Source organism: Python bivittatus, unplaced genomic scaffold, assembly GCF_059951505.1.
Source record: "Python bivittatus isolate LINGU-HERP-01145 unplaced genomic scaffold, Pbiv_v1 ctg000220_np1212, whole genome shotgun sequence".
In the NCBI taxonomy this organism is placed as follows: Eukaryota; Metazoa; Chordata; class Lepidosauria; order Squamata; family Pythonidae; genus Python; species Python bivittatus.
The window spans coordinates 9,665,206-9,736,906 of NW_028277048.1; the positions used below are offsets into that span (position 1 = coordinate 9,665,206).

At 42.8% G+C, this 71,701-nt stretch overlaps 2 protein-coding genes across 4 annotated transcripts; one reads left to right on the plus strand and one right to left on the minus strand.

Moving 5' to 3' along the window:
- Positions 1-261: 261 nt before the first annotated feature.
- LOC103054660 (metabotropic glutamate receptor 6) lies at positions 262-28,730 on the minus strand. The gene is made up of 10 exons (XM_007430817.2): positions 28,230-28,730; positions 26,118-26,334; positions 22,817-22,952; positions 21,213-21,367; positions 19,070-19,210; positions 16,278-16,478; positions 15,477-15,616; positions 12,652-13,587; positions 6,961-7,186; positions 262-317 (listed from the first exon to the last, which is right to left on the minus strand). Exons 1-10 carry the CDS (start codon positions 28,722-28,724, stop codon positions 262-264), a joined length of 2,703 nt encoding a protein of 900 aa, XP_007430879.1. The 5' UTR covers positions 28,725-28,730.
- Positions 28,731-64,182: 35,452 nt separating this feature from the next.
- Positions 64,183-71,220, plus strand: ABT1 (activator of basal transcription 1). Of its 3 annotated transcripts, XR_003084983.2 has the most exons (5): positions 64,183-64,259; positions 65,096-65,427; positions 65,821-65,996; positions 67,091-67,644; positions 67,772-71,220. XR_003084983.2 is itself a non-coding variant. In XM_007430809.4 (4 exons), exons 2-4 carry the CDS (start codon positions 65,157-65,159, stop codon positions 67,427-67,429), a joined length of 786 nt encoding a protein of 261 aa, XP_007430871.1. In that variant the 5' UTR covers positions 64,183-64,259; positions 65,096-65,156; the 3' UTR covers positions 67,430-67,717. The 3 variants fall into 3 exon arrangements, 2 of the variants coding, with proteins under 2 accessions (XP_007430871.1, XP_087993976.1); XM_007430809.4 differs by lacking the exon at positions 67,772-71,220 and having other exon boundaries at positions 67,091-67,717; XM_088137850.1 differs by lacking the exons at positions 64,183-64,259; positions 67,772-71,220 and adding an exon at positions 64,919-64,973 and having other exon boundaries at positions 67,091-67,717.
- The last annotated feature ends 481 nt before the right edge of the window (positions 71,221-71,701 follow it).

Sequence of the window (71,701 nt, forward strand, 5' to 3'; positions counted from 1 at the left end):
GTGACAAATGTTTTGCAAGGCTGTCATTACACTTCCTGTTTCCAGGATCCTGAATGCATCTGAGCCTTCAGTTTCTGCCAACTGAAGCTGGATTTTATTTTATTTTTTTAAAAAAAGACAAGTAGTGTAAAAATACAGGTTTATTTCCCAACATGTGCCCACCTATGACCCCTCACATGAACTCCAACCCCCCAAAAGCTTTCCCCGTCCACCTCCCCTGCTCTCTCCCCTCCCCCCCATCATATCCTTTCTCCTCTTCAGTCATGTGGGCACCATGGTCAGTTCTGTGTAGCTGATGTACATCACCTTAGGGAAACCTGTGGGGGGATACAAAAGGGAGAAGGGTCAGAGGAACCCACTTCCCACTTTGAGAGGGAGGAATTGGGGGGGGGGAGCAAGGATTCAGCCAAACAACCAAGGGTTTGTTGTTATTACACAATGGCCCTGGCAAGGGTGTGAATCTGGCTACCACCAAGATTGCACAGCTTTGTGAGAACTAGGGGCAGCAGGTAGAAACTCCCTGATCCTCTCCACTCGCATTCTCCCATCCCTCTATTATCTTATTTTGGGTCACCACGATCATCTGAATCAGAGCAGCCAGATATATAACCCCAACAAACTTCTCATTTTGCCGATCCCCTGTTCTTACTATTCCTGAACTGATTATGTGTATGTGTGTATATAGGAGGGAGGGAGGAGTTGGAAGCACTGAAGCCAACATCATTGTGTAGAGTGAGTAGAAAATCTTCGAGAATCATAACCAACTTGGGGTCAATGCAGCCGAGGACTGAAGTGCAAGATACTTGGTAATTCATCTTCTAACTTTTCATGGTCTTTCTAGTTACTAAGAAGAAAAAAAGGGAATTCCATTTCTTGCCCTTTCCTCCTTTACAATGCATGTTTATATTGGGGAAGTATTTTTAAATTGCCTTACTACAAGTCAGTATGAAAGAAAACACCTGGCTTGAGTTAATGAAGAAAGCAAACATATACAGAGATCCACCTTATACCATTCTTACTGCTTTTTAGTTTTGTACCTAATATCAACACTTTTCTGTTTCCTTGGGGCTTTGGAATAATTTACAACATCTTTCTTCTTGTGCCCTTCTAAGGTTCAGTTCCCATTGATTACAAACCACTTGAAGGATGCCAGGTTGGGAGGTCTGATTTTTATAGCTGGGACTCTGTGGGGTCAAAATTCAAAAACTGTAGCCATGGTGGTCTTTGGTCTTTGCATTTATGATGCCTTTGACTTCATGCTCATTTTGTATGCATGTATGCATGTATTAACATTTATTTCATAAAATCCTAGGTTGGAAGGAACTTGGAGGTCTGCTGGCCCAATTCCCCACTCAGTGCAGGAATCTTCATACCATCCCAGACAAACAACTGTGTTCCATTGTTTGATAGCTCTTATAGTCAGGAAATTCCTCCTTATTTTGAGTTTGGATCTCCCTCTTAAAGCTTCCATCCACTGTCCTACCCTGCTTGTCCTACCCTCAGGCACTATGGAAAATAAATTCACACCCTTTTCCCTCTGACAGCCCTTCAAGTACTAGAAAACTCCTTTCATGTCTTCCCTTCACCTTCTCTTCTTCAGGCTAAATGTAGCAACTTCCTTTCATTGTTCTTCGTAGGACTTAACCTCCAAGCTCCTGACCTTCTTTGTCACATTTGTTATAAGTTACCAGAGAACTCGATATGGACAAATGTTATACTTAAATAAGCACTTGTGACACAAAAGTCTCCTTCTGTTCCTCTCTCCCCTACAAACCCTAGTTAGGAGCAACAGTCCTGCTCTGGAGATTTGACCGCCTGCATCCATACAGCCACCCATTCTCTGCCTCTCTTCCTTATAGCCCAATTCTCACAGATGGTTAGACAGAAAAGGAGTGAAACAGCCAGTCCTTTTCCTTGGTCCTGGCATGGCTCAGATTTATCTCCCTGGTCTAGCATAGACCTCGATCTTCTAGAATATCCCCCCCTGTTTCTGCTGGAGTATTGTTCATTTTGTATGGCCTTTGAGGAGACTGGATTTAAAGTGACAATGGAACTGATTTTTCCCCCAGCTGTGTTAATGAGATTTCTTGGGTTTGATCAACTATTAAATGGCTAGCCATCCTGGTGGACAGGGCGGTGAAAAAAGGTCCAAGTCAGATTTGGAAGCGATGTGGGAAATGGCTTGAATAATAAATGGCAGGTATTACCTTGCCTGCATATGATGGCTTTATAAATGGCATGCTTTGTTCAAGTGGGCTATTGATATGAGTTGACACAAACAGCAGCCAAAACTAAGGGTTGAGAACAGTTATCCTACGGAAAGGTTAAAATGATTTGACTTCTGTGTACATGCATGTTTAAAGTCAGGCAAGGGATGGGGACTGGGATGCCACCTAAACGGTTTCTAAGATGCACACTGTGGCAGTGAATAAGAAACACGCCCCACTATTAGAGCTTGGAACGAAGTAGCAAGCTGAGAGGAAGCAGGAGATTCAAGACAGATGAAAGAATGTTACCAGGCCAATTCATGGAAGGCAACTTGATAGTTCTTCTGTTCAAAAGCAGTATATTGACAAATATCAGACCAGGGGTGAGGAGAGGCCAACAATAGAGGAAGCTCCTCGCTAATTTCAAGTCTTTATCAGTAACAACACACTCCTGACTAGCAGCTTTTGGAAACAGATGCTGGATGAGATATTTCTTGGCCTTACTCACAAAGGGGATTCTTCAACTCTATCAATTCTTAATGGACTTCCAGTGGAGGCATGGCAAGCTAAACACGTCTCTATGGAGAGTGGAGACAAAGACTGTGGTAGGCCAGTTCTTTGGAACCTCTCCAGACAGAGAGAATGGGAGGTCACCCACATGTGCTCCAGATGGGTGCTCCTCATGAGGAGACCGTAGGACAATGGTCTCCTGCAGGTTTGAGTGCTGGGAGACAAAGGAATCAAATATCAAGCTCACAACCATGATGCAGCCTTTCAAAGGACATTAAGCTCACTAACCTCACTTCTAATCACTTTCAGATATTACTTATCTAACCATCTTAAAGCTATTAGAGATCTTTGGAATTTCAGACAAGTTCGAAAAGTCATCGGGTGAGTTTAGCTTCAACTCTGAACAAAAGAAAAATTTAAGAACTTAAAGAGTTTGAAATAAATGGCAAAAAGCTAAATAAGATTTTGAACCAAGAAAATTATAAATGAATTAAGGGTCCAGACAAATTTGGAATATTGAAACTTTTACGATAAGATTTTGGAACTATCTATATAAGATAAACAGCTTTTCATGGGAACCAAAATGATCTTGCCTACTGTAAGTCATAACAGAGACTTTATGAATTAAATTGGACACTAGAGGGAACTAAAGATTCCAGGCAAAAAGAAAAAAAAACCTGGTTTTGGTTTTGATTAGGATTGGAATTTACAGAATGACACAAAATTCTATAACATTTGAATATTACAGGAGATCTTCAAAGAATAGGGCCAGAATTAAGACCCACAATATCAATCATGTTAGTAATGATGTCTGCTTCTATGGATAGATTATGTCTAAAAATGTTAATGAAGGAATGACAGGTGTGAAGCAAATCTTGTTTGATGCAGAAATAGTAGAATCAGAAATATTGGATTAAAAAAAGTGTGGATTACAAGATGAGAAGGCATTTAAAGTGGAAATACAAGTCATAGGCCAAGAGAGTGACCCAGATAAGGGCTCTTTACTGGATATACAAAAAAACTGGCTGAAGTTTTAAAAATTAAAGAGGAAATACAAATGATAAACCAAGAGAATGATCTGGATAATGTCTTTTTATTGGATTTATAAAAGAGAGTATGCAACGGGACAAAGAATAATTGAAGAGAGATCAAATCCTATGACAATATTTGAATAAATTAAAGATTAAGATTTTCAGAGGTGAAAAGAAGGAATATAAAGTTGGTTTATTTGATTAAGGTTAAAATAGGATATGTTTTTATGAAATTCTGGCAACCTTTATGGACTTTTTGCTGACACCAGGATTGAAAAGTTGATGTCTTATTGATTTGCTTATAGATAAGGGCTGGTTATGGGAAGAAGAGATATCTGTTTGTAACCTTATAGTGGGTGAAGAACTACCAAACTTGTTTATACTTGTGATGAAGATTGGAAGCCACTTCTTTATATATATTTCTTTTCTTTTTCTTTATTTCACTAATTTCTTTTTCTTTTTCTTTTCTTTTTTTCTTTTTCTTTCTTTGCACTTTTACTCTCTCTTTTTACTTCCCTTTTTCTCTCTGAGTTTAGTTTGTATTAGTTTTTATTACTGTAATTAAAATCTTCAGTAATATATATTCTATAAATGCTTAATCTATGAATAATAAATTGGAATCACCAAAAAATGGACTATGGCCACTTTTTCAATCCACATAAACCAAAGAGCAGCACTAACCTACCACTTTGTCACGTGTGGTGTGTGCTTAGTTGTGATGGCAGCAAAAAATATGGGCACTCACTGTCTGCCCTGGGTCCTCTACCTGCAGAAAGGAGTTATTAATAGTCTTGCCCCTCTTTTCCCAGTTCAGGTTTCCCTGGAAAACCAGTCTGAATAGCATCTAAACCATTTGTAGCTGCACATAATAAGAGAAAGGGATGCTAAAGAAATGTTGTACTGTGCAAACAACAAGCTTTCTGTCACACAGCTGCCAATAGATTAATTCAACTTCTATCAAGAGAACAGTGGGGCCCTAATCTGTCTGTGCATTAGATATGATGACCAGAATTTTTTTGTCCACTAAGATCAAGTTTCCAGAGGCTTCCAGGACCAAAGGAAGGTCACTTTTCAGGAGCCCAGAGGAACACTTGGTCCTCACTTCCAGGGTCAGGAAGTTACTTTGTTCTCTGGGTTTGGCCAGATTAAGGCCTACCTAGGATGAAGGGCAGGCAGGAGTGAGGATTTATAGGTAAACCACTTGTTTTTCTTCAATCTGAAATCATGTTGGCTCATCTACCATGTCTGGGCTGCAAACATCCAGATGACCACCAGATGGCAATAAACAGAATTCTGCTTACTACCACCTAGTGGTCACCTGGATGTTTGCAGTCCAGATATGGTAGTCCTAAAGTTCACAGACATTGTGAATTGTAACATCATAATCTATCACTCTTGTTTCTACAGAATGGTTCACTGGGTTAGAACCAATTCTTCTTGAATGCCTCTGTCTGTTCTGCTATGGGTGACTACTTCTGTATAATACAGCACTTCTAGCCTTTAGGCAGCATGTATTGTTTGGTATCACGAGTCTGATAAAACTGTTGTAGACAAATCCATGGTGTAGTCGAGAAATCATGATCACTTTCAAGGTGTTTACAGATTGGTCATTTTATGATTAGCTCTGGAATCTTCCCAGGTTATGATAGAGTGATTGGTCTATAGTGCCTTGCTACTCCTTTGCCCCTCCCCACTTTTATTCTTTCCAACCTAAAAGAATGTTGGAAAGAAATGATGTAAAGGGGATCAGGACTCTGTTGTCTTCCATCACTAGGGGAACTCTCTGAAACCCGAACAGAAGTTCAACTAAACTAGCAGGAAGTTCCTTCAGTACTGTGCAATGCAGTTTACCTAGCCTTGGAGACCTGTAGAAGACCAGTAGATATTACCCAACCACGGGCACTTCCATGCAGGGTCATTGTACATCTCCAAAATGGACTGCGAAATTCCATATCACTGTTTGCATTCAACAATGACTGTAAACTCTTATTTCTAGCCCAGCTGCAATGTATCCAAGACCACTCACAAGGAGACAAAAGAGTGATCGTCCCATTTCAAGGGCTAAGCTCTGCACAAGTTGCAGGCAGGCCACATAATATAATTAATATAATACAATACTTATTATACTTATAAGTGTATGTATTTTAAAAGATGGACAAGAATTGGCCTCCCTTGCCTCCTGGGGTCAGGTCAGCCTCTCCCAGCTCCCCATCGTGGTTCAGCTACTGCAGTGTCTTGGCAACTTTGCTTGTCCTCATAAGTAGCCACTTTGCTCACACTCCCTTTTTTAAAATCCCTGAGCAAATCTACACAACTTGAATGAAAGATTGGGATGGAAGGGAACGGGGCACATTCTGAGTGCTCCTCTGTAGTCTTCCTAGGACACAGGTGGGAATAAGTTAGTGAATGGCTCAGGCTGCTCTGAGCATTTCAGGGTCAATGGCCACAGGCAGCAAAACTGCAGGGTGGCTTCAAGCAGCCTATGAGGGATTGGAGAATGGATACAGAAACAGAGGTCTTGGGCTGGGCAAACATTTCTTCTTTCTATCAAACCAGAGCTGGGACTCTGCTCCTGTTAGGTAAATTTTTGCAATTGCCTGATGAAATGATTGAGCCAAAACAGGAGTTGAGCAATTCTATCTTTTCTTTGTTATCAGCTACCTTTTTGTCACTTTCACTGAGCACATGTTCTTCTGCTTTTTTTCCCTGTCTTTTCTTTTGAACATAGCTGACCCTTTTAGCATCCAATGAAGCTTCCCATTTGAAACACCATTAAAATGCAAAAAATGGGCCAACACTCTTGGCCACATTTGCTGAGGAGGCTTAGAAGAGATATTGATAGACCAAAAGTGGCCTCCAATGTTGTACCTTTTACACTGCTAAAATAAGGAATGGAAGAAAAAGTCAAAGATTATCTTCCACTGATGAGCAACGGCTTTCATGTACTCTACTGAAGGACCCTGTAGAAGTATCTCTCACTAATACTGAGGTTTCATTTCAATGATGTAATTAGTTAGAACATAAATTCTTAAGACCTAATTCCTCCAAGGCACTGTGGTAGTGTGGAAAGGGTGGGCACAATATTTGGTGGGTGAAGCAGAAGGAAAGGAGGGAATGGTACTTACAGGGCAAGTACAGGTCAGCTGGAGGCACATCAGGTGGGGTCATCAAAGAGCAAATAAGACAGCGATACCTACTTTTGGGCTACTTACTGTCCAGCTTCTCATCTTTGCTCTCACCATTCAGAGTGCCTTTCTGTGAGAGCCTTGTGGAGGCATTGACAGCCGTGGCTGTTGCCTTGAAGCTGCGCTTGCGCTTCTGCACATTCTGCTCTGGGTGGAAGATGATGACGTAGACTTTGGGTACATAGAGCATCCCGAGAGAAACAGAGGCGCTCAGGCTCATGGAGATGGTGAGGGTCGTTGTCTGAATGTAGATCTGGGAGGGAGAAACACACAGGATGCTTGCTAAGAAAGCCCAAGGGCTTCATTGTAGTCCAGAAGATCAGGACTATGACATGCAATCACCAGTTCAAGTCAAGTCAAGTCACTCCTGAGTCAAGCTTGGCTCCTAGCATTTTCTTGACATGAAACAAAGAGTTTGCCATTGCCTTCTTCTGAGATAGTTTTTCTGATTACCCAGATGATCTGTTACCCAAGAACTAACCAGGGCTAACCGTGATTAAATTTCTAAATCAGCTACCTAGCTGAACACAATATCAAGTTGTAAGCTTTATTCTGGCCTTCATCATTTTAGGTTCATTGGGCCATGAAGAGTCAGAAGTGACAGGAAATTGTTCAACTGTAAATGTCAAAACTGGTGATCTAAAATGATACAGTTCAAGAAGAGCTACACTATTTGATCTTACAATTGTCCAAAGGGCCCTTCATAGGCTTGGAGAGAAGGGGCTTGCAAATGCCTGTAGCAGGTATGATTGAAATCCTTGCCTTCTGCTCATTTACCTGAGATATAAGTGCCCAGTTATTTCTATAGCAATCCTAAGTAAAAGCCTATATCCATTCAAGACACCTAAACCTTTTGGTTTCAGTGGATTTTGGCAGGCTTATCAGGAGTAAGGGTTCAATGGCCTTCCACTGTTTTTCTGAACTGAAGTTCCATCTCCTTCAAGAGCAATGGTGAGGGATGCTGGGAGCTGTAATTCAAGTATCCATGTTAATGGATGTAGTGTAGCAAAAACACAGACACCTTCTGAGAATTCCAGGGTTAATTAATCAAGAAGTGTGATGACATTCAAATGACAGGAGAGCAAGGGACCCTTGGTTGGATTGCCTGTTTAAGCTGTTGCATAAGGAATGGAGGTTTAATTCCTTCCCTGAAGGTTATTTCCCTCTTGAAAATTGCCCATTTAACAGCTTACACCCATTGGGCTGTAAGAAGAAAAGCAGTTCAGTGGCTGGAATGACTGAACAAAAGAGGCACCAGACCAAGAGGGAAACCGAATTCTTTCCCCAAACCACAGTTTAGTTCAAAATTCTTCCCTCCCAAGGGTCCATTTCACAGAAACAAACACACAGAGGAATCAGGATGTTATGAGCAATTGTCATGGATGTCTGGGGAGGGGCTGTTACTGAGCAAATGGCATGAATTACATAATTTAATCAGTTGCATGCAGAAGGAGATGAATTATGGAATGAGTGTTAGTTGAGGTTCTTTTGGCTGATGCAAATGACATAATTCATGTCATTTGCATGATGCTGTCATGGGCTGTGTATGATGTCACTGTGATTTGTAATGTAATGTGACGGATGCCTATGATAACATCTAGCCTCTTGGTTGAATGGATTGAAATCTAAGTCTCCTTATTAAGCACTCCATCCAGTAAGAGCCATAATTTGTTTAACCATGGTTCAATGAATCAACCACTACTGGGTGGATTTAAAACAGCATGCTAAATCATGATTTACTAACCACAGGGGCAGGATTTTCACTACACACTAAGCCACATTGACCAAACCACATTATAGTTTAATGTGATACATAAACAATTATAGAGTTCTTCCTCTTTTATAACAGAAAGAGATGTTACAGAAGGAAATGAGCCGTTGTATCTCTTTCTTCTTCCAGATAATGACTTGTAAGACACAATGCCTGGAATCGTATATTATATTAAGCAATAATGCTTTGTTTGGACTTAACACAGGGGTCCGATATTTGGGTGGAAAGAAAAAGAGAAGACCACTAGATGGCAGCAGGAAGAGTTAATAAACTCTCACTTTTCATTTGTCATCTCGTGGTCATCCAGATTTTTCAGCCCTGATACAGTAGCCCTAACTTAGTAATGTGGTGAACTGAACCACAGTTTGGTTTGTGAAGTACGATTTAGGCTGTTATAGGCTGGATTTGTAGAAAATGCTTCACTTGGTTATTGTGTTAACCCAGTTTTGGAGTTTGTGGAACCCGCTGAGCCCAAATCATTAGGGTTTGCACAAGCCACAAAAAAGTGGGTAAAACTAAGTTTAGAGCCAGTTTGTGGTGCAATGGTTAAGGCATCAGGCTAGAAACCAGGAGACCATGAGTTCTAGTCCCACTTAAGCACAAAGCCAGCTAGGTGACCTTGAGCCAGTCACTTTCTCCCAGCCCTAGGAAGGAGGCAATGGCCAATCACCTCTGAAAAACCTTGCCAAGAAAACTGCAGGGACTTGTCCAGGTAGTCTCCGAGAATCGGACATGATCGAATGGATTAAAAAAAACCCCAAGTTTAATATATTATGCAAATGTACCTGTTAGTAGATCATGTAACTAGACTCAGAGCATGATTTTCTCATGCCAATCTTTTTCCTGATGTTCAGTTATGAGGTCATCCAATGACCTCGTATGATATAAATCTCATAAATAACAATGTCACATTACTCAAAAAAAAAGAAAAAGAAAAAGAAAAAAGGCCTGCAACCCACAGCTCTTGCCAAACTGAGCTCTGCCTCAATGTTAGCCGTCCTCCATCTGAAATTTTCCAGATATGTTGGACTTTAACCAAGAGACAGGATGCCCAGGTTTGGTTGGTTTTATTTCATTTTATGTTATGGCTTCATGGTTTTATTCTTGTTATTTTAGTCCTATCGTGGATGCATTAATATTGAATGCCTTTGCTTTTGTTGTTCACTGTAAGCTACTGAAAAATCAGGAGGAGTCTAGTAGCAGCTAATATTAGTCCTTCTGATTTTTTGCTACCAAAAGCTAACATGGCTGTCCTCCTGCAGTGTACTACTTTCAGTAGTCTGTGCAATTGCAGCAGGTGTAAATCTGACAGGCATATAAAGAATTCCCAGACTGCTCAGCTCTTAGGAGTTGAAGCCATTGCCAGCTCTAGAATGGCCAAGGTCAGTGAAGGCTGAGATCTTGGGGTGGGGATGGGCAGCAAACTCTGTCTGTGTTGGGTGTTTGATTTAAGTGGGTCTTTCATCCTCCTGCCTACTTATCTGCATTGGAAGGAAAACTCCCTTTCAAACTGGGTCATTGAGCAGGACTGGGGCCTTCCTACTGAATTGGAATAGCTTTTCTGATGTAGAACTCTTTAGAGTGCTTACAGCTTCACAGTAGCCCTTAATACAAAGACACCAGAGGCAACCTGCCAGGGCTTGCTAGTCCTGACTGCTTTAAGCAGTCATACTTGTCTGCTTATTCATAGAACTCAGTTTCTAGAACACAATGTGGTTTGCCATTTGAACGTTTCTCTGAAGACAATTCCTCTTCACCCTAGCTGAGCAAAAACCTACAAGCCTGTTTTGAAGAAGTAGAGATAAGCTGATGAGATGGGAGCTCATTCTTTTCCCAAAGAGCTTTGAAATGTGCAGTGACCCAGGAGCAAGTAAACTCTATGCTGGTTGTTGGAGGCACAGCAACGTACTCTTACTGTACCATCAGAATGTGCCTAATAGCACATCTATCTCTACTTCAGGCCTTCCTCAGAAGATCATGGAAACAGCCTTTCGGGATTGAAGCTGATGGATACAAGTTCCAGGTGAGGGCTGTGAAGCTGCATGTCACTGTTTAGACATCAGGTAGGGAATGCTTGAAAGTTTTGATGCTCCTCCCCTAAAAGGACATCTTTACCAATACAGAATTAGCCTAGAAAGGAAAAAGAGTCAGGGTCTCCAACATACTGCAATTTGTGGGTAGATTTGACATGAAAAAAGAGCCATGAGTCCAACAATAAAATAGCTGTTATGAGAAGGCTGCAAAATGGGAGTGTCCAATTCTTTTTCTCTCTCCCCCTCTCTATCTCTCTGACACACACTTTTTCTCCATGCAGATGAACAGAGCATTTTGTCCATCTTCCACATAGAAAAGTGGAAGCTGTGATTCCCAAAAATGGCAAGGGAGAAGCAGACACCCTGCAAGGGAGCCTGTTCCTCCTAAATCTTTGCAGACGGATTTCCAGTATTCCCAGCCTATTTTAGGTAGAGAAGTATTTTTCCTTCCTCTCCTGAAATAAATGGAGACATTCCCTCATTCAGATGAGTGAGGAAAAAAACAGAGGTTGCGGGTGACTCAACATGGGGCAGTAGGGTTGGAATGAAACCCCCCAGAAACCAGTCCCATGGAGTTCATGGGGGGATATGGGGCCGGTCCTTTTTCTCAGCACAACCAACCTCAAGACAGCAAAATAGAGATCTCCCCAGTGTTTATCCTCCCAAGGACAACGTTGCCCGTTGTCCTTGGGAGGATAAACACTGGGGAGATCTCTATTTTGCTGTCTTGAGTTTCCAGAAGAAAGTGAGGATATAAACATCATTCAAACATAAAACAGATGGGGAATGCCCCAGGCATTTTGCAATGTGTAGAATGTGTTTTAGTTAGCCCATGGCTGGGTCAACACAGCCTTTGTGCAACCCCCAGCACCCCATTTTGACGGTTTGAGAGAAGGTTAAGAAGCAAAACAGATTTCTTAAGCCTTGCTTAAGAAGGCACCACCAACATTCCTTTGAACCTCAACCCACAAAACTGGGATAATTTTTTCCCATTTGGGGAGAGGGTTTAATGATTAAAAAGGGGTGCCATTAGCTTTTTAAAGCATCCATTTGGCCCCTTAACCCTCCCCCAGCAGACAAAATGAAAAAGCAGGACAGGTCTGACTTTGTCAGCCTTGCCTGCTACCATGACATCATAACATTACCTTCCTTGCCCTCTGCATCCCCCAAGCAACTTATGGTCCCCGGTCCAAAAGGTTTTGCTCATGCTGGATATCCAGATCCACCCACCGGTAATCTGAAGTGATTCAGTCCATCAAGAAACATACCAGATTTTGGCTTGTTTTAGTTTTCAGTACAAAAAGAGCCAATACAGGGGAACTACACCAGCAATCTACATGTGCTTTCTTCTGCTTTTGCCCCAAGGATAGCAAGGATAACAGCAAGAAAGCTTTTGAGCTACAGTACTTACTGTTTCTCTTTCTGACTGCCTCTCTTAAACAGAAGAACCTCAACTGCTTTCTTCTCAGCCTTCCCCAATCTGAAGCTTCCCCATTGTGTTGGGTTACAATTGTCATCTTCCACCCTTGTTATAATGGAAAGGGGGGCCCAACAGATCTTGGGAACAACAGGCTTGGGCAGAGATGTCTACAGAGGTGGTGATGATGAAAAAAGTGCACGTAAAAGAAGAGTGGGGCTTCAAATGCAAGCTTGTGGCTGCCATCTGGACTTTTTTCACACACACCCATCCCACGGACCCCTCTGGATTTGGGTATACTGCTCTAACTTTGCCCTAAGGGAGAACAGCAGCTTGTGGATAAAGTACCAGCTCCCCTCACCTCAACAGTCTTCTGCAGTGGCAAACCAATGCTTAAACATAACAGGTGTCCTGATGTAACTTAGTTTGAAGCCTATATTCTACTTAAACCTCATTCTCTCCTGTGCCACCCAACTCCTTGGCCTGACTGTTCCCACCTTCTCCGCTGACTGAGCTGTGCCAAAGAAGATGGGCACAAAGGCCAGCCAGATGATGCAGGTTGTGTACATGGTGAAGCCAATGGGCTTGGCCTCGTTGAAGTTCTCGGGCACACCGCGGGCCTTGATGGCATAGATGGTGCAGGTAACCATCAAAACAATACTGTAGCTGAGACAGGAGATGATAGAGAGGTCTGACATGTCACATTTGAGGACCCCCTGGGCGAATTCTGGGTTGGGTGTACGTTGTTCTTCATAGTCAATGATGCTGTGGGGCGGCTGTACCCCCAGCCAGATGACCACAGCCACGACTTGCACGGACATGAGGCTGAAGGTGATTACCAGTTGGGAGGTGGGGCTGATGAATTTGGGTGGGGTCACTGACTTCTTGCCTTGCTCAAAGATGCGGTAGATGCGGTTGGTTTTGGTTAACAATGCTGAATAGCTGATGGCCATGCCCAAGCCAAGGAATAGGCGCCGGAAGGCACAGATGGAGACACCCGGCTCAGCAATCATCAAAAAAGTGATGGAATAGATGAGGAAAATCCCAGTGAGCAGGACGTAGCTCAGCTCACGACCTGAGGCTCGGACAATGGGTGTGTCATTGAAACGGATGAAGGTGATAACGATGAAGACAGTGCCAAGGATGCCCAGAATGGCCAGGAAGATGGGCAGAATGGCCCAAGGAGAGCTCCACTCTAGCTTGACAATGGGTGTCGGGCGGCAGGCTGTACGATTGAGATTGGGCCGCATGTTGAAGGGACACATTTCGCAGGTGAACTCATCCAGTTGGTACTGGTAGCCATCACACAGCTCACAGTGCCAGCAGCAAGGAACACCTTTCACCATCTTCTTCCTCTCTCCTGGGTTACAGGGGAGGCTGCATACTGATGAGGGGATCTCCTTCTGACCACCTGACCACTGCATGTCCTCAATCTATGGGAGAAGCAGAGAAAGCCAGAGAACAGTGATTGGCACATTGTCCCAGGGAATCCCATCTGTGTTTCAGTACCTTGCAGATTCCTCTTAGTTAGCGGGATGTAGTAACAATGTGTTGGCTTGTCAGGTAGTCTCTTGATTAGCTTGCCAGGAACACGGTTGGGGTAAAACTGGGCTTTGATTGCCCCTGTGGCCTACTGGCCAAAACTGACCAGTACCATCCTCACTATTAGCAGGAACACTGCATGTGGAAAGGGTACAATGAGGGTGAACAACCTAGTCTACAGCTTCTCTATCTTACTGAATAGTGTTGTCTGAAAGCCTTGAATGATCAAAGCCATGATGGGCAGTGAAGAGAATATTTACAGGTCCATTTGGTGACATACATGTCACATGGAAGATTGCCAAGAAGACGACTAAGCAGGGAAAAACATGGATTAATGTATGAAATGAAAGAATAACAAGAACCTAAGACAAGAGAAAGGATGTAAAAGACTGCAATGAAGGTGGTCTAATTTTGTGGAGTGGAATTGATGAATATATTCAAGGAAGTGAAGGTATAGGTTGAACTGAACACTGGAGTTAAAGTTGGGGTGACATTTTGATTTATCTATGGAGAAGCTTCTCCTAATAAGGAAAACATACACATGAAATGGGTTATGCTCTTTTAACTGAAATAAATTGAGTATTGTTTTGTTTCTTTAGTAATTTTTTTCAGTTTGAACATGTTCCAGAATTGTTAGAATGTAAGAGCTTTCACACAAAGCCCAGCCTGTGCGGTGGGACTGCAGTACTGAAAGACTTTGGACAACAATTCCTCTTGATGATTATCAAGGGATCAGATCCATGAGCAGCCAATCAGGTATGTTCTATCATAGAAATGCACAAGGAGGACTATATCTGACAGTGGATAGTAGTTTGCCATTTGTTCTTGCTATGGGACCTTAAAATAATGTACAACAATATCCCATTCATTATAATATGTCCCATTCACCATTCAGGTCCAGCAGGAGGGGTATGTTGCAGGTTGCGTCTGCTAAAGAGCTTCATCTGATGGGATCCAGATGATGTGCCTTTTCTGTTGTGGCTCCTGCCTTCTGGATCATCATCCCTCCCAAGGGGAGGTTGGCCCCATCCCTGTTAGCCTTTCGGAAGGCTCTGAAAATGTGGTTCTTCTAGCAACCTTGGGGATCCCACGGGGAGCCTATGCAATGATTGCATTCCATTTAGATGGTTGTTCTCCCACAATCTTGTTTTTATTCTCTTATTTATCTTGTTTTTATTTATTTTTTAAAGTGTTTTAATAGTTGTGATATTACTTTAACTATTGGTTGCACACTGCCCAGAATCATGTTTGGTGAGATGGGCGGCTATATAAATGTGTTCATAACAACATAACATAACATAACATAACATAACATAACATAACATAACATAACATAACATAACATAACATAACATAACATAACATAACATAACATAACAATACTGTAGGAATGCTGGGTGGCATTTAACTGAAAGAGGAGCTATGCCCAGGCACAGACTTTGGTAGGCCTCAGCTAGGGGAGTTCCCAGTTGCTACTTAATTTTTTCTTCAAAGCTCCAGAATACCCAGTGGGTGATCACTGCAGAGCAGAGGAGAAGTTTTAAAAAGTAAAGAGGGCTAAAGACTCAACCACGTTCGCAGAGGTGGGCCAGCTGCTCCACAATGTCGGGAATTGATACTGAGTTTTAATAGGCTGGGCAAACTTATTGGAAAGAGGAGTCATGTTTTCAAAATTATTTCTATGGTGGGGAGAAGGGTTACAAACATGATTTAAAGATGATGATGATGATGATGATGATGATGACAATGATGATGATTGATTCTATGCTGCATCACTCACATTCAGGCGAAGGTATTCTGTCCACTGGCCAATGGCCCTGTATCCTGGGGCCGTGGTATTTGTCAGCTGATACTGGAAAATGTCATAACGCCCAGGGGCATCTCCGTTTTCATTGAACATTACTGGTGTCCCAGCACTGCCTGCAGGAAGGAAAAGATTACAGGGAGACATTGACATCCCTCCGGATGGAGATTTTCTAAAAGCGAATGAGACAAGTTCATGCAGAGGGACACTGGCCAACAGTGGCTTCTGGGAAGAAGAGGTATAGGCAGCCTCCAAGGTTAGATGTGGTGGCCCTCCTACCTGGGGGTCTCAGAGGTGTTGGTTTTACTCTTGTGAAAAACAGGATGATGTGTGGGACAAGAGGCTTAGGGGCTGATCCTGTGAGGCTATTCTTAGACTAACATTTTCCGCTGCAAGCATTGATGGGTGGGAAAAACTGCAGATCAAAGGCTCTACCTCTCCAGAAGGTGGATGTGTCCAAGGGCAGGACATGCCGAGTATGACATTCCTACATACGTGCATGACAAATATTTTGGCCTGGAGCTGTTGGTTTGTGTCTTAACAGGCAGCTTTCCCTTGTTTGTGACCAAAAGCTGTAGAATCTGGGAAAAGCTTTTTCACTCCTTTCTGCCCTGCCTGCTGCATACTTGTATTTGCCTGCCAGTTCAAGGTCACAGCCCTAGGTTACTCTAAAGCTTTGCTCAATTCTCCATGTCTGCAAACGTAGAATGCTACATATGACGCAAAGCTGTACAACCCAGCACCTTGGCTGCAAAGGGGATTCTCTGTCGATCTCACCATTGAAGTTGACCCCCAGAATGTAATGCAGCAGGGTCCGCCCGTGAATCGGGTCCATCCTGTCGCACACTCCAGTGTGGCCTGAGCAGAGCTCTGTGTGCATGTTGTGCAAGGCGTGGGCCATGGCGTACACGGCATCAATTACAAACTGCACCTTCCCTTCCTGTTCGTAAGTTGATTCTCGCCCAATTCGTTCATCTCCTGAAGAAGGGAGAAAGATGAGTCAAAGCCACTTGTCATTCTGAATACTTCCTCATATTAAAACATGCTGTGGGCTGTGAAAGCTTTTTCTTTGAAGACTCAGCTGTGTCTTGCTCTTTTTTTTTTTTGAGATGCAAGACTCTTCTTTTAATTTCCCTGGCCTTTTAGATGTTCTTTCCTTTTTGCTGGCTGTGATAATGTGGTCAGGTGCCTCATCAGAGCCATACTATAACTCAGTGTTTCTCAACCTTGGCAATTTGAAGGTGAGTGGACTGCAACTCCCAGAATTCCACAGCCAGCATGCTGGCTGTGGAATTCTGGGAGTTGCAGTCCACACATCTTCAGGTTGCCAAGGTTGAGAAACACTGCTATACCTTATTTCAAACATGCCAACTTTGTTTTCCAAGAAAAATAGCTACTCAAATAATGATTCATATCTGGGCAGTGTAGTAGTTTCCTTTCATAAATTATATTGCATCCCCTGTTCCCAGCTGCTATGAGCAATGCTACTTAGAAGGGAAATAAAGCTCTGAAGTTATTCAGTTTACTACAAGCAAAACATTCTGTGGTAGGAGAGCATTTCTCCATTCTGAAGTAGAATAGAATTTATCATGGCAGTCAAGTTTTCTATTCTTCATATTATACAAATGGATGCATACATGCAGCAGAATAAGAAAGTAGGATAGATTTGTTGAACCATTTTCCTTTCCCCCCCTTATTAAAGAGAAAAAAACAAATTGAAACATAAAAGAGGTAGCAGACAGAAAGAGAGCACAACCTACTAGAGAGGAGAACGGAGATGGCCTTCAAGAAGGGATTCAACAACTATTATGTAACATCAGCTTGACCCAGATAGACAGGAGGGGGTAAGGAAAAAACTCAAGATTGCCCTGCCTTGATTCTCTTTAGTATAAGAGGGAAGAGAGAGAATCTGTTAGGCTTTCAAGATTCTGTTTGTCGTACCTTATATAGTAATAACAAAGTTCTAGTAGTGATGTCTATTTCCTGACCTGGTCTACTTCAAAGGGTTGACCTCAATCTTGAAAGCTTGACAGAGATTCTCTCTCTCTCCCCCTTCTTATGGATTCTCTAAGGAGAATCCAGCCAGGGCAATCTTGAGTTTTTAACTCACCCCCTTCCTGGGCTAAGGTAGATGGTTGCACAATGGCTGTTGAATTCCTTCTTTGGGCCATCTCCATATTCCTCCAAATCTACTTGCTATTGGTTAGGTTTTTGACTTGTAGAGATATTAACTTTCTTCGAAAGTAAACAAATGCATCTGTAATCTGTCCAGATAACAGATTACAATGCATTTGTTATCTGAAGTGGGGCATTTACCATCCCAGAACTTTAGCTCGTAATTCTTCTGCATATGTACACCTCTCCTTCTTCCTACATAAAATAGAGCAACTCTGCTCTCCTCTTGCCTCTGGAAGGCAAAGTTGGGAGAGGGGCATTTCAACACCTCCTACACTCCCAAAACACAACTCTGATTGCACCCACTAGAGGTCAGCTGATCCTGCATCCAAATAATGAGTGACAAACATCATATGCTTTGAGGCTGTACTTGGAGAGTATCAGAGTAAGGGAAAAATACTGCTTTCAGCTGGTACAAATAATGAGGACTTAAAGCTCTCTTACTCACAAATTGGGGATGAGACAAGGGCAACATCAAAGACAGGATTTCATTTGTCAATACAAAACTGCGAAGATGGGAACAGGGGTCTGATTACATGTTATGATTAAGGCAGGGTGTGTTCTGAAAGCTGCATGAGTGAAAGTTGTACTTCTGGGTGTCTCAGCTTACTGCTCTAAAAAGACAAATCCTTAGTTCATGTAAAGAATAATAACCATTCCCCTGGCTGTCAATGAAAACCTTAAAACCCCCTTCTCCTTCACATCCCACTGTGTAGGACACCAGTGCTAAGTCAGATTGGCAGGTCTCTCTCTATTTTTCTTGCCAACTCCTGACTTTTGATGGGTTTCTTTTCAAAACAGTTGCAATGCTTCAATCTTTCCTGCCCTGCCTGCCTGCACACTTTGTGTAGAGACTGTACCAAGCTGAACATTTCTCAGTTGCTGGGAGAGGGAGGCTGAACCAAATTTGTTATCAACTGGTCAGGCACCGTGCACCTTCAACTGCCAGCAATTCGGGGAAGAGAAGAGGATGTGGGAAGTACTGGGGACTTTTGGAGGTGGGTTTGAGAAATCAAGGGGAAAAAGTGGTTTCTGACTGGAGAATTCACAGGGCCAACTAAAAGGAGCAGAGCAAAGGAGGTTGAGTTAGACATTTTCCAGGGGAAAAGTGCCTGAAGAGGAAGCAAGCACTCCTTGCTTTCTTTCTCTCATGCAGGGGGGAGATTTGGAGGTCTAATCTCCTCTATTCCCTGCGGAGATGAGTAACAGCCTGGGCCTTGAAGCTCTGTGACATTTTCCACCACAATCACCTCAAAACCAGGGATTAGGGTGCAATTAGGTACAAATGACTCCTGTTGAATCATTCATTGGAGTAGTAATTCTGCGTATCAACTTTCCTTGCTTTACTCCTCCCTCCCTTCCTCCCTAGTTCCACACATTAAGAGTAGCCCTACCAGTACATTTGCGGCCCCCTTCATCATATTGGAACCCTGGACGGGTCAGTTTACACCTGAAGTCTTCCTCCCAGAATTCAGCAAACCAGATGTTGCGTCGATTGTTCTCCAAGGAGCGTGTGGTGAAGTATTGGTCAAAACCTAGAAAGAGAACAAGGGAGGGAGGGAGGTCAGGGCTCTGCAGGCATTTTTTCAAAGAACTGTCAATTTTTTTATTTTCGAGGCAGCTGCTGAAGCTGAATCATTACCAGCTGCTTAATTTCTCAATTTTAGTATTATCTCCATGTCAAAAAGTTTTCGTTCTTGGCTTTGCAGGGTGGAGCACTCTTAACAACATAGGAGCATGTATGCTGAATGTGTGTGTGGGTCAGCATCCAGTCATCAAGCACTTGGATATAGAGGTGGTGGTTTTTAATCTATAAAAACCACATAGAAACTTCAGCAGGATGCAACAGTTCTCATTCCTGCCAGTCAAACTTTATCTTTCAGATTTCATTCTTTTGAGAGAGTCCTATTCTCTGTTGCATTTTGACACTACAATTTATCCTTTTATTTTAGAGAAATTAACAAAGTCTTTCAGTCTCAGTCATTAGCAGTTTAAAATCCCTAAGCACAAGTATCTGTCTGGGGCAGTGTGGAGGGGAGACGTCTCTCTTCCCACTCTTTGGTCTTCACAGCTCTGAAGAGTCACTTTAAGTCTATTAAATCATGGATTCAGTGTCACCTTAAAATGGATTAATTGCCAATAATGCATTTTAACACCCTCCCACATTCACAACTCAGGCTCTTAAAGAACAGTGCTTAAGAATCAAATGCTTTTTAAAAATGAATCAATATGCAGCTGTGCTCCACGGAAAATAAAGGAAGAAGGAGAACAATTATTTAAGCATGCATTTTCAAAACATTCACTGTGTTTGCTTGACATGTGCAGCTGGGACATTGGTGGAGTTTAATGTGTCATTGTTCAACTGTGTCAGCTGTGGGTTATAGAGGATTAGTTTTACCCAAACCAAGCAGGGCACTGGTTTCTGTTAAATTAAACTCCCATGAGTAGCTATGTCATACACCATTTTTTTTTTTTTTTTTTTTTAATCTGCGCTCAGTCGTTACCGACTCTGCAGTGACTGCTTGGACGAGTCCTTGCAGTTTTCAAGGCAAGTGTTTCGGAAGTGGTTTGCCAGAGCCTCCTTCCTAGAGCAGAGCCCAGCTGGCATGCGCAGGAGGCGGGGCTTCCATTGCTTCGTGCCCTTTTCGGGCACGCGTGGTTTTTCGCGCTTACCAGCAACTGCTCCCGATTCCTTTTTGCAAGGTGCCGCCAGCATTTTTCCTCCCACCGGAGTGAGAGTACCCATTTATCTACTCACGTGAGTTTTCGAACTGTTGGGTTGACAGGAACTGGGGAGGAAACAGGAGCTCACCCTGCTAACGCGAAGGCTGGACTCGAACCGCTGAAGCGTCGACCATTTCTGGCCAGCAACTTTCAGCGTCATTAAGCCGCTGCGCCACCGCGTCCCCCTTGTCATACACCATAGGAAAGACTATTACCATGGGTTTAAACTAGGACTGTCACATCTGGGCTGCAAGCTGTTGTGAACAAACCACTGGGGATGGTTCACCTATACTGCTAAGTTGGGGCCACCATATCTGGGTAGCAAAGTTCTACCTGGCCACTGACAGCAAGAGTTCCAGTTGTCTATCATCTACTGGTGGCCTTGATTTCTGTGGTTCTGATCCCTAGCCCTAGTCAAACTTTTCTTCTGGTTGTCAGCACAGATGGCCCTGTAAAACTGGGTTTTAGTAGAAGTTCCCTCTCTCTCATTATTTTACTCTCTATCCATCCAATGAGTATGGGGGTAATGAAACAGGGGAGAGAAGGGATGGTGGTAGGTAGAAAAGACAATCCTGTTTTTCAGGAAGAATAACAAATGCAGAAGTGACATTTGTTCTGGGGGATGTCTGCCACCTGTCTGCCCAGCACAATGATGGTCATTTTCTGGTAGGTCTCAGGAAGGAGAGTTAGCCCCGGGGTCATGGCAGAGTGGGCCAGCTGTGTCATGTGACCTCAGCCAGTTTGCTCCCCCCACCCCCCCCAGCCAAAGCTGCATGCTGTTGTTCTCCTCTGCTTGGAGTAAGCCTTTGTTACCTTCAATCGAGGCTCTTTTGGGTAAGATGGTCACTGCTCCTTCAGCCACTTCTTCTTGCATCAGAATGGGGGAGATCTTGGAGCCCCAGCTGTCAGAACCTACCCAGAGGAACTGCCCTGTCAGATTGGCATGACGGGCGGCTTCCAGCACTCGTCTGCAGAGGTGCAGGGGAGAAATGAGAGGCACTGCCTTTCCTGACTAACCCCTAACCAAGACAAAACATGCCCTATCAATCGCCTTTTTTGGCCAAGTCCCTGTGATGTTGTGTTGCATTGATATCTCACCCCCAGCTCTTGTGTGAGATAGACTTCAGTCAACGTTGGCCATACCAGTGTTTTGCTCCTTATTCCAACTGATGCCAGGAAAGTCTCAAGATCTGTACAATTGGTTAGGATCTGTCCAACATTACCTTAGAGCATTATTTCTCAACCCTGGCAACTTTAAGATGTGTGGACCTCAACACCCAGAATTCCCCAGCCAGCATGCTGGCAGGGGAATTCTGGGTGTTGAGGTCCACACATCTTAAAATTGCCAGGGTTGAGAAACACTGCCTTAGAGGAAAGTCAGGAGACTGGCAGTGACTGGGAACCAAAGTGCTAGAGACACGATAGGGTTCTGCAGTGAGCACAACAAATTTCACGCTGGAATAGTCTTCTGCAAACTCAAGACTGAGTGGAGACTTCTGCAACTCAACCATGGGGAAAGGTGTAACGATTGCTCACCCAGTGGATTCAGAACTGCAGCTGTAAGCCAGTATGTAGTTAATGCTGGACTAGGACTAAATACTTTTACATGCTGCACTGAGCCATGATTAGGCAATCTTTTTCTAGCTTGGGAAGGGGGGCAGTAATTTATTTATGTATTTATGGGGGCAGCTGGGGACACAACTAATGATGTGAAGACATTGGGAGATGGGGTTAGAGGGTTGTGGGCCAACTGGAGTATATTAAATCTGGCAGAGGTTAAAGACAGAGCTAATATTTCTATGAAAATTTGCTGAAAATTATGCAGCTGAAAATGAGTGATTTTGGATGGTTTGCTGGTGACCTGGGGGCTAGAAAATGGGAGTTGGGGGGGGGGGAATGTGGATCTGAAATTGTCTACTCCCTGCAAGAAGCCATGATGTGTTTTGATCATAGTTTTTTTGAACTAGCCTGAAACTCACAGATGAATTAAAATATCACAGTTAATTCTTGGTTTGGTTTTACTCCTTTTTAGCTGCTCCTGCTTTGCATCTCTCTGGATTGATAAGAGATTTGGATGGGCCACAGAAACCAACCAGACCTAACTAGGAAACCATAAATAAACCATGCACTTGGACATGAGTTGCAACAGGTAAGCTAAAAACAAACCATGCTTTCAACTTGATTTAATGCCCTATAAACAATCATTCACTGAATTATTCCATTTGCACATCACGCTAAGCTGAAAATAAACTAATCTCAAATTCAGCCATCCTGTTTCTTTAATAATTTTGGACCAGTTTATCTCACTGTATCGGGTGTTGTCAGGAGAAAACAGAGGAAGAAACATGTAGGCCACCCTTGGAAGGAAGGCAGAACACAAATGTACAAAAGAAAAACATAGCAAATGGTGCATTTACTTGATGTCATCCTCATTGGCGAAAATGATGATGCCGCGGGCATTGGGAGTCTCCATCAGTCTCTTGATCACTTTGTCAAACTCTCCTGGCTTTGGTTCTCGTGGGATCTTGATAGACTGGGCAATGCAGACTCCACCTGCCAGGTAGGAAAAAGCCTTAGGAAGTGATTGGGAAAGCTTGGTTTAGTGGCTGAGCATCTGCCTTATATGCAAAGGTGGCTGATTCAGTCCCTCAACATCTATTTAAAAAGAAGTTGGTTGTAGGTCATGGCAAGATCTCATTGTGCCTGAGATCCTGAGGGTTGGCTGTTGGCTTGAGTAGCCTGGTCTACATTGGCAGGTCACCTGAACTGGAATAAGACCCCTTCCTATGTTCCTATTCTGCTCTTCAGTCCTGAAGAAGATTCTTCTGAACTATCTCTCAATCCTTGTGTCCTGACGCTTTGCTGATGTTTCGTGCTCTTGGGCACAGTCCAAAGCTGTGCTGGCTCCTAAATTATGTTCAGGGAAAGTTCACATTCACTGAAAGCTTCTCAGAAGTTCCTGTGGTCCAAAATATATTTGATGCAGCCATAGCAATGCACATTTTGTTATTTGTCCTTCTTGCCTTGCTCCTAGGGATACTTATAGAATCATAGAATCATAGGATTGGTAGGGACTTTGGAGGCCTTTTAGTCCAACCCCCTCCCCAATGCAGGAATCCTCAGATCATTCTGGACAAATTACTGTCCAATCTTTTCTTGAAAACCTTCAGTGATGGAGCACCCACAGCTGCAGGAGGCAGGCTGTTCCATTGCTTAATAGCTCTCACAGTCAGGAAATTCCTCCTTAGTTCAAGTTTGGATCTCTCACTGTAAAGCTTCCACCCATTGGTTCTTGTCTTACCCTCAGGTAATAGGGAGAATAGATCCACTCCCTCTTCCTTGTGACATCCCTTCATGTATCAGAAGACTGCTATCATGTCTCCCCTTAGCCTTCTCTTCTTTAAGCTAAACATACCAAGTTCTTTAACTATTTGTCATAGGATTTAGCCTCCAAGCCCCTATGCACTGTTTTCAATTCCTCAACATCCTTTTTGTATTGTAGTGACCAGAACTGGACACAATATTCCAGGTGTGGTCTGACCAGTGCAGCACAGAGCGGTACTATCACTTCCCATGATCTTGACCTCTACTGACGCAGCCCAAAACCTCGTCGGCTTTTTTGGCAGCTGTGGTACATTGCTGACTCATCCTTAATCTGTGGTCTACTAAGAGCCCCAGATCTTTCTCACAAGTATTATTGCTAAGCCAGGTGCCACCTATCTGTACCTGTGCATTTAATTTTTCCTGCCTAAGTGCAGAACATTACATTTCTCAACACTGACCAACATTTTGTTGGATAAAGCCCAATGTTCAAGTTTATCAAGATCCTTTTGGATCTTGAGCCTGTCTTCAGAAGTACTAGCAATCCCCCCCCCCCCCAGCTTTGTGTCATCCACAGATTTTACGAGCATGCCTTCTATTCCCTCATCTAAATCATTTATGAAGATGTTGAACAGTACTGGGCCCAGGACAGAACGCTGAGGTAGCTCACTGCATACTTCCCTCCATGTGGGCATAGACCCATTAAGGATCGCATATTGGCGATGGTTGTTCAGCCAACTGTGAATCCATCTGGTAGTGGGACCATCTAGCCCACATTTTTCCAGTTTATCAAAAAGTATGGTCTACTTCATGAAATGCCTTTCTAAAGTTTACTTAAGCTACTGAGACAGGTACCAGGATAAAAACTGTCCCCTTTCCCCAGCCTAAACATCCCACCTTTACTACTACGGGTAGTATACCTGAAACTGCAGGGTGCCATTTTGGAGTCATCCATGGGTAGCTTTCTCTCTGGTAGCACATGCACTCTGAAATTCATGAGGTAGGTACTAATGTATCTTTCAGCTGTCTATTGAAGATACATCTTTTCACCCAGACATTCCCTGTATGAATGCTTTCCGAAAGGTGAGGAGTGTCAAAGAAATCAAGTTGGCTGTCACAACCATGTGATCAAAGCCCCACCCTTTTTTCCATGCATCAATGCATGTAAAAAGAGGCTGTGTGGTCGCAATCATCATCTTGACTATTCTGACCACCCCGCCATCAATGCTTGGTTCAGGTTTCTTTTCCTTCTTCCCTCCCTCTTTTAAATGAACATACAATTTTTTATAATGTTTTAACATTTTGCCTATGTTACTATGTTTTAAATATTCTGTTTTAAACTGCTTTGAGATTTGCAGTGATGTGAAGTGGTATATTGATAACCAGTATTGCTACTTCCTGAATTCGTACGCAGCACAGCCTTGCTGGCTAGGAATTTGGGAATTACAGACCTAACACATGAAGACTGCGTTAGCTTATATCCCTGAAATCCTCTACATTGCTCACAGTAGGGAGGGAAAGGATCCTAGAAGGCAAATAAATCTACAAAGTACCTGCTGTCAACAGAAAATGTGAAAACCACTAGTTTATTCCTAAAAATAATTTGGAGAAAAGGGGGAATTCTCAGAAATTAGTGGTTTGCATACCTAAGAGTTAAAGACAGAGTCTTCCTTGCATTGACCTTGACTCCTGGTGACTAATACTATATGCCCTTGTAGTTTTTTGGCTAACAATACAGAAGTGGTTTGCTGATATGATAGGAGATCAGTCTCAGGCTGAAAAGAGCAAAGTTTCACAGGCTGGCCGGGTTCACACAAACACAAAATCTCAGCCCATGTTAACCAACTACAATCGTCCATATTTGCATAACTTATCTAATGACCACGCTTTGAGTTCACACAATGACCTAGGTCAAACAATGGACTAAGATAGCAGAAGATATACTGCACCACAAACCCCCAACTCCATTTTAGTCTAGATTAAAATGTGGTGGGTGTGACCCAGCCATTGAACCACAGACAAGGAAGAAATGGTTTATGGCTCTCTTGAGCTTCCATAATCTCAAATTCCATCATGTCTGGCCCATCAGCATGTCTGTCTGTACCCTCTCCTCCCCTCCTCTGTTGGCAGCAATCCAGAGCACAGCTACTCCAGAATCACAGGCTCATCGTTCCAATGAGGACTTGGCCTAGGACTCAGATGTGGGACACTTTTCATTGCGTTTGCAGACTGCAAAAATAGGAGCCTGTCTCTGATCCCATGCAGAGTGCTTTTCCCTGCATATGGAACAACTGCAAGCAGCTTTCACATGTCTGAGATCATGGGGTGTTTTTCCAGGGAAGTAGCAGCTTGGCTGACCCCCACCTTCAGCCTCAGGCATTGCCCAGCTCCTCTTACCAGCTTCGCGGGAGATCTGCACAAAGGCATCGACCCCACTCTCGCCATAGTTGCCCTCGGAGGCCAGGGTGGAGACATAATTCCAGCCTAGTGCTTTAACGATGTCTACCATGGCTTGAGCTTGATAAGAGTCAGGAGGCACCACGCGGGAGAAATAATCATAGCGGTTATTGTCACTGAGCTCCGGCGCCGTGGACGCATAGCTTATCTGGGGGATCTGTAGAAGTGGAAGAAAATCATGGGTTAGAAGTGTTCCATTGTCCTCAGCCTCCACCCTTGCTATGCCAGAGAGCCTCCTCTCTAGTCCTCCTTTATCCATTTAGTCCTTCTGCAGGACCTACTTCTTTTGTAAATATCTTTTGTAAAGATATTTCTGTACCATCCAAGGCTCACCAAGCTCACATCTTGTCCTCCTCCCTGTTTTTATTTTAATCCATTGTGTTTTATTGAATCCTCCCAGTACTGACACAGTAGCAAGGCTAAATGGTAGCTTTTTTGTTACGAAGCAAAAATGCTCTTAGGAGATGGGGAGTAATGACCCGAGTGAGGCTTAAGCTTCTTTGTAGACTGATTTATGGCATTTATGCGGCCTCCCATTAACAATCACGAACATAAAGTAATAATTGCCATAACTGTGTGACAAAATTTGCCCCATGCAAATATCTTAAACCCATTTTCACAATATCTTAACAGATAAGCAGCAGTGGATGAAAAACTGAAATTACAATATTTTAAAGGTCTGGAAATATTAAAAGGTACGATCATTTTTTTTTAAAAAAAATTCTGGGCTATAAGCACCGCATCCAACATATCCCCACAAGGAAATAATTCCACAATGTACATGTCACCATAAAAAGTCCCCTTCCCTGGTAACCACTCCCTTACTTCATTTGGTGGGGACACTCAGAGTCAGCTTCAGTGCCAGCTGAAGGTGTTTTGCTGCTTCAGGCGAAGAACAAGATGGCATTCCTCCTGTCTCATGTGCTAAAGCCAACGGGCTTTAACAGAATCTTTAATAGTAACTCTATTCAGGCAACATGTTGCTTGTAGAGTGGACCACCCAGACCATAGTGAGCAGCTCCTACCCTTCCATCAGTGGAGAGCTGGTCTCCATGGGTTCAATGTGACGGTCTCCAGTGAGGACATTTCTCGGACATGAAGCCTTCATCAAGGTTTTATCTCTTTTGGAAGCCTTTGTGTATACACAAATCTTCCTTGCTGCAAACAGTGGAGCTCAAACCAAACCACATTATGGTTTAGGATTCTATAAGTTGGGCCATTGTTAGGTTCCTAGGATTTTCTTGTGCTCATGAACACCTTTTTAAATGCACCATGAATAATTAGAGTGCAAATATATGTGTGAAAGGCAGATGACATGCATAATTAAAAAAAAAAGTTGGTCTCAAATATTTGCTAACCATTAGAAGTCATTTTTTTTAATGAACTTCTTAATTATAAAATCATAGCAGTTCTAGGGTGGAAGGGCTCACTGAGATGACTGAGTCTAACTCTTTGCTCCCTGCAGGAATCCAAATTAAAGCACCCAGACAGATGGCCATTTAGCTTGTGCTTGAACTCATCCAATGAAGGGGAACCCAACATCTCTTTAGGTAGCTAGTTCTACTGCTGAACTATTCTTAGGAAGTTTTGTTTCCCCAGAATTCCAATGGAATCTGCCTTCCTGTAACATCTATTATTCCATGTTCTGCACTCTGGAACAAAAGAGAACAGATCTTCTATGTCAGTGTTTGTGTAGACTATGTAGACCCAGCATTTTCATATCCCCCATGTGTCTTCTGTTCTCAAGGCCCAGCTTACCCAGCTCTTTCAATCTTTACTGATAAAGGTGCTGTTTTTTCTACAGATTTCTTCCCCTGTACTTTGAATTCTATACTTCATTTTTTCTGTATAACCACAGTTGAGTGTCCTGCTGTATCATCCCAAACTGGCATTGGCTTTCCAAATGCACCCTTTGAGGAGGCATGTCTCTAATATCATCTCTTGAGACAAGAAGCCAAGATGTTCCCTAGGAAGGTATAGCTACTATCACCCCTTTGCTGTTCAACCTCCTTCTCTAGATGATGTCATGTGAAAGGCTTGTCCTCTACTTACAGCAAAGAGGCGAAGAACGTTGGCCACCATGATAGAGACGGAGCTGGCAGAGGCCCCAATGACAGCCACCACACGCTCTGGTTTGGCAATGATGGGTGGCTCACCATTGGAGCAGCGCACATCAGAAGTATCCTTCTGAATCAGTGCCTGGACAAAAGTCAACGATTGCTCCAAGGCATAGGTGTCACGAGAGCAGGTATCTAGAATACGGGCCCCCAGTGTTATGTTGGGAAGCAGATCGGGGTCGTTGTTGATCTGATCCAGAGCGTAAAGCATGGCCTCCATCCGGTGGATGCCCTTTTCCTTCTTCAGTTCCCCACAAGGCACTCCAGCCGGGCCACGGGAATGCACAGGGAACAGCCCTCCAAGAGTGATGTCTCCTTCTATCTTGATTGAATGTGGATGGGTGGCCGCTTGGCTATATACCCAACCTGGGCCAGATCCTAAGGCCCACAGTGACCAGAAGCAGAATAGTGGGAAGTTGGCAGGCTCCATGGTGGCTTGCTGTCTTTTTGTGATCTTGGGATGACTACTGCCTAGAAAAAGAAGGCAAACATAGAATAGAGTTGGGTCCAACCTCATGGAGCACTTTTTCCTTTTGCTTCCCCTGAGGACTTTTGCCCAATCTTGTAGGCCTGACTTCACAGGAAGGGAGGTAGGTAGGTAGGTAGGAGTTCTAGTAGAATTTGGTCATGATAGAATTCTTCCCTTGCTCAGCTCTAACCCCTGGTCTCCTAGGATTTCTTTGCCAAAAATAGGTTTTCATTTCCTGAGCTGGAAAAAAGATAATTCCCTTGTGCTGGAGTTCTCACTATAAGACAAGCTTCCCTAAGGGTGGAGGGTGGCAATTGTGAGGGGAGCCATACAATCCAGTTCAGAACTTCTTGCTACCAAAGACGGAGCTGCTGATCAGATTCTCCTGGCATCGGGGCAATGATAAATCCCACAAGCATTTTCCCTAAGAGTAAAACTGCCACAATAAATCTAAAACTCGCTTTCCTTCTAGACACCAAAACCCTGCTTGCAGCTTCTGCACTCGGCTCATAGTACCTCTAACCTGGCTTTGTTCACCTGCTGTGGTTGGTTTCTTTACCTTTCAAGGAGGGGTGGGCAATGTTTTGGTGACACAAAGTCCACTGCTGGGCAAGACCTTACATATCACAACGGGGTCAGGTTTTTCTATTTGCCCTAGGTTTACTGGGCAGTTCTGTTTTTAGTGGAAAATATACTACAAATGTCGATAGGTTTAAAAAAAAAAAGCTTCTTTATTTAAAATAAACGAAAACATTCTTAAAGTAAATAAGTACATTCATTGGTTTACCAGGGTGCTTTTCAGCGTTTGCAATGAAGTAGGAGGTTTTTAACATTTGCGGAGTCTAACCTGTTCAAACTTTATTAAACTGCAAGCATCAACAAACATGTTGTGCTACGTGTTTCCCCCCTTAATTATTTGCTCCCATTGGTCTGAGGGGGTATGGTGGTAATGGGATGACACTACTACAGGAAGCCTTTTTCCCCCTGCAGCTTCACTTTGCCAAGTCACAGGACTCAGCAATTCTGGCTGAGATATGAGGGAAGTTGCATTCGGATACATGGATGGCACCAGCTTGAAGAATGCTGGCCTGTGGGATTCTCTATCATAGCCAGTCAGGGATTCTCAGACTGTAGGATGTGATGGGGTGTTTTGTGTGTGTGTGTGTGTGTGTGTGAGGAAGAGAATTATTTCCACATGATTAGGCTTGCATAGGCACAGTCAACACTCATTTTTGGCTTTCGGTCCCCACATGCTTTACAGGTCAACATTTAATTATTAAATTATTAAGCATATTTATTTCTTGCCCAATCACATCCTCGGTTTTATTCACAGGTGGGTCTACAATCCCCTTAATCATTTTGGGGGGTCATCATGGTGTAACGTTTGAGGCTCCCTGCCTTAAACTCCTCATCTCATCTCCACAGCTTACTTCCTGGAGTAAAGCCAAAGCTTAAAGGGAGAGGGAAGATGAAGACCCGGAGAATGAAAAGGATAAGCAGCCATTTTTAAAAGCTTTTGCTAGGTCCTGACTTGAGGCACGCAAGGGCGTTCTCTCAGCATAGTCCGGGCAGACGTATCCAGCCCCAGAGGAGGAGAACAGCCAACTTCATCCAGATAGGAAACAAAGATACAGCAGCAGTTGAGAAGAAGGGAGACCACTGAGTGGGGCTCTGCACTGCGGTTCCTAGCTGGCCTAGAAAAGTCTTCCCTTATCGGCCCGTCTGTCCAGCTACTTTCCTATCCAGCCCATCTCTTTTTTCTCTCTTTCTGCTGATCTGATCCGATCTTTTCTTGGACTCAGTTTGCCTAACAACCTAAGTTAAAATAGCAGCCTAACCATTTTAGTAACAGCTGCAAAGCAACCATCGCATAGGGGAGGGAGGAAATGAAAATATAGAAACCATCAAAAATAGTGTAAGCGCAGCAATCAAAACTGGCAACCGCCAGCGGCCCTCAACCATCTTCAAAAGGAAGCGTTGGTACTTTGCACAAGGCTGTTTGAGAAGGTTCTCTCTTTCTTCTTTCTTTTTCCCTCCCTTTCAGCTCTTTCTGTTCCTGACTGTCCACCTGTATACATTTCATTTCGTTTCGTTTCGTTTCGTTTCATTTGTTCTATGCATACATTTACTTTAGGCATATTTGCACATTTGAAATCTACATTGTCAACTGGCATGAAGGGAGATTTCCATTATAACCTCAAGAATCATCCAATTCAAAAAATAAACATGTTTTTTGCAGTCATACAATTAACCTCATTAGTACTGACTCCATGGACTAAGGACTCACCTGTCAAGATGTCTGCACTGTGATAAGGACTTTTTTTTCCTCTCTTTCTCTAAGATCCCTTCAGTCTTATGATATGTATAATGTTGGGTTGATATATCAACCATCATGGGGGAAATTGTGTAGCGAGCACAACCTATCAAATGTGTGAAGGAATTTTGCCTTCTCCTTATACGTTCTTCTGAGCAGCCCCACGGACACCAGGGAATAAGAATGGTTGCTTGTCTGTGTCAGGTATGTGTCAAATTGGGGAGTCTGGGCCCAGGTGTTTTGAACACAAGCATCAGTTGAGAAAGAGAGACGATTTCAGAGATATGGTCTGGTACCCTCCAGATGGTTGTTAGGATAGACATTCCAATGCAGCTGGGGGACTTCAGGTTGGGGGAGGCTGCGATATCTGAATGCTGACTTGTTTTCTGGAAATGAGGGTGTTTAAGCATTGAGGGATAGTGGGGAGAAGATACTTGGGCTGATCATGCAGGAATATGTGTGAGGGAATGACAGATGAAGCCTTTTCCCCCTATTCTGATTGAGCCCATTCTATTTGTGTGGCTTTGTGGTGGGGCAAGGTGGCATTTTACTAAGCCACTTTCAGGGAGCAACAAGATACTGGTTTTCAAGAAAGCATTTCTTATATGAGAAGGCAGGGATGGGAGAAATTAATTTGGTTTGCATCTGAATGGTAATTTACCAAACATATTTTTAAAACAAGATACCAATATAACTCAAAATTTGGAGATGTGTGAATTTCAGAGGACAGATATTCAACACGAAATGCACAGCGTGATGAAAATCCTGCACCCAAAAGCATTCTGAATAAGGGAAATTGCTAGCAGAACTACCTAAATTGTTCTAGATCACAGACAAGAAGAAATATACATCTCAGTGCAAACTTCAAAGAAAATTTCTGAGAGAAAACAAAACGAATGGATGCACCTATCTGTGTGAAGTCCCTCTGAACAAAGCCAGGTTCTTCGGAGCAGAACTAAATAGTGAAACGAAATAAGCCCAAAGTGTGGAGGCGCAAGGAGGGGAGAAAATGTCTTGCCTCATCAGGGATTTGTGCTATAAAATCACATTCGGTTTATGGCACCAGGTTCACAAGATCTCCCTCAGAAAGCGCTATTCCTCCACAGACACCCTTATTTCTGGAGCATTCAAAAGATGTGACTTTGGAAAATGCAGGGCTTCTCTCAGTAGCAGCACATTTCCTGCCCAAGGAATATTATGAGGATTTCAGTTTTATAAATGCACGCGTTGCATATTTTTCTCACGTCTCACTCCTTCTAAACTCCTTCTACATCCTATTGCTGTGCAACTATTTTTATTTTATTTCTGTGGAGCCTGCCTTGGGAGAATTCATTGAGCCCATGGGTGTGTGTGTGTGACCTCTTGCGTATGTGGTTTCGGTGATGAACCGCAAAATGGTTTCCTATACCGTATCTCTCTCTCAAAGCAAAAACCCAACTCATTGTCTTTAGTGGAAGTCCATTCTTCTGTCTACTGCTGCAGATGGAATAACTTTACACTACTGGTAGTGCAAAGTTATGTAAGGACATTGTGCAAAGAGTTAGGATGCAGGACACTTTGGGCACATCCTACACTGTCATTTTGACTCCCAAATCTTTCAAAAGCCATTGGGAAAAAGGCTCGCAATCATCTTCCCTGCCACCAACCTCTAAGAGATAAGAATGTGCTGGAGTGACCACTTTTCCTCAGGTAAAAACTGGGACACATGAAGTTGTATCAATCTATATTTTCATTCATGTGAACCTGTAACCTCAAGTACATTCACAGGTGCAATCAGGGCCACATTGCCTGGGGTGCCATAATCTGGACGGTCTACTCTAGATGGCAGCAAAGAGTCGAATGGCATCTCTTTGCTGCCCCCTCATGGCCACCTGCAGTTTCACAGCCGAGTTACAAGAAGCCCAGGTGGAATGAACTGAGATAGGGAGTTTGCTTCCTGTGATGTGATTGGGGTGAACCTGCAGCTGCTCTTCTGACTCAAACCTGCTGCTGCTTGTGCTGTGGCTATCTAGAAATGATGTTTTTTTTTCTGGTTTTGTGGATGTCCCTAATGCCCCAAACATCTGGTCATCCTAATCATATTGTCCCAGCGCAAACTGCTGCAGGTGCCGCAGCAAAGCTCACCCTCCCCTTCAAATAAAAGAGAAAGAAAGAAAAGAACATTTAAAAACCCAAGCATTTTGCAAGGCTGATCTTCTGCAAGCAGAAGGGGGAAACCGTCAGAATTTTTCCAATCCGCTTCAGCTCGCTCCACCTTGCCGGTGGGGCAGAGGGGTGGAGATGCAAAGCTGCCAAACAAGCATTCTCCTTTTGGGACCTGCTAGGAGCAGGAAAGTTAAGGATCCAGGGAAGAGGAGAGGTGAGGCTAGAGGTCATCAATGGGAAAATAACTCTTTCACAACTCCATAGAGGTCTAGTGGTCCCATTTGAAAATGGGCTTCGTCGTGGTTACTTTTGCACCATAGAAAGCTGGAACTAAATAAGCTCAGCTGCCAATGAGTCCCCCATTGGGGGGAGATGGGTGGGGGAGAAATTTGATTAAATAAATAAATAAATAAATAAATAGAGTCCATAGTATGAGACCAGATGTTTGGGGCATTAGGGACATCCACAAAACCAGAAAAAAACAATCATTTCTAGATAGCCACAGCACAAGCAGCAGCAGGTTTGAGTCAGAAGAGCAGGTCCAGGTTCAGAGGTACAGAGCAGCCCAAATATCTTGCATGGGAGAGTCCTTGGATGCTTTACACTGAAAGTCTGGTATGGTACCCCTTTCTGCTAGATGCACAATTCTGCAGACAATAGTCTCCAAGGTCCTCCTGAAACAGTTGCCCCCTTGTATATCCTCCTGCTGGGTTTCACCTGGGTTCATGCACAGACCCTGAGAGTAGTTCATGCCCCTCAGAGTCAGCCTGGTTAACCTCCTGCCCTCCTAGCCATACAGCCTAGGCTCCAAAATCCATCTGTTTCATTTGAATTGATGGCAAGGAGGTCTTGCCATAAAATGCATAGTTCCATAAAGAACTCTTCCTTTGATGGGAACAAACACTTCAGAAGCAGCGTAGCTCACAAGAGATGGAGGGGAAGAAAGAAACAAATCCGTACAAGGAATTGAGATACGCATACATTGTGCACCCAGCTATACATAAAGACACATTATATAATGCCTCAACACAGTATTGAAACACGACACTTTGTAAAATAGCAAAAGAGAACCACAAGATGTGGTGCTAGCTGCCACTTTGGTTGGGTTAAAAAAAGGGTTGGACCAATTCATGAAAGTCAGGGGGATCAATGGCTATTAGTTTTTTATTAACCTTATTAAATAATAATTAAATACATTAGTTTATTATTAGTGTATGGCACTGTGAAAGCCATTGCTGGGAAATGAATGGGCTTCCTTGTTCAGTTGGTTGGCCACAGTGAGAACTGATGCTGGACTAGCTGGGCCAGGGGTTCAATCCAGCAAGGGACTGCTTATGTGCTTACAGTATGTTCTTATAAAATTCCAATGCATCAAATATATTTCACTAAACACTTTCTTCAGGAGCACAGAAATACAGTTTTCCTAGTGAAGAAACTCAGATTTTCTATTTGGTTTTTCTACTATGGCAAAATCTTCCTTCCTTGGAACCAGTCCCTTATTGTCAGCTGGTTAAAGATGGCCATTCTACTGTACGCTTAACTACACATCTACATTTTATAACTGGTGACGTTCCTCTTAAACAACAGAGCAGTGCAGTTTTCGCTAGCTATTTTGATCTGGACCACATATACTATTGTTAGTTCTCTTTATAAGGTTTCATTATTTTTAGTTGTCAAGCCTATCTTACAGCATATTACAATATTTATTATATATATATATATATATCATACTTGAACTCACTCTTGTTGTTTAATTTTTTTATTACTATTCATAATCCTCTGACATGGATTATAACTACAACCAGCCAAATTACTCCAGAATGATTAAACTCAGTTTGGGATAATTTGGCCTTCCGGAATCATAAAATTTCCCCTTTGCTACCTGTGGAAAACATCAGATGGAGGAAGGCTGTGCTAGAGGAAGCCCATGGTTTAAAAAACATTCCTGGTCTTCAGGTTAAATACTTGGGGACACACAACAGCTGACGTCTCCCTTCTGTGTCGTCCTGCTTTCTATGGCCGCCTCTTAAATGGTTCAGCCTCCTTTCCGGCCACTGGCCCTCCCTACTGAGGATTCTCCAGGGATCCAGCTGGGTTGATCCTATAGCCGGAGCCTTTGAAGGGCAAGGCTGGTGCTTTGGCATCCTGGACATGCTGGGACTCCATCTGGCCCTCCTCTGTCTGGAGCTTCCCCTGCTGATGGCTGGAGTAACTGTCCTGCCCATTTTCAGATAACAGAATAAAAAGAAAGGGATTCAAGTATCCTCAAAGGAGGAATGTTACAGAGATATCAAGGAATCCAAAGCTAGAGGGGAAGATTTTTTCCCCTTGCTTCTAGAGCCTTTGGCAACAGTCCGGGACTGAGGCAATGGAAACAGGGGCCAGTGTTCAGACAGCTATACCACAGCATCCAACAGGAGGGATTATGTTGCTGTTCGTCTCAAACAGCACGATGCTTTGCGCTGGCTTGGATTCTCAGGATCTGCCTACATCTTTCCATGATTACCTCTAAAGCTAGCTAAGGATTAGATGTTTCGTTTTGCTTGTCCTTTCTTTAAAAAAGAAAGATTGGATTTTATACCCAAAAAATGTAGATGAGGTTTAAAGCAAATATCAAGCATAGTGTTTTCTATTGCTATCTCCTGTCAATCAATCAACTCGATTATGGCCTCAGATCAGTATCAAAGATTAATTCCTTTGCGTCAAATGATAAATAAGACAAGAGATAGACGAGTTCCATGAAATCACAAAAAATCCATGTAAAGTACATTAATATGCAATCTTAAAAGGGATTTCTCCCTTCCTTCACTTCCTGCTGCTCCATGCAACAGTGCTGTATCTGCCAGACTGCCAGACAGAATTTTGCAACTTGCCTCGTGATTTGGTTGGCAAGTCAATAGCTTACATACAAATTATCCAGGACGCCTGGATATTTTTATCTTAAGGGGGCTCTCATGGTGGATGTGCCTACAGAAAGAGCATAGCAATACTGCAAATGGCAGCATCTAGCTAACCTTGACCAATCCCCCAAAAGCTAAGCAAGGTCATTCCATGAATCGGAGACCACAGGGAGATCCCAGGGCTGTAGGCTAGATTGGGAAGTTGGAAGGACATCTTGGAAGAAGGGGATGACAGATGGCGTTAATATTGTTGCACCAAAAGTTCTCAATTCAAAGGACTCTTCATGGTGCAGCTGAGTGAAAACACACAACTCCTGGGTTATAGAGGGGGTGGAAGGTACTGGTCAAAGTAGAAGAGAGGGAGGGTTGGGTCAGAAGGAATGACTTCAGCTGGTTGGGAATGAGGAGGGTGAGTGAAAAAGACAGTAGCGGGGAGAGGAGTTGGGGGAGGAGGGTCAAGGGTCAAGAATACAGTGCTGTGATTTTTGATGAGGTGAAAGTAATTTATTTTCCTCTGGGATCCTGGCTGGTGAAGGCCGAAAGTGGGGTATCAAAGTCAAGACTTCTGGGTGCATTCAGCAGTTCTGAAGGGAGTGTATCTGATAGGAGCAGGCTGGGAGGGCAGGGGTAGATGTCAAGGAGAGGATCCCTCTTCCTTCTAAGGAGGATTAAGAGGAGAAACAGCTGGTTATGCCGGCAGGGTGGGTATGGATGGACACTGACTTTTCATTAACTGGCTCTTTTTTGGCTTGTAAGAAGCTGCTTTATATGGAGCCAGACCATGGGTCCTAACTCTCTTCACCAGCCTTTCCCAGCCTGGCATCCACCAGATTTGTTGAGTTAGTAGTGCTATACAACATGATGACGTATGGTTAACTTAGCCCCAATTAACTCAATTAACTCAATTTTGTTGGGGTGCATGGCATATAGAATCCTACATTAACCAGGTGAGTTGAGTCCACACAACATGCAAAGCTAAAATGTGGTTGGCAAGTTTTCTAATTCAGCATATCACGGACGGATGCACGCAAATTCGTTGACCTGGGAATGGCACATTCTCGAAAACTCCAGAATTCCATTTCCCTCTGGACCATGTTGAGTTTCCTCCTAGACTACGCCATTTGGGAGATTCAGCTGTTTGCAAAGGCAAATCCTGCAAACTGGAAGTGGTTCAATGATTTTCTGGGTGTGCCAGTTCTGAAATAGATTTGTTTCCTTTAGAGCATCATGCCTGGAGCACCTCAGTCTGCTTCTAGTTAGGAGGATTTACTTCTGGAAACCACTGAACTCCCCCCAGAATGGCATACTCCAGAGGGAAACGGAACGGTCTGGACTTTTCTGAAATGTTCTGTTCCTAAGCAATTAATTTGCACATCTCTAGTGTTTTGCAAACACAATCTGCAGCCTGCGTGGGTCTTGGAGTTATAATCCCAACACATATGGCAAGAACCAAGTCAGGAGGGCTGGTCTAGGTTGACTGACGGAAAGGTTTTGTTTTGTTTTATTTTGTTTTCTTAGAGGAAGGACATTACCTGGGAAGCCTTCTTCATGCAGGCCATTGAGCCTAGTGCTTCCTGTTCTGATGGTCTGCTGGCCCAGAATTTTGTCCTGTTGATTCAGAGTTGAAGTGGGGATATGTTTTTTCCCCCCTTTTCTGGCATGTTGAATCTTTCCTTTGCAGAATTTCTTTGGATCCCTGACTCCTCAGAGTTGTTGAATGGGCTGATTACTAGAAGAGGACTGAAGTTGTAAAAGTCTAGCTGGCAGGATAAGGTTGAATCCAGATGATGATGGAATGGAGTGAGGATAAAAATATTAAAACTATGCAGAAAATACACCACCAGTTTGCTCAAGGATGAGCAACATAGTGCCTCTGGGCATCAATATGCCCAGGTCATTTTCCTTGGCGCTTCCTGCTATCATCCTCATCATCCTCATCCTACAAAACCTCACCCTTATTTACAATGGCATAAATACCCCTGGGCTCCATATAAGTTTTGTTAGAGAATAAAACTAATAAGTTAATATAATCAAGTGGCTTGTTTAGAAGGGTGCCACTTGTCTCCTCCCCAAAGAGTCAAAGCTGGGGTGGAACGGTGCATCCTGTGGTGCTAGAGAGGGGTGGGGGGTGGGGGCAAGCACACTAACTTGCATTCTGGACTACGGGTGTTTTAGGATTGCCCCACTGGAACTATTTTCTGACAGCACCCATGAGATGCTTATAAAATTCCTGATGTGCCCACCAGGTCCCCCCAGTTGCTATCCCTGTTGTGACTCCTCAACCTTGAGATGTTACCTAGAGATCCTCAGAAGGAGGCTGAAAGACAGATCAAACCTTGAGAACTACCTGGATCGCTGTAAAAGGTCATTTTTACTGTTATATTTCAAGGAACATTTGCAGACGATATTAATGTTGTATGATGAACATCAAAGATCATAGGCTGAGATCTTGTTAACCTATTTTGTTATTTAACCTTAATCAAAACGGCCTCAATCTCAGTGGACACAAACATTACTGTGTGGTCAACACAGAAATAACCATCTTCCTATGGACATGGAGCTCAGCTCTTGATTTCTTGCGATCACGCAAGATTTTTCTCTAAACAGGTGGCCCTTTTCAAGCTGACTGGCTCACTCTGCCTCTCCAGCTTGGTCCAGATGTTTGGCAAAGCTAATGTTCCTTCACTGGGACCAACCTGTCTGTTTGGAACCCACAGTCGGTCTGCCCGGTTCCTTTATAAAAAGGGTTCTTTCCCCTTCAGCTTGCCCATCTGCAAAATGGGTGAAACGATTCACCTCTGCTTTCCCCACTGGGCTATAAAACAAGTTCAGGCAGATAAAGACCAATTTGCAGGGGGAGGGGCGGCGGGGGTTGCAGCTGGCGGTCCCTGTGGACAGCCGGCATTCATTCCAGATGGTTTGATCCAGGTCTTGGGGAGACCCAGACAAGGGCATCGCTTCTCATAGGAACATATTGGGGTGTGCAAGAGCAGGCCAGGAGGGCCGGCGGAGCGGGAGGCTCCTCGTGGGACAGACCGGGCTGCCTCCGCCTCGTCCCATCCCAGCGATACCACTGCAGGATCCGGGAAGGATCCGCGTCCGCGGTTCCCTATCACACCGCCGCCCCACAGCCCAGCTTCCCCGCCGGTGTTCCTTGTTAGGGGAGCCTTATTCAGGGGCTGGGCTGGGCTGGGCTGGGGGGTGGGGGGGGGCAGGCGTGTCCACCTTTGCGGGCTCTGCTGTCGCCGCTCAGACTTAGCCCGGATGACACAAAGCCAAATAACGGGGGATGCCCCTGAGCGGCCGGTAGAAAACGCCTTTCTTCTTCTCCCGGGGGTTCTGCTCCAGGCGCGTCGGGATGGGGGGCCTTCCGATCCGCTCAGAAGCCGAGTTGCAAGCCCGGCATCTCCTCCTCCTCAACTTGCCTCCTTCCTTGGCTTTCCTTTAGTAAGTCCGCGGGGAAAGCCCTCTGCAGATGCTCGGAGGCACTCTCTTCCCCTTGCCGGGAATAACCGCCCCGCCCCCTCTTCTTCCCCCTCTTACCTGATGCCGGGGAGTCTCGCTGCTGCCGAAGGCTCCCCTGGGGACCCCTGGGACTCGGCGGTCTCTCCGCCCCGCATCTCCACCTGCTCCGGGAGAGGAAGGGACCGGGAGGGCGGTTCGGCGGGCGCCCGAGGGAATTAGCGATGGCAGCGAAGCGACGGGCAAGGAAATCCGCTCGGAAAATCCTCGCGCTTTAATGCACCCGGCTTTGGAGAGGATTGGAGTGCAAATCGGAGGGGGAGGGAGGATAGAGACCCCCCCCCCCCGCTATGCATTAAGGACGAGGAGGGAGGGAGGAAGGGAGCGAGAGCGCCAGAGAAATGCTGCTCTTTTTCTTACACTCCAGCCTTTCTGAGTTCCCACCTCTCCCTCGCCATCCTCCCCCCTCCCTAATTGCTGTCTCTCTTCTTCAGCATCATCTCCCCCACTTTTCCTTCCTTTGGTTGCCCCAAAGATTCTCTGGTAGGAAAATAGGTGCATGCATGCCAACACAAGTGCGTGCACGCGTGCACACACACACAAATGCACCTTCCCCAAGACCCCTGGGATTTGCCCGGATTTTCGCCAAGCAACCCAGAGTGCATTCTGCAAGAGCAGGGTAATCTAACACCCTTGAAGTCACCATTTAACTTGCTAAAAGGCCATTAAAGGTCATGTAAGAGATGCAACAGTTCAGCAGCACTTATTTCTGCTGTGTCCCCCCCCCCCCCCCCCCAATGATGCAGCCTTCAAGAGATTCCATGGAAATCTTAGTAGCAGGTTGTTTGGAAGTTCAAGGGGGGCAGCACGCCAAGCCACAGTTCACATTGGCCGGCTGCTTGCACAGGGATGCAGAGCCCCTCAAAGGTCTCCTGAGAAGCCTTGGGGGCAGCCCAAGCAAAATCAAGGATAGGGTGACCAACAGCTAGTAGTTATAAGGGCTATGGGCTTCCTCTGGCTTCAGAAGTCAGGCCTTTCTATGCCTGCTGGAGAACTGGCAGGAACTGGTACTTGTTCCAAGGGTCCTTCTAAATGTTCCCACCAATTGTCCCATCAGATATGTGAAATACAAGGGTGGGAATTATATGAACTGCTCTGAATTAGTTTCATTCTATACTGATTACATTCAGTCATTTTTTCATTTTTGTCCTGGCCCTGCCCACTTCTTCGTCCTGCCCCACTCTGTTTTTGAAGAGTGGCTCCTAGGATGTTACTCAAAGGTCAAGTAGGGCCTTTGCCTCCCTTCCCCCCAGTTGGCAGGGGAGGGTGCCTTATTCTGCACCTTCCCCTGCTGACTGGAGAAGTCAAGGACCCTTGGACAAGTGCCAGTTCCTTCCAGTTCTCCAGTGGGTATGGAAAGGCCTGACTTCTGAAGCCGGAGGTAGCCCATAGCCCTTATGACTACTAGCCGTGGTCACCCTATCCTTGAGCCTTTTGCTCAATACCCCTTCAAAGCTGCGCAAGGATGTGGCTATCAGGAGCCCGCATTTTAACTAGAAGCTGTGTGCAGAAGTGCTTTCTTTAACTGTCTGGCTTTCTTAGTGCCAGTTTCCCCCCAATTGTCACATCAGGCATAATTTTAGCTGTTACTGGCACATCCCCTCTTACTCACCTCCTTCTCAAGCTCCAGATGAGTCAAAGGCTGCAACCTTTCCTTCCGGAAGGATTCCAGCCCCCTGCGGATTGTTGAAGTTGCCTTTCTCAGTTCTGAGAAAGAATTCCGAGTCCTTTATGAAGATTTGTTAATGGACTATACCCAAAGCTGGTTTGTATAAAACATTCCAGCGAAGGAGAAGGAGATGTTCTTGAGTTGCTTCTCCAGTGAAATTCTACCATGAATGTTACCTTTTTAAGACGGCCATATGCTGGGTCATCACATGGCTGAACTGCTCCTGAGCCCCTCCATCGCTTTCTTGTTCTCTCTCTCTCCTTGAGTTATTGTCACTCAGACTCCAACTGTGTAACTGTAAAGTGAGATGATTGTTGTTTTGTTAACCCCAATAGGCCTACTTTACCCATGTGTTGTTTATTCTCCAGTTTGAAAGCCCCTTGTATAGTTCTTTGTCATGCATTTCTGTCTTTACTAACCTGTGTAATTTGGTCTTTGCACGCTTGACTGCTATGCTGTCAATTCCAGGTATGCAAAGGTTCAGATTCAAGAAGAGCTCCATAGTATGTACTTCCTGGGCTTTTACCCATCATCAGATGGCCTGGTCTTTAACCTCTTGAGAAGTCTCCTTTGATGTCTTTTCACACTTGCACTTAAATATTTTCTGGTGACATCTTCTTTCTACCCTGTCCCCACGTACCCTTCATCCATTGCAACCCCAGCCCATGAACAAGACAACCTTCAGTTATCCTTAGCTGTATTGGTGTTAAGGTATTTTCTCCATTACTCCAACCCCATCCAAGGGCACTCAAGGTGTGTAAAATCAATTAAGCTTTGTCTCCCAGTACCTTGGAGAGAAGTCAGGTGACTGCTAGGATTGGGGACAGAGGGAAGAGAGACAGGAAACAGATGAGGAATGGGACAGCAAATTTCATGCTGGCATAATTTTCTGCTGGATCAAGGAAGGGTGGAAAGCAGTTCAACACAGTCATGGGGAAAGGGTCCAAATGCACTTCGCCCACTTTGTGGTACTCAGCATTTCAGAAGCAAGAAGCTTAAAGGTGCACAACTGCCCTTAATTTACCAGTGTGCTTCTTCATGTTGTGGAGAGATTAGCACATTTAGGATCCAGACCTGCATAAAAGTAAGGGTTGTATTGCATTGGGGTCAGCCTAGGAAAAGAGCAACAGATTAAATTCTAAATGCCATTACTGTATGGTTGGGCCTTGATTAAGACGAACTAAAAATGTTACTAAACAATGAGCAAAATCTATGAAATTTTCCCTGGTTGATAGAAAGATATTACCTAATGGTGATTTTAAAAAAAATAATCAACTAACATGGATCCCTATGAGTTTGCCATAATAAGAAGAAACATTCATTCATACAAATATTTACCTACATATCTTTATATTCAACTATTCTTTCAGGAGCTCAACTTGCATGGGTCTCCCTTCTCATTTTATTCTTATGACAATCCTATGATGTAGGTTAGCTGGAGAGATACCTGACTGATCCACAGTCACCCAGCAAGCAAGCTTCAGGGCTGAGCGAGGGGGAATTTTCCTAATATAGAAATTTGAACAGCCCCTATTCTATTGGTCTTTTGCAAGGCTGTGAAGACCTGGCTCACCTCTCCAGGCACTGGGGGCATTGGGGACCTTAATTTGGAAGCTCCAGCATGGCTGCATGTGTCTAATGGCTGGTGTTGAGCTTCAGTGTGGTTTTAGTTGGCTTTAGTGTTAATGTAATTGTTTTCGTTTGCCATCCAGAGTTTCTCAGATAGGTGGGCAGCTATATAAATAGGATCAATGTGATGCGATGCGATGCAATACAATAAAAAGATAGCTTCATTGCCTTCATCTTCTGGATGTTTCCAGCCTGGAAGTCAAGAACTTTTGCTACCCAGGGCAAAGCAGCTGACTTGAACCCCAAGGTCTGATGCCTAAGAGAGATTTCTATGCCTCTCTGAGTTTGTGCAGTGTGCAATGAATAAAAGCGGGGCAGAGGTTCTGGAAGAAATGAATTGCTGCCCACTATACCATCAAGAACTGGGTTCACTCAACACCCCAAATCCTAAACCACAGTTAATCCAACACTATTGCTCAGTTCACATAATATTCTGTGCCAAACAAATGGGTACTATTTGTTATGACTTAAAAGGATAGTCGGTTTTCCACGGCATATAAGACAACGGCTAGTGGGTTCTCACAAAATGTTGTTCCACAAAGCCATGCTCAACCTCACTTTAATCTAAAATCCCTAATCTCTGCCCACGAGAGACTAAGGGGGGGGGGGGAATTCACTGGAACACAGCTTTCCAATGTTCTGTCGCTGGAGAACAGGGGTTCCGAGAAATTTTGAAAGTTTGAAACTCTGGTCTAGAGTGCGATGCCACTGAGAGGTTGTTTGCGATACGATGAGATTTTTTATCTCAGCTTCAGTAACACAGATCTGCCTGACAGGGATTGTTGTGAAGTGAGGCTAAAAGAGGTCAGGCTTGTAAAGAAGTGTGTGTGCTGAATAAATACAAGTGCAATAGGGGTGATGGCCACTTTTCTGTTAGTAAAACTGTGCTGAATTGGGCAGAGGAAGGCTGCCACATGCTAAATTGTTCTGGTGCTTCTGCCTGAAGTCCACTTAGCTAAAGACACGTGCCTTCTGTGGGCAAAGTGGCTCCTTTAGCATTGATGTATAGCCCCTTCCTAGAGCCTTCTTGGACCACTGGGCTGGATGTTTTGGTTGCCGAAGGGAATGGGCCACATCTTGGCTCCAGAGGAGACCTTTTTTTCCCCAGGTTAGTGACATGTAACATCTTCACAGCATCGCCCTGCCATCGCCGAAGTGATATAAAGCCAGTTACTTTAGCCCTACAATGGGTGGATGACTTTAGAAGACCCTATAAATCACTAGTAGGGAAATGGGCAAAGATACAGTGCAGTTAAGTCAGTCACTGGAGTTCACCTTTCAAGCAAGCGCCTTGGGATGGTCTTTGGTAACACTGTAGTGGGGCAAGAGATGCCCCTGCCAAGGCCCATCTTCAGAGCCCCAGGAGCAGTCCTCTTGGGCCCACCCCATAAAATTCACGAGGGGGCAGAACAACCAGGGCTTGTCTCTGCCGGCTGCCAACTTGTATTCTATTTGGGATTGCCAGCTGCCCTTTGGACACCGAGCAGACATCCTCAGGGGACCCGCAAAGGAAGAGAATCAATAGCTGTTCTCACTTAGAATGGGGGGGTGAAAAAAGATCAGCACCTGCTCTCCCTGCTTCCCTGCCCCTGCTCCCCTTCCCCGAATTCTGATTATTGATTTGGAGCATTTCTCTTCTCCGTGTTGTTTTCCCTCTGTTCTCCGGAAGGTTGGTGCTTACGGTGCCCAGGGCAAAGGAGCATCGATTAAGGAAAGATGCAGCCGATTGCTTCGGACCCTGTCCTTTGATTCCCTTTTCCTCTGGCTGGCAGCCTTTGCATTTTGCTCTCTGCTGTGAGATGACGAAGGTTGTCTGTTGGAGGCCAAGAGGCTGGCCTGTTTCAGGGGAGGAAAAATAGGAAAGGTGTCAGCAATTTATTAGTATGAACTGGAACAGAGCAAAACATACATGCCAAGCTAACCAGGCTAATGATTATTTGGTTCCGTCTGCAGCCAGCTTCCAAGTGATGGGCTTCCTTCTGATGCGCAGGAAAAAAATGGGACATGACATTTTTAGCAACGCTTAGTTTTTGAAAATGACAGAGGCTGGGAAAGGCTGAATCTGAAAGAAGGATGACAATATTTTAACACCAATTAAAGTTAATACTTAAAGCTAACTTTAAGCCAATGAAGGTAGGAGTTGGGGACAAGATGAATGGCATTGTCCGAGGGACGTGGCAGAAAAAAGAGACAACCTTTGTCAGATGTAAGTGTAGAAAAGCCCAAAGAAAAATCTCAGCTAATGTTTGCCAGGTTTTCATTCCAAGATTTAAAAAGTTAGAATAAGACTGCAGTGCTTCTTAGGAAATGCTAAATGTATTTCCTGCATTACAGGAAAAAATATAACAATTGTTACATCATGGATTGTAGTCAATCCTCAGCTTGGAGATCTGGATAAATCTGAACAGCATCAGACCAGCAGTGGTGATGGGCTATGTGAAGAGGCATTTCTCTCACGTGCTTCGAGGCACAGCTCCCCCACATCTATCAAGTACCACTCAGGCAGCTTTCGAACACAAGTTTGCCACTCTTTGGGAAGAGCGGTGAGTTCATCTCCTTTTGAACACAGGTTTAGCACTCTTCTGGAAGAGCACTGGACTTGCATTCAGCTTCCCCTGAAAGCAGTTTCGTGCTAAACCCATGTCCAAAAGGAGCTGCTGTTTGGCTCCCTTTGAATGCTACCACACAAAACACTTCTACAAAGCCAGAGTGAGCTTTGACTGTTGGCTAAACCTGCCAGTCTAGCTATCTGTTAAAACCTGAATCTTCCTGAGCCCCACTCCCTTCCTACATCAAGGACAGTGATCTATGGATGTTCTCTGCTGCCTAGTGATCTTTGGTGGGATGGAAACGAAGCTGTAGAAATCCACTGACTGCTTTCCTAACATGCTCTGCATGCAGTGAATAAGGACAGCATGATTGGTCAACATCAAGCCTGTGGCAGGAGAGGACTGGCAATGGCAGCATCAAATTTTATGTTCCTATAGTTTTCTGTCAACTCAAGGATTGGCACATAGGATTTTAACTCAGCCATCGAGAAAGGTCCTGTGACATTAAACCATGTCTTTGTGCCCTAGAAATAAGCATAATCAGTACCTAAAAATGCCTGCAGATCAAACAGAGAAATGGTAGATAGTTAAACAGTTGACAAACCTAGTTCACAGGGTGATTTTACAAAGTAAAACTTGCTGTAGTTAAGAACTCCCTCCTCCATCTAATTTGCTTGGGGGGAATCTTCTTCAGGATTACAACAGAAAAGGAAATGGTAAACTTCTCGCCTCATGTTCCTAGTATAAATAAGACTTCCCTGTCCAGTAGCAAACAAAAATCATATAAAGTATAGATGGGCTTAATGTCATGTGCAATTTTGCAATATAATTTAATGGGGAATATCATTGAAGGAAGGGGGGGAGTAAAGAAATAAGAGTTACAGATGACAAATTGTAAAGAATGACTTATGACTTTTGAATTGTTGGATCAACAGTTCTCAGGGAGAAAAAAAGCAGCAAAATAAATAAGATAAATAAATACATAAATAGTGTTTTTTTTAAAATCCTAGCCCAAAGTATTAGAAAATATAATTCTTTGCTATCAGATAATATTTAGCAAAATGCCCACTCTCCAACTGTTCTGCCTGTGAATATGAATGCGATGAGTGATTTCAGGCTCAAGTATGAATTAAATTCCATTTTACTATTTTCTATTTTACTATTAAAGGAATTCCGTTTTACTGCTGAAGGAAGAAGCAATGGCCTTGGCCTTGCTCTTCCTGATTCTCAGCTCTGAGCTCATTCTTCTTTTATCCACCACAAAACAACAAATAACAGGATTTCAGCTATACCAGGAATTACCGAGTTGAGGTTTCGCAGAAGATAATTTTCTTTTACAGCCATTCCTGTTCCTCCCTCAGGAACATTTTGAGAAAAATTACCCTTTCAGTTCTACTGTTTACAAATAAGGAGCAGAATTTGAGAAGACAATTTTTGCTCAGCAAAGGAAACGTGGGAAAAATGGGTGTTCAGAGGATTCTGAATGTGTACAGTAGGGCACCTCTACATGAAGATTCTGCACCAGTTTGAAAGCACTGGGGGACCTCTCTGATCCCATAGTATTGCCAGTGCTGGAGAGATGAGCTGATCTGGTTTATTTTTGACCCAGCTGCAACACGGTTGAGACTGCAACAAAGTCTTTTCTAAAACCTCTGAAATGCTGTGGCTCCTATTTCCCCAATGAAAGGAACTCACCACACCACCCCTCCTGGCTTCTGTAAGGGAAATGCTTGCTTGACAGGTCTGCAGTTCAACAGCCCAAGCAAACCAAGATTCTTTGGATTTTCCCCTTCTCTCAAGGAAAGGGATAATGGCTGCAAAGCTTCAGGATGTTCATCCCCCCGCCCCTTTCTTCTGTTCCCTTTTGCACAGGGCTGGGTGGGTGAGGGGACTTTTCTTGCAGCAGGATTTGCTACAGCTCACAGCAGAACAGTCATTTTTGTTCCTCGTTCTTAGCATTTCTGAGTCAGCAGATGCAAAGATGGTCATGGTTGGCCTTCAAACTGCTTCTGATGGTTTGGGGAGTGAAAACAAGGTCAGCAATAGAACAGTCCAAAGATACACGTCTTGGAATAGTGGATGGCCAGGGAAAATGGATGGAACTTTTTAAGGAACGGACGGGGAGAACTGGAGCAAAACATTTTTAGGTGGCTGTACCAAACCCTACAAAAGAAGAAATGCCTCCAATTTCAGGAGCATCTTTATACATCCAAGGATGCAATCTGGAGCCTCAGGCATGTGCAGCCCTCCAAATTGGAAGTACCTCCGAAGTACCTCCCTAAGTTCTCATCAAAATTGAACTTTAATAAGAAAGACAGACAAGTTGATTAACTATGACAGGAGTAATCATTTTAACTGTATTAAATTAATTTTAATGAAACAGAAATATTTGAAGTGAAGTGGGGTTCCATAGGGCTCAGCGCTCTCTCCCCTCCTACTCAGCTTCTACACAAAACTGCTGGGAGAAGTTATCCATTGGTTTGGGGTTTGATCATCATCAGTATTGTGATATCTTTTGACTCTGGGTCGGCCAGGCAAGGTTGTCAAAGTCCTGTCTCAATACCTGGAAGCTGGATGGGTCTGGATGAGGAGGAACTATTTCCAACTCAATCCTGCCAAGACTGAGTGGCTGTGGTTATTAGGGCCTAGTTATCGGAGGGACCACCTATCTCCCATGGTGTCTGCCCTGCTGATACAAGCCAACCAAGTTGGTATGCTCCATGTTCCTTTGATCAGAGTCATCTTTTGGGACCCAGGAAGCATGCCTTCTTTGTCATGATGCCTGCCTTCTGGAATGAGATCCCTCTGAGATCTGGGTGGCTCCCACACTGATGACATTCCAGAGAACCTTGAAGATCTGGCTCTTCTCCCAGGCCTTGGGCTAGGGTGGTTGGAGCCCTGGATATTGGGGGTATATGTTCTGTGTGGTCTGCTGGATTCACCACCTTATTCTTTCCCCTCTTTTCTAGTGTGGTTCTTGTTTTGTATGGTTTTATTCTTATTCTGTTGTTCTTATTTTGTTTATTGTTATGTAAGCTGCCCAGAGTCATTCTGGAATTGGGCAGCACCAAGCTGAACTAAGTAAATAAATAAATAAACAGATAGCCAAATCAAATTCAGTTTAAGTCCCAGCCTGCCCACCTTGTTCTGGCTCCGGCTACATTTTGGAGATCGCTGTTTGGCATGACACTCCATAGCCAAGGGTGGCCTTCAACCTGACAAAAGGAATACGCTTCTGCTTCTGTTTGTTGGAAATAAACCCCTTCAGATTGCCCCCAGGTCAATAAGGATGTGGACTGAACATAGTAGAAGTGGAAAAGGTAAGATCCCAAAGGAAGGGATATAATGAAAGTTAGAAAAGCTTTAAAAGTAAGCCGAAGGAACTTGTTTTGGATTCGGGAAGGGATGGGGTATGGTAATAGAGGAAAGATTTAGCTGAGAATACCATATAATCTGGGCTATAGAAAAAGTAAGCGATTCTGGTTCCACATTGAAAAATTCATATGATTACTCCTAAAGTAGTTAATCATATTGTCTGTATTTAAGACTAAAGTGTCAGGTTCAGCCCAAAGAACTCCACAAGACAGTACAGATACAGTTCTGTTGTGTTTATTAGCTTCCACCTCAAAGACAGAATCTCTCCAGACTGAATCTAAACTTCCCAAGCCAGCAAGCCAAACCACTGTGAATTCCTTAGGGTGGTGCCAGTCTCATCTTCTTAACCTTCCCGTGCTCCTGTTGGGGGCTAAGGAAACGCTTATCTCAGTTTGGTTTTGGTGAGAACTTGAGGAGATACTTTAAGGGTCTAGGGACTCTGAGGCTTCAGAATGCATACTTGGATAATATAAAGATGCTCCTGAAATTTCTTCTTTTGTAGGGTTTGGTAGAAACTTTCCCTATTCCTACAGTTTTGTGGAATATTCTTGTTAGGTTAAGAGGTTCCCCATTTGTGGAATTGATTTGGTATTCCATTTTCACATAATTATCTATTCATCCATTTCTACCTCATTCTTTCTCCCAAAATTCTCATTATGTATTATTTCTGACAATAAATGCACAGCCCAATGTTTGGGAGGAGAAATGAGGCCGCAGGAACCCACCAACCACTTTCCTTAACTTTTTTTTTTTTTAATCTGCGCTCAGTCGTTACCGACTCTGCAGTGACTGCTTGGATGAGTCCTTTGCAGTTTTCAAGGCAAGGTGTTTCGGAAGTGGTTTGCCAGAGCCTCCTTCCTAGGGCAGAGCCCAGCTGGCGAGCGCAGGAGGCGGGGTTTCCGTTGCTTCGCACCCTTTTCAGGCACGTGCGTTTTTTCGCGCTTACCGGCAACTGCTCCCGACTCCTTTTTGCAAGGCGCCGCCAGCATTTTTCCTCCCACCATGGTGAGAGTACCCATTTATCTACTCACGTGAGTTTTCGAACTGTTGGGTTGACAGGAACTGGGGAGGAAACAGGAGCTCACCCTGTTTAACGCGAAGGCTGGACTCGAACCGCTGAAGCATCGACCATTTCTGGCCGGCAACTTTCAGTGTCATTAAGCCGCTGCACCACCGCGTCCTAACTTGCCCTGCATTAAATCTGTAAGGACAGCATTGGCCTCATTGCTAAGGGCAAAATTTTCTGCCACCTCAAGGACTGGTGGATCACACATTAACACAACTTTAACACAACCATGAGGCAAATGCTCTGTGAAAAAACTAAAGAAAAAAAAATCAGTAGAAGAGAGTATAATTTGGAGGAAAAAGTATATTCTTAGAAAACACGCTTTGCGATATTTGCCTAATAAAAAGGGGTGTGGTAATGATGTAGGATAGAGAAGAAATAGAAATAGCATTACACATTCCTTACCTCCATATAGTATTTTCACTTTTCTTTCTGCTACTCCCAGGCATCTGGTGTACTGGTTAAGGTGCCAGGCTAGAAATGGGAAAACTATGAGTTCTAGTCCTGCCTTAGGCACAAAGCCAGCTGGGGGACCTTGGGCAGGCCACTTTCTCTCAGCCCTAGAAAACAGGCAAGGGCAAAACACTTCCAAAAAACTACAGGGACTAGTCCAGGAGTCAACACTGACTTGAAGGTACAATACACACACACACACACACACACACACACCTCTCCAGGCATCATATTCTCCTACTATATATCCCTTTGCCCTTAGTATCTCATGTGAAAAACTGACTAATTGTAGCCAGAAAAAGATAGAGAAACTGGAACAAAGCTTTAGACTGTATCTATTACAATACTCTGAAAAGGTATAGGGCAAAATGGAGAAAAACCCCTATGGCAGAGGTTGGGGGCTTGTAGATCCAGAATGGCCCACAGCCTCAAGCTCTTTTCTCGTGGACTCATAAGGCCCTCCTTCCATGACTGTAGTGCATTCACCTGCCATTTTCAGCTGGGAAACACATGAACGTGATAACATAAGCACTAAAACAGGCAAGGCGAAGATATACTTCCAGTTCCTCCTGCCCCCTGAAGGGAAAGTGCCTGCTCACGTGCATGGCACACCTGCTCATTTTGTGTCATTCCCTCACCCGCTGCTGCCCTCCCCCCCCCCATTTAATTGCATCCCAACACTACTGAAAAGTTGCCCACTCCTGCCCTATGGGATTGGGACTTCATACATGCTTCCCATCCTGAAAACTCATTTTAGATGTAGGAAAACAAAGGAATGTGGATCATATACTGGTTCGTTGCAGAATATGAACTTCAGAACTGATAACTGGGGAAATGAGTTTATGGATGGATGATTTCTTAAGTGAATGATAAAGACCTGTAAAGCATAAAATAATTGTACTAGACTGAAGCGAGAAGCATGGGAAGACATCATGGAGCTCTGTTCTTTTACAGTGCAACAGTTCTTCTCAACTAGTGACCTCCAGGTTTTGAATTATGGGCTGTTCCTCACAGCTGTGTCAATGCGCTTTCCTCCGGTCAACAAGTTGGCCCCAAATTATGTTGGCATACTTTGTATGCCTTGTTGTTGAGGCGTATTCTGCCTCAGCAATGAGCCAGCAACTGATGCTGTCTTCCAGATTTAAGGCAGGACATATCAAGGAAAGCACCGGGCAGATTCCCCCAGAGTCACCTACCAGCAGAAACAATAACCATCAATCACTCTCCTTAAGGAAGGAGGCAAGTTTTTAACAGATGGTTAGACCCATGGGTTATCTGTCATAACCTGGTCCCAAAATAGCTGATCTGCAGGATTGGGTCCTTTCTGCCTATTAAAGCAAGTGATGCTCTCCTGCTTTATTGGCAGCACCCACCCCCAGAAGATCAGGTGCAGTGTCCGATCCACAGGTTGGGTTGAGGCTTTCTGGTAAAGCAGGATACAAGAGGCTCTCCTTTTCCTGGAAGCATCCACCACTCCATGCATCAACCTGAAGGAAGTTTCATGGGATGAGCATCCTGCTGATTACAGGGGAGCAGCCTAGTTAGAAAGAGGGGCACCTGGAAAGCAGTGCCCAGAGAACCGAGGAGAGAAGGCATGCCCACACTGGCCAAAATACCCAATAAAGGCTGGAAGATCCTAGTTCCTGATACATGCGTCTTCACTAGCTTCACTGAGGAGGCAGTGTAGATCTTTTGTATGGCAAGACTTGTGTCAGGAGAACAGGGAAAACAACCCTTTGAAAGAGTTACAACTAAGTTGTCTCCATGGTGGAGAGGAGTTGAAGGTGACATCATCAAGATATATCCTCTGAAAATTGTTTGTGTTTTGATTAGTGGGATGTGAGGAACAGCCCAATATCTCCTGGGTTGATGGGATTTGTGGTCTAATGTACCTGGAAGGCACAAGAGTGATGGTTCTATATTGTTTTAAGCAATCTTTTCCTTTGGCTCAATGGCCCTGCATATCAGCTCTGTGAACTGCATAGAGGAACACCTCCATAGGGACTGGGTTGAATTAATATTTAAACAATCAAGATGTCTTCCACAGCCCATCCTTCTCCTCCATGCACACTAGAAGACCTTGGATCACCTGAACCTTGTCTAAATGTTCTTGCCTCCCTTCCTCTTTCCCTCACAATTAAATCATCCCTCTTAATTAAAATAAAAGGTCCAATGTTTACTCAGCTGGATATAATTAATATTGGCTGCGACCTGGGTTGCAAGCTTTGGCTTTTCCAGCAGCTGAGGAGTTTGGGAACGGATTTGATTGTATTAGCAGGAGAAGAGACAGCTGTCTCACTTACTGATACATGGATGGGGAGGGAGGCTGGATTAAAAAAGGGGAACCTGGCATTAGATTCAGTGGGTTTACACAGGAGGGGAAAGGAAATTATCCACAGAGATACATCTCAGACAGTGATCTAATTACAGCATTCATTATTCCTTATTAAAAAGGTACCTTTAGCTCAAGCTGTAAAAGCATTTCTTTACCTATGAAGCCAGTTCATTTCCTTCTCTCTCTCTCTCTCTCTCTCTCTCTCTCTCAAACTAGCTCAAATAATCAAAGTATTAGTTGAAATACAAGATCCCAGGATGGGTCTGTCAAACTAAAGTGACACCAGCTCTGTTAATGAATTGTCAACTCAGATAGAAATGTTGATGGATTGTGTGAAATAGTTTTTGAATCAGCCTACTTGGCTAGATTGTTCCATTCACCTTGCTTTGGGGTACATCGGTTATCTTCAACAAGCTGGCTTCTTACTTAGATTCCTGGCATTCTGAGATTATGACCTTAGCACCTGAGGTTGGGTTGTGATGAGACCTGTATATTATCATCCAGTTCTTCCCAAAGATAGAAATTAAAGGGGGAGATGACATACAATTACAGCCAGACCTGTGAGGAAACTTTTTGACAGCAATACAGTAGCATGAATCAAGTTTAGAAAAACTTCCAGTCAAGCTTGCTCATCATGTAAATAACTAAAATACTCAGGTTTTTCTTACCTTCTGATTTGACAGAAGTCAAAGCTGACTTGAAGGAAGTCAAAGCTGATTTGGATTTGGTAATAATACCAGACCAGGGGTCTGCAAAAGTTATGGAGCAGGGGGTTGCATGTGCCTTTGAGTGGCATATTAGGACTAAAAAGTAGAGGGTAGTGGCAGGAGAAAACTAAATTTCAATTCATTCACATTTAATCAATTATACCCTTACATACAATCAGTTACAATGAATTAATTTTCATAAACATGAAATCAAATGTAGTTTTGCCCTGACCCCACCAATTCTTTTTTGGAGTACAGCCTCGGGTTTCCAATCTAAAAGGTAGGACACAAAAGGGACTGGGGTGGAGGAGCAAAACTGAGGATTTAGGTTTTCTCCTTCCAAATTCTAGAGCCCAGAATTATCAAGTTAAGTGACGGGAGGTTCATGATGGATAAAAGGAAGGATGTCTTCAAGATCATATGGTTAGCCTGAGGAATTTCTGGATGGCTTTAAAAGGGGAGGGATTAGACAAATTCATGAAGGATGAAGCTATCCATGGCTCCTAGTCATGATGGCTATATATTAATTACTTCCAGTATCCAGGCAATAAGCCTCTCAGGACAAGTTTTTATGAGAAGAGTCTGTTCCTTCCTTTTATTCTTTCCCTGATGTAATGGCTGCTGCTGGAATCATTATCTTGCTAGAGGGAAATTACTGAAGATGTCTGTCCCCACAGACATTTCCCAAGATGAGTTGTCCCACTCATGATCATCTCTATCATTCTGCTAAGCCAGAAGGGTGATGGGGCCAGTCTCCATCTGAGATAGAGACAGGGCATAAAAGGAAATTCTTACTGGGGTGAATCTGACATCTCTGAATAAAGGGATGTAAGATTTGCTGGCTGTGGAAGCCACGTACATATTACTGTGAAACATTTCCAAAACACGACAGAGTCCGTGTGTGGCAATTCTTCTCCCTTCTCCCCCTTCCTCTTGGTTTCCTTCTGTAACTAAGATGATTTTCTGACATGTCATCTCCCCCTGTGCTGGCATCCTTTGTGGGTTCACCAGAGTTAATCCCATGTCTTACCGTAGCCGCTTCCTGCCATAACCTGCTGGGATGTCATGTCACCCGGATTATGACTTCACAGGACAGCAAAGAGGAAGAATTCCAGGATAATGATCATTCCCTGGCCTCTTCCACAGAAAAATATTGATGTTATCCATGCAGATCTTAATGAAGTTGGTAAATATGATTATCTCCCATTTAAAGTGCAGAGGGAAGCAGCGTGAGATTGATGGATTGATCTACATACTCACTGGCTCGTAGGAACTGTAAATCCAAAAACCAAGCTGTGGAATCTCCACACCTTATATTTTCTATAGATAACCCTAGTCTTTGTCCATGACAGAAGCTGGATTGCTGCCTCCCTACAGCAGTAGTTCCCAAACTTTCCACTGCCATTGAATAGGGTTTTTCCCCCAACCTTCACTTATCTCCTTGCATATCCTTGGATGATTGCTGTGGAACTTCTGTACATTGCTGAGAATTTGGGGACATATGGAGATAGGTACAGACAGGCTTGTTGGGCCATCTCATCCCTGTTCATCAATTTGTTTGGAAACCTAACCATTGCTCTCTGCAGCTGTAGAATGCAGGAGAAGATGAATACAAATAGGCTAGCTGTAAACCATGAGGTTGGTCTGCCATTACAGATTCTTCCACTTAAGAACCTCTGCAAAGTTTCTGAGAAACCCAAGATGTTGGGTTCCTCAGTTTAAAAGACAGACCATACAACAGTCATTTCCATTCTGTTGTCCTTCAGATGTGTTGGGGCTACCCAGCCAACCAATTCTGTATCCAACTGGGAATTAATTTTACTTAGTATTTGGTGTAATGACAAGGCTGTGGGTGTCCCTAGTTTAAATATCTCTGCAGCTATGAAATAATATTATTTGTATTTTCAAGTAATGCTATTTCCCCCACTTAGATAATGGATTTTTCTTTGTTCTCAGCATGATTCCAGAGCAAGAGATTTTGCAGCTAATATGCTTCAATACACAGAGAGTATCCGACTGTATATTTCTATAAATTGTTTTAAAAATGTATTTAAAGGAATGAGTTATGAGGTATTATGCAAATAAATCTTTTGCGCATGCACACACAAAAGTCCTAGATTTTTATTCTAAGGCATCAAATTTCAGTCTAGCATTAGGTCAGGAGAGGATATATCTCAACTGGTATGTGGGGTACCATAAATTTATTATTATTATTATTATTTTTTTAACCAATGGGAAAGACAGTATTTGAATTATTCTACATTCGGTACCAAAATGTCTTGGGCTGCCTTACCAAATTCAGAATATCTTCCAGAATTTTTCCCAAGTTATTTATTGTAATATAACATGCAAATAATACATTATATAATACAGATATTAGCAGGGTACAGCAGTATTTATACAATATAAACTTGACTTTGTTAACACTATAGTGATTTAGATAACTTACATCTTCCAGAATTAAAAGTAAAACGTTGATTCCAAACCTTTGCTGTGGATTATTTTCCCTTGAAATTTCTTACTTTGACATGTAATATAGTTTTGAAAAGAAATTCAAAAGGATGTAATGCCAGAAGAGTCTTGCTTTGGAAATTAGACTATTCGTTTTGTTTCTTTTAGCTCCCTTTATTTATGCAAAGCTCTCCCATTTATATTACAGACAGCCATGCAAGTATGTGTAATACACTTAGAAAAATCTCCTTTAGACCTTGGCATTTGGAGTTCATGCATTCTTTTCCTCTTCCAGTTAGTGCAACTGTACTAAAGGCCTGACTTATTTATATACATCTCCTCCAAACCTGTACAAGCCATTGGCAACATTAATCCCATAGTTCTTCAGATCTTCCCATCTCTAATTATTGGAGTTGATTTTCCTTTTTCCTGTTACATCCTATTACCTGTCTGGCCCTCCAGATGTTCCTGAACTACAACTTCAAGACCCCCTGGCTAACATGGTGAGGGACGCTGGGACATGGAGTTCAAGAACATCTGGTTCCCTACTCCTGCCTTACTGGCTCTTTCTGTATGTGCATAGGAAATATAATCAGAATAAAACTGTATTTTCTTCTGGACGGGTCAGCACGCTCTGAAACGAAGCATGGAGCTGTAAGCCTCCTACTGCTTCCACTTAGGGGGCTAGGTGAAGCTGAGAGGCATTCTGTAAATAAAGATAATGCTGGAGGCTGTGTTTGCTTTGCAGCAGGTCAGCTGAATCCATATTGGTGCCCATGGCTATCATGTTGCCTAACTCTAATACAGGAAATGAGTTTACATAACCTTATTCAAACATGTTCTGAAATGTTAGTCTCTTTCCCTCCGCTCATAATAGCCTAGCTATGCATTAAGAACAAGTCAATAATTGTTAATTTATACTTGAAAGACATGAGATATCTACATTCTTTCACCTTACTTTCCTAGCATCTGCTGTTAACGTGGGTCACCATTTGAGTTCGGAAGTATTCTGGCCGTGCCATTAAAATGCAGCTTCGTGGGGTCTGTTTTCCTACCTATCTTCATTTCTGCTGTTAACAATCGCGGTTGTCTAGCAGTTAGTTGTCTAGCTCCATCTAGTGAGAGATGGTGGTAGAAAATCCATTCGCCACTACAAATATGTGATGATTTATTACTGCTTTCTCTGTCTACAGGCAAACTGAGGATTTGGGAAGTTGTGGTCCCACCCCTCTGGATGACACCAGTTTGGGAAGACTGGTTTTATAATGCAGTGGCCAGAGAAAAGAAGGAAAGAGCTGTTACAACTCTAATAGTCCAAGGCAAAATTTTAGAAAATGAAGTTTGCTTGGTATCTGCTGAATTTCCATATTCCATGTACTATTAAGCTACCGCACCTACCTTTATTTCTTTCCCGTTGCAATCCCAAACTGCTGTGCTCTGATTTTTCTCCTGATTACATTTTGCCCGTACCATTCCTCTTTTTGGGATCAAGGGGCTCTTTAATGACCTCAGAAGCAAGTGAACTGATTGTGCTCTCCCCTGACTCATTGGCATGCAACAGTTCTTCTACTTATTACATTTCATTTCTCGCCAGAAGCATAGGGGATCTCAAAGCAGAATCATTTCTATTAGGGTAATTCCACTAAAATGCAAATGTAATTGCATTGCACACAGAGAAGCACCACTGAGATGAGCCTCAGACCAATTAGTTGTCTGAAGCTGCTGTAAAATGGTTTAGAGTTTGTTGTCCAATTTTTTCTTTCAGGAAATGGAGTATATTTTTCACTGTGAAGTGTCTCTCACATGGCATCTTGATGGATGCTATTTATGGACATGTCTATTCTCAGAGCATCACACCAAGGCTGCATTTAATGAGGGTCTCTGTTGTTTCATGATCCTGCTTCAAAGATCATCTTCTACACTCCATTTTTTGGTTTTCTTATAAAAAAAGAAAGGGAAAAATAAGAGGGAAAGAGAAAGAGAGAGAGAGATGCTGTTTCTAGATCGCCAAACATGGAGCACCTACAAGTAAGGCTCTCAAATCTTGGGCCCCTTTTAGCTTCACGCCATTTGCATTCTTCTCCTTCTTTCATGAACCAGCCCTTATTCCAAAACTAGAACCTTAGTGAGTTATCCCATCTTATTAGTCTTTAATCTAAGGGAGATTTTCTCCATAGTGGATACTGGAGGCGTGAAAGGGTCCTTTTATGTGCCAATGAAAGGGTGCAAGAGAAGTGGGGGTGCATCGTGTTTCTGTATAAAGGGATCAGTATCTAAAGTGGCAATGAAGCAATATCTAAATTGGCAGTGTTAACTTCATAGCTTTAGAGCATGTGCAGAGTTCTTTATAGCCAAGCTTCAATACTAACAGCACTTAGCAAAATTGCAAGAGGAAGCAACTAATCACAGATGAGCTAGCTCAGATAATAGGGAAAATTCCTCCTGAAGAGACTAAGTCTGCGGCCTGATAAGAGGAGGGAGGACCCAGAACAAGGCTCTGCAGGGACTGACAAGGTATAAGAGTTAGGGGGAACTACTTTAAATTAATATAAGCAAACAAGAGCGGGGAATAGAGTTAATGTAAGCAAACAAGGGTGGGGAATAATGTATTCTGCTAAAGTTTCTTTGACTGGCTGTAAAACTCATCTTTATTATAATGGTACTAAGATCTGCCTTTTTAAAAATACGATAAAAGGCTGTGTTTTTGTCTCCAAGGGTGCACCACCCTGCTCGCTCTTGGTGCATGGTGTGGGCACCCAGACTTCTGCTTGGCCAATTAAAAAGCTGCTTAGAGAAGTCCCTGCTTGAAGTCTCTTGTTTTGTGTTGCTGATTGATTTCAAGTTTTCTGGGTAGCCGTGAACCTTACATGTAGATATGACTTTCTTACAGGAAGCTCCTTTTTGGGGTTACATGTACATTTTAGAAATTGTCCCTACTAAAAATTGGGGAGGCCTACAGATGTTCAGAAACGCGGAGGTAAAACAGGGTTGTTGCATAGCTGGAGGATTTGCCTAACGTTTGAAAGCAAAGTTACGCTTCTGTTCAGAATGAAATTTGGGGCATCCATCATTTTTTAATTCAGATGCTAATCTTTATAACAAATGCCAAATCCCACAGAAGCCCAGGCTGCTGTTTGCAAATACAACTGATCAAGGAAGTGCTGCAGTAATGAAAGGCAGTTTGTGTGGAGTAGGGATTCATGAAGAGGAGGGGGGCATTTCCTCTGACAGTGGGTAATTTCAGTGCCTCGCTGTGTGACATTTGATCAAATCCATTGTGAGGTGGCTGCTGAGTTATCTGCTCCAAACAGACATGATTGACAGGACTCGAGTAGTAAAGACAGTATGGCTCATTATGCAGAAGCACAGTTGGGAGGCTTGTGAGTGGCCACCTCAAGTTCACAAATGCCTTTCATGATTCCATTAATTTCTTGCTGCTTCTTAGCAATTCTGGAGTACATTGCTTGCAAATGACCGGCCTGTTTCCTTGTAAGTAGTCTCCATTGAATTAAATGCTGACTTCAGTAAGCGTAAGCTTTGATCAGTAAACTGTTCAATGGCCCTTCTTTTCCCCATTTCTCTTTTTAGCCTTTCCCAGCCTGGTGCCATGTGATACCATCTGTGAGCTTGAGGAAGAATTTGAGGAGTTATTGCCTAAACACCTCTGGAGGCCACCAGGTTGGAGAAACTGCACCGATTCATCAGAAAACAGATGGCAGCCGTGGCTCAGGAGGGCCTTTGCACGGATGCACCTTATGTACCAGTTACCCTTGTTACTAAACTGGGAGGCCCTACTCACTGTCACTCACTCTTTGGTTACCTCCCCTTTGGATTATTGCATCCTATGGGGTGCCCTCGAGACCACCTGGAAGCTACATCTGGTCAATTAATTCTAATTCTGTGAAGCCTATTCAACAATGCCACCTAATGGGACCCAGGAAGCATGCCTCTTCTCCCATGATACCTGATTATGGAACGGCATAACCTCCCCCCCCCACAAAATTCAGATGGCCCTAACCCTACTGGCGTTTCATAAGACCTGGCCTTTCCCCCAAGCATTGGGCCAGGCTGCTGGGTGAGCCCATCTTGGTATGATGATTATATCTTCTAGGGAGAATTCTGAGTGTAATACGTCATTTTTAATTTTTTAATTTGTATTGTTGGCTTATTTTATTGATTGTTAGCGACCCAGAATTGGGTGTCGGTTTGGGGCCCATATAACTCTATATAACAAATAATAAACCAAAAAAAAAAATCCCATGAGATTTGTGTCACTTTTAAAGTTAACCAATTTTATTATTTCGTAAGCTGTCACAACTTAAACCTACTTCATACTGTAAAACGGGTGGAGTAAATTCTTAGCAGAAAGATACAGGCTTTGTTCCCACTTGCAGTTTACAGCATCAGTTTAATGCCCTGACAACTCCAGTCTTCTCCCTTGATCACAAAATGTTGGCCCTGCTTTTTCCAGACTATAACTGAAACAGACATGTTATTACTTTTTCTACAGGAATAAAAGTTGTTTTCCCATTTTAATCCAACACTATTCTGCTACAGCTTCAACACTGTACAAAATCTATAATGCGGCACTGTTCTTCATCTTGAAGATGAGATCAGGTAACCTGATGCAACCGGAAGTGTTATTGCTCATCTAACTGATTTAGATGAGAATAGTTTTTTGCCAGCTCAAAGACTGGGGGACAGCACATTGAATGAACTGTGAGGAAGAGCCTATGAAAGGATAGATAGTTTAAATTAATAGTGGGGAAATGGCCAAATTTCTAAGGGATACCCCACTGTTTCTGGAATTGACACAATTACAGTGGGATGTCTGGTCTTTATGGACTCAGACCATGTGCCACTACCATCCAAATTACACATTAGATCCTGAGAAAACTACACGGCATAGATAACTTCCCAGGAAAAACTCTTCCAGCCACTGTAGATGTTGAAGCCCTTAAGACCCACATCCCAGGTGATAATAGATTACCATCCATCAAGAATATTGTTCTTGGTGATCCTCTTAGACAAGAGAAATATCAAGTTCTGCTACTATTATTTCAGATTTGGAGTGAAAATACGTATCTGCAGATAAGGGGCAGAGTCACTTGAAAAACAATGCTTCTTATTTATTTTCTTTTCCCCCCTTGGTTCTCCCCCCCCATGAGAAAAATGATAATGAAATATTTTAAATATTTTAAAATAATACATAGGATATGAAAGAAATTAGTCAGTGTTCGAAATATTCACACCAAATCGAGAAATTAACATGAAGGGACGGAGAAGCTTCTCTTTATAAGCAAAACTACAGTTTTCAGAAATGAATGAAAATGAGAACATGATAAAAGATGACAAGACATAGAGACTTCTGATAGGGATAATTAAATTTTAAAAAATGAAACTGATTAATCAATATTGTATGTGACAAATTGTGTATTCTTAGACACTCTCCTCTCCCCCTCCCTGTTTTTCTCATCTTTTTTTTCTGGAACTTTCGGCATTAATGTAATACAATGAAGAACAAAATCCAAGAAGATATACAGTAATTTTATTTTACTACAATGTTATTGATTTCTTCTGTTTTAGCCTTACTTTTTTTGTCTGCCTGATTCTCCTAAACAAGCAAACATGAACAAATACTGTACCATATTCCTTAAAAGTTCAGCAGCTTTCAACTTCGTTGGTAACAAAAATTAAAAGGTCCAAGAAAGCCAAATACATTTCCTGAAATTACTGTGATGAACAATGAACTATTGTCATTATTTTACAAAGGAAATCCACTGATTGATCCCTATATTTACATACCTCCATCTTCCACCCAGAAGGTGCCGCAAAATCTATTGTATATAACCAGACCCTATGATATTATCATAACTATCCAAAGATAATATAGTATCTACAGTGTCTACATCTAATAAATACGATGAAGACACACAAATTAGGGACTTTAAAGGCATTTCTCCAACTATAATATTCACCCAAAAACCAAGAGATCCCCAAGATAGTTGACTGTGATGAACAGCCCACAAGAGACTCCTTCAACAGTATTTCTTTCACTGCCACCTACAGGTTTAACATAAATCAGTGCTCCACAGCTTATACCAGAGAATAACTGTTCTCTTTTATACACCTTGAGTAGCAAGTTTGAATATGGACCAAAATTTCCTGTATGGTGGTGTAATCTAATATTAAATATTACAGCATTACTTGTCAAATGTTCATAACTGGCATATTTTATATTGTTTCCAAAGCACCCTGTATTTCCCTTAGCTTCCATTTTCTGTCATTCCAAATTACAGCTATGATATCAGTATTTTCAAGACTACAAATCTCATTAAAAAGAGGTGTTGCGGATTTTTGGGTGGACCATAAATTCTTTGTTGATTTTGTTGTATCAGTCTGGCAATGGCATTTGCTTATACTTGATTTATGACCTCTGCCTATCTTATTTTGTTGCTCTGACTTCTACATTGCAAAACAATTCTGCCTTTTCCTTTCTGTCTCTTTTCCCATACAAATTCCCTTACAAATTCCCTTACAAATCAACATACTTATAAAATCTTTGTTGCAGGAATTTACTCCATTCATTTGATGGAGTAGGCTTATTCCATAAAATTTTATTATATAATAAACTTGATTAGTTGTATATATCTTGTATATATTTTGCTAAAACAGGCTAACAATTGCCTCATTGCAGCAAGTTAGTCAATACATTTCTATAATCTTTATCACTTAATCTATTACAGACTGAAGTATAGGAAATCTGTAGCCCTCCACAAGTTGCTGAATGACAATTTGTAGCACAGCCAATCAATATGGCTAGTGGCAAGGTGTGCTGAGATAATCCAATAAATATATGTAAAATATTCATAGGGTTTCTGGTGCATCTGTAAATATATTCATTAAAATGGATGTAACAGTGCAATTCTATAGAACAACGTTTCTGAATCTTGGCAACTTTAAGATGTCTGCACTTCAACTCCCAGAATTCTCCAGCCAGAAATTGTTTTTTTTACTGAGACATTTAGCCCAACATATTTGAAGGGCAGCAGGATGGCAAAACAGAAAACAGGCCGATATGTTTGACTCATTTATGACTGCTAACATGACAGTTATAGTTTTCTCATATTTCTTTCCTCAAATGAACAGCCTCAACTTCAAAATCAGATCAGAGCATACAGAAAATTGGTGCAGTTCAAGGCAAATAGAGACCATGTAGCAATGTGCTTTGCAAAGGCAAGGCAGGCAATCATATTCCAGATGTTACAATATACAAGTTTCCCCATTTGTAAAATGTTGAGGTATATCTGTAAGATACAAAAGTGTCTAATGTCTAAACTATGATGGTGGTGTCTAAATTCTCTATAATCCTCACCCACACTGTCACTTTCTGCCGAATCGTAACCATTCCTTAGTAGACCCTTAGTAGAGGGAAAGTGACTGATTAATCTAAGATTCAGTAATTTTGAAATGCAATCTAGTCTATCTTTACATAAACAAAGCCTGAAGAGTGTTAAGCTGCTTTATCCATTTGAATAAGAAATAAGAGAATACTGTAAGAGATTTGCACAATAAATATAAGCTGTACTGTGATCTATTTTACACTGCCTTTGTATCAAAGGCATAATCTGCCGCACACCTCTGGCTAAATTTAACGTTCAATAAATTGAATTTTTAAAATGATACACGTTTGATCTAGAAAGGTAATAAAAGATGAAAAAAAGATGACAGTCTTAAGCGAGGGATCATTTCTGCTTTTCCAGATTTGTTGGCTTTCAGCTCCCATCAGCCTACAGCTGCATAGCCAAAAACTACTCTACAGTTTTTGGAAACTAGAGAATTGCAAGGGTTCACGTTCAACATCTGTAAAGGGTGGAAGAAGAAAGATCTGTTTATTTGTACCGAGCCCTCTTTACCCTCCCTTCCGTCGTGGCGACATTAAGAACGAGGCACCAGGTGAGGCATCGACCCGCGCGCGTAAGCGAAACATTCGGACAGGTAAGACCTGCAAACAAACCCGCCCACGCTTGATCGGCCAGCTTGCGATTGGCTGCTTTGGCATTCCACGACCTCAACCTCGTTCCATCGCCTCTGCTTCTTCATTCGTCGAAGCTGTTCAAGCCCCGCCTCCTTTTCCATCGATCTCTTGCCACAAACGCATCTCTTCCCCACCCACACATTTAGTGACCGTAGACTTTTTATTAAGAGGTAAACACGTTATATGGTTGCCCATTGGCTCGGTATCTCTCTTCCCTCTGTTTTAGCTCTATGGGAGGAAGTGCTCGCTTCCGTTTGCGACAGTGCCGTTAGGGAAGATGTCGCTCAACTGACGGGGAGCACGTTTGAGGAGGACGTGAAGTAGAAGAAACTCCTTGGAGAAAGTAAGGGGTAGCAAGGGAGGATAGAATAGAGCAGTATATTAAGGCAGAATTAGTAAGGGGTTAGGAAGAACCCGGTGTCCTCGAGATATTTTGGATTTTTTTGGTTGTTTTTATATTTGTTTTAATTGTTTGTAAGCCTCCCAGAGTATGTTTTACTTATGTATGTATGTATGTATTTAATTTTTATTGAAGAAGTTCTTTTACAAAGTGAAAACAATACAAATTAAAAAAAATAAAGTAAAGTATGGCAAAGAAAGGGGGAAAAAGATATGAATAAGTGGCTTCCGATTTTCCTTACAGTAGTTATAAATGCATTTGTATTTTATTCTCTCTCTAAGATTACATCACGGCTCCTTTCTTTCCATATTCTACTCTTTCTAATCCTCAAACCCATGAATTTATTTATTCATCAATCAATCATATTTATATAGCCACCGATCTCATGAACGTGATTCTGGGTGACGTACCGTAAAAAACAAACCTTAAAAAAGAGACAAACATTAAAAACTATTCCATAATTAAAAACACCAATATTATTAATGTGGTATAATGTGGGAGATAAGAGCATGGATCGAATTCTCTGTCATAATTACACATAGAGGCTTTCTTGTCCTGTCCAAATGTGTTGCAGATGTCTGCCTGTAGAAATGATGGCATTCATGCTGCTGGCTAGCTAGTTATGGGCTTCTGGAGAAATTGCAATATACATTTCAGGTAATAATTGATTTTATATAATAGTTTTGAGGATATGGACAAGTAGGGAAATTGGGTGTGAGTATGACAGAAAGCATTTTCCTCCTAAGCAATTTTCATTATTCTTGCCTTTTCTATTATAGAAAGAAAACAGTTTTCCAGTTATATCCATACATTGCCCAATAGTAACTAAGCAAAAACCAGATGGCTGATGAGGGTGCAGGAAAACTCCAGCTGACACCAATGACTGAAGACTTAGTAATGAACAGTGAAGAGGGAGGAATAGAGACAGTCTCAGAAAATAAGGAAATAGAAGAGGATTCTCAGCTGGATTCCTGTAATCAAAATGGCACCAAAAAGGTTGTACCTGGCATAATTTATCTTGGTCATATCCCTCCACGCTTCCGGCCTCGGCATGTCCGAAACCTGCTTTGCGTCCATGGTGAAGTGGGACGTATTTTCTTGCAGCCTGAAGGTGAGCTTGTATGAGTGCATTAGAAACAGTAAGCCGTTCTATGTATGTGGAAAAGAGAATGCTAAATAAAGTTAATATACGTTCTGGTATAAAAGACTGGGTTACCTGGGGAACCACTGAATGTCATTTCTCATTACCCTTGTCATTAATGTGGGGGGCAGGTGAAGGGCATGGTATTCAGATGGAAGCTGTCTTCAGCTGGGTGTACTATTAATTGAAATGCTGTGCAGTTTTTATCACTTCAAAAGGAAATTATTAATGGTTACATTTTACACTTGGAGTAAGTTGGTTTAAGGATGAAATATGTATAAACCAATAGGTATGTGTGTGACTGAGCTGGGCCTAGTCCAAATTCTGTAGTTTATGACTCTTTTGTCTTTTTGCATTCCTCAGAGCGATTTATCCGAAAGAAAAAGAAGGCGGCTGGTAGTAATGCCAAAAACTTCACTGAAGGTTGGGTGGAATTCCGGGATAAGCGTGTGGCAAAGCTGGTAGCTGCTAGTTTACACAATACTCCTATGGGTGTTCGTAAGAAAAGCCAATTCCATTATGACCTGTGGAATATAAAGGTGTGTTACCTGGGACTGATTACTCTGTTATCTCTTCCTAATCTGATTGCTATTGGGAACAACTCAACCTTTTTTTAAAAAAAAGATGAGGCTCTTCAAAGGAATTGAAAGTTAATGGTTGATGCAAGTTTTTATCTCCTGGATAGACTGATTCTGACTTGATGTTGTGAAAGTGCTCCTTCTCCTGCATTTCCACCTTCTTTTCATGAAATCTGGTGCAAGATCAGTTGCTTTGCTAAACTATATTTGGATTGGCAAAACAGTTCAGCCATATATAGAGATGTTGGAGGGATTAAATCAATTTTTATATGTCCTACAGCTATGTTTTCATATAGCATCCTTGTTCAAAATGCGATGGGTTGAATCAAGAAATGGTCAAATGGCACCCCATAGGCCATCCTCATCCTTAGAATAATTCTTAAGCACATGACAGTCCTCAAATCAATTTGTGATTTAATGTTTTACTCGCTGTAAAAGATGTAATGAATCCCTATGTGCATGTGTGCATTTGATAAATAGAGTACATTTTAGAAGATTAATAGAATAAATATATTTCTTGAGGAATTGTTTTGGAAGCACTCATATCTCTTCTCACTTCTTTAAATGGATTGCTAGTGTTCAAGCACATGGACTCTATATCTGTAAAATCTGTAACTTTTTTTCGTTTGGTCAAGGGATGAAATTCTATGAAGATGATTAATTTCAGATCACAAATCTATAGTGCACTGGATTATTTCTTTTCTCTCTCTCTCTCTCTCCTTCTTATCTTGGGAGTGTGATGGATTGCTCAGACTTGTATCAAGATGTAAGTGCTTGCAGTGAGCTTTTCCGGTTAGACTGAGGGCCATGAATGGTCCCACATTTGCCATTGAACTTCTACCACCAGATTCTTTATTACAGGTTTTAACCAGTTCTAAGGAGGTCAGATTGTTCCAGCCCATAGATTAATATCTGTGAGGACTAGAGTAGCCTTAAATAATATGGAGAGTATTTAAGCCTGGGTTACAGGATGGTCAGTTCTTCTCACCCATGCGTTGTTATATGCTGCTACGATAATCTTATGACCTATTAACTAGTTTCCCTATCTTTCTCAGTATTTGAACCGCTTTAGATGGACTCACTTGAGTGAGCAGCTTGTGTATGAAAGGCAGGTGCGGCAGCAGCGCATGCGTGCTGAAGTTTCTCAGGCCAAGCGCGAGACTAATTTCTACCTGCAGAACGTGGAGAAAAGCAAGCACTTTTCAAAGAAGGGCAGTCAGGGAGAACATGCCGAAAAGAGCTGGGGCTTCGTTCAGCGCTGTACTGAGGACGAAATCCAGACGAGCAAAGGAAAGAAACGTCTCAAGCAACAGCTAGCCCGGTCTGCTGAGATCCAGCAGAAATCCCAGTCAAACAAATCTCTGTTGACCAAAATCTTCAATATCCAGCAATAGAGATGGACCTGTGGACTGAAGGACCCGCTCATGATCCTGGTCTAGCTCTTGGCAGCCAACTTTTGCAAGTGGAGCAAACCAAGTCCGCCATTAATCCTACTAGAGGAAAATGCTTGTGTTGTTTCAGTAAGTACTTGGCCTGCTGTATTGGTATGCTGGCGATACAGAAGTTGCAGAGTTGCCTCCTGAGGAGAACATTTTCTTTAGGGAACTATGTAGAGCAGTGTTTCTCAACCTCGGTCGCTTGAAGATGTGTGGACTTCAACTCCCGGAATTCCCCAGCCAGCAGAGCTGGCTGGGGAATTCTGGGAGTTGAAGTCCACACATCTTCAAGCGGCTGAGGTTGAGAAACACTGATGTAGAGCTTCTAAATATGGTCCAATATTAAAACTTTACCTTAAGGGATTTGGCAGGAGGCAACTTTTTCTTCTGGTTCTTCCTTTGCTGATTGAGAAGTCGGGGGAATAAAGGAACAGGTTGGTATAATCTAGTGAAACCCAAGGTATTTTAGTCCTGCCTCCATTTGTAGAACTGATATGAAGTACAGCTAAATAAGAAAATGTCGAGAATTCCTGCTGGCTATGTGGAAATAAAGACTATGATATTATAAGAATATGTGTCATTGGATATGCCAGTCAGAGGCTTGGATTTAGAATAGTAATATTCATGCAATCCTGAGCAAATGCTGCCAGACTAAAATAAAAAAATGTTTTTTTCTACTGTTTTGAGTTTCAGGTTTCTCATCAGAGATCTTATTTAAAACTTAGAATCATGAGCCAAATCTGTCCATCTTTTATAATCTAAACTGCCTCTTGGCCCAGCCTACTAACAGTTGTGGTGGGGAAAATTGGCAGAAGGAATACTGTGTACACTGTTCCTGGAGGAAGGGCAGGATAGAAATCTAATGAATGAATAAATAAATAATAAACACTTCCTTAGCAGTGTTTTCTGTGTGATTTTTAATCAAAATGTTGGGAAATTAATAAAGAAAAAGGAGTTGATCATTCCCTTGTTTAGACAATGGAAGGTTTTGTTTATTGTATGAGTGGTATTAAAATATTTTGTTTTGGGGGGATTGCAGGCAAAGTGTTGCTCATGATGAAGGATTTGGAGTACCTTTGTTACAAGAAAAAGCAACAATAACCATTTAGACTGAAAAGCCCACAGATACAGATTATGCATGGTGTAAAAGTATCCTTTAAAAAAAAGAGAATTCGAGGCATTCCCTGAAGGGAGCTATGTCAAAGCATCAGGGCTGAGTCTCTTCCTCAGCACAGGAGCAATAGATGTCTTAGATGGGAGGGCAATCCAACGGTTAATTATGCCAGATCGTTCACTCATAAAAACAGGTGGCAGCTCCAAGGAAATGAGAAATCCAGGAGCTTTTCTCTCCACAGAGAATTTTTGCTCCCTTCGAGTTAAGTTTCAAGGGATCTGATGAAGTGACTAAAATTCAGAATGGTTCCGGTGGAGACCCGTATTCATCCTCCCCCTCAGTCACGGAAAGGACCAAGCAAGGCCTAGGCCTTCTTGAAAAGGAGATTTTTTGCCTGTGAGCATCTAGATAAGCCACTGGCCATTTTAAGCTCAGAACTATTGCTGCCTCCTCCCAGGCCTTGAGAAATGGAGTTTCCCAGAGAAACAGCAAGAGGTCTTGCTAGGCCCTGTAATTGGGTGCAGTTAATGAATTGCTGAATGGGAAACATCCCTGTCTTTTTTGTCTTAGAGCCATTTGGACTAGAAGAGCAGTCAGTATATTGATGGAGCTGTCTCTGCTCTTCCCCGGGCCCTTGGAGTCTGTGAGATGGTTACAAGAGCAAGTGCAGAAGAGCCTATTTGCAGCTCTTGGGGCTACAGCTGATAAATAGATAGTTTGTCTCAGACCTATGGATTTCTTTTAATTTATGTTCAGTAAAAAAATAGTTTGTCTTGGACCTGTGGTTTTCCTTATTGTTGCTAAATTTCTCCTGGAAGAGAAATTCTTTCCTCCATTAGAAGGATTGTCTTTTGTATATCAACAAGGGATTCTTATGGTAGCATTTGTTATATGTGCCAGTTATTTCCTTGCTATTGAGTTGATTTAGTTGAGCAAAGGGGAGGGGGTGGGGTATCATAGAGATGGGGCATCAAGGCCCTTAACTCTAGCCCACTCCTCTGTGCAGAAATCCAAATTAAAGCATCCCTGAGAGATGGCCATCTAGCCTCTGCTTGAATAAATCCAATGAATGGGAGCCCAGCACCCTTCATGGTAACCGGTTACACTCAATTTGCTCTTATGTTAGGAATTTTTTCTAACATTCAACAGGAATCTATCTTCCTATTCCTTAGATCCCATGTCCTATACTCTGGAATGAGGGAGAACAGGTGTCAGTCTTCTAGGTGACATTGTTTCAGGTATTGTTTATTTTTATTAGTCATAGACCAGTACAATTAAAAATGCACAAAATGTGTCTAATTAAAAATTCTTAGCTATAATAATAGCAAATAAAATCCATATCATAATTATAATTTGGCAGCCTACCTATCATTTATACATGAGGTCAAGCGGCCTATACTGTAGTATATTATTACTCCTTAAATTATGACAACCTATAATTATTAGTTATTAGCTACTAAAATTACAATGAAGTGAAATATCTAAAATTGAAGCGTGTTGGTTATATAAAAATGTTTACAATAAGTTGTTCATCAGATTCCAACGAATCTTTAGTGCTGCTGTGCAGAATCTGGCTACCTGCGCTATGACTATAATCCGTTCGTCTTTAAGCAGAAACTGTAGATATTCAGTATCAGAGCGGCCTGGGAACCTATTAATCATCGGATAAATAAATTTTGTTTGAATGTCTCTATAGAATGAGCATCGAAGAAAAACGTGTCCAGTGGTTTTTATTTTCAGGTATTTGAAGAAATTTATCATATCCCATCCACAGTCTTTGGAGGTTAAGCATACCAAGGTCTTCAGTCTCCAAAGGATTTAGTTTCTAGTCCCTGAGCATCCTTGCTGCTCTTTTCTGAATCTGTTCTAACTTCTCTGGGTACTTGTTGTAGAGCAGTACCCAGAACTGAACACAATACTCGAAGGAGAGGGGTGGTGGAGGGAGTCTGACCAACTACATTTACAATTTGAAAATTATAAACTATTGTTGATGCAGCCATAATTGCATTTGCCTTTTTTGCAGTCACATCACATTACTGGCTCATACTCAGTTCCCAATCAACTACTGTTCCAAGATCTATTTCACAGTACCATTCTTAAGGCTGTACCTGTGCATTTGATTTTTGCTTGTTAAGTGCACTTGTCTCTGTTAAATTTCATTCTGTTACTTTCAACCTATCTTTTCTTAACTATCAAAATGGTTTTGAATCTTTTTTTTGCCTTGTTAACTGTGCTGTTTACTTCCTTTTCAAGACTTCCTACAGTTCTGACTAAGCAAGTTAATGTATATCTTTCTACTGATACGATGAAGTTTTGTTGGCCTCTGTGCTTCCAAATCATCAGATCCATCACTCTGGTTTCCAGGAATGGATATAGTTAACACCTCACAATATGGAAGTTTATTTGATCTTTGTTTAAAGACATTTTAGTCTCTTGGACTCCCAGTCTAGTCTCTTTTCTATGAGGCAGTTTTTATTCCATCCTCTGAACAGCTCAGTCAGAGGTTGTTTTCAACAACAGAGGTTGTTTTCAACATAGTGTCTTTCCTCTCACAATGGAATAGCATCTAGAGTAGCTCTAGCTAGTTCTTTCACTTCCCGTTGTAAACCTGTTAGTTTAGAGAAGCGTTTCTCAACCTTAGCAACTTTAAGAGGTGCGGACTTCAACTCCCAGAATTCCCCAGCCAGCTTGCTGGCTGGGGAATTCTAAGAGTTGAAGTCCGCACCTCTTAAAGTTGCCAAGGTTGAGAAATACTGGTTTAGAGCATCACTAGATTGTTACAGCCTAGTGAATGGAAAGGAGCATTTTACCAGATCTAGTCAACCATCAGACCTGAGGCCTCGGGAGTCCAGCTTTCCTTTCTGTATTTAGAAAACCTCTTCCACTCTTCCCACGGGATAGTTCATGCTCAACCGTGTTGAAACAGTGCTTGTTTTCCCTAGGAGAAACTCTGAATGGTCAGAGGAGTTAAGGTCTGGGAACGAATTATAAATAATTGTGCATTCCTTTTTCTGATCAGCAGATTTGACCTACCACCAAGTTTGTTTAATGTTCAATTCCTAGGCAATATCTCTTCACTCAATATTTTGTCTAGGCTGAGAGACTCCCCAGGTATT

Coding starts and splice junctions, on each gene's coding strand:
- LOC103054660 (XM_007430817.2), bottom strand. CDS start 28,724: ATGGAGCCTGCCAACTTCCCACTATTCTGCTTCTGGTCACTGTGGGCC. Junction 16,479..19,069: donor AGGGGGCCGCAAATGTACTG/GTAGGGCTACTC, acceptor TCCCTTCTTCAG/GAGATGAACGAATTGGGCGA. Junction 7,187..12,651: donor CAGCTCAGTCAGCGGAGAAG/GTGGGAACAGTC, acceptor TCTCCCTCCCAG/ATCTACATTCAGACAACGAC.
- ABT1 (XM_007430809.4), top strand. CDS start 65,157: ATGGCTGATGAGGGTGCAGGAAAACTCCAGCTGACACCAATGACTGAA. Junction 65,428..65,820: donor TATTTTCTTGCAGCCTGAAG/GTGAGCTTGTAT, acceptor TGCATTCCTCAG/AGCGATTTATCCGAAAGAAA. Junction 65,997..67,090: donor ATGACCTGTGGAATATAAAG/GTGTGTTACCTG, acceptor TATCTTTCTCAG/TATTTGAACCGCTTTAGATG.